Source organism: Mytilus galloprovincialis, chromosome 5 (genome assembly GCF_965363235.1).
Source record: "Mytilus galloprovincialis chromosome 5, xbMytGall1.hap1.1, whole genome shotgun sequence".
In the NCBI taxonomy this organism is placed as follows: domain Eukaryota; kingdom Metazoa; phylum Mollusca; class Bivalvia; order Mytilida; family Mytilidae; genus Mytilus; species Mytilus galloprovincialis.
Genome location: NC_134842.1, coordinates 40,535,198 through 40,607,286, shown reverse-complemented (window position 1 = coordinate 40,607,286; position 72,089 = coordinate 40,535,198). Strand labels below are relative to the sequence as shown.

Below are 72,089 nucleotides of genomic sequence, written 5' to 3'. Positions count from 1 at the left end.
GAAGCCAGTACATAGTTGGGACTTTCATTGTATTTGGCTCTGCTTGTAAAGCGGTAGCTAATAGTTTATGTTTGTTACAGATGTCGTTTTCTGAAAATGGAGTCAGTTGGAATGTTGGTGAATTGGTAATTTCTTTTTTCAGAACCTCAATGTAAAATTTACAACAAACAATAATAATATTACTAGCAGCTTTATCGGCCGGGACAAAAAAACAAATTTCTTGGCTAGTTCTTTTAGTTTATGTTTGATACGAGAAATAGGTTTTTTGTGGTTATTGTTAATAGTAAAATGTTCTTTAAAATGTTGAATACGTATATCAACTATCTTCGTTACTGAATTAAAAAAAGAGTCCAAAGATTTTTTGTCAGCTTTTTCCCGTTTTATCCATTTCATACAGTAAGTATGGAGTGAGTCGTGGATGATATTACGACACTCATTCCAATTAATAATTGACGGGGGACGATATTTAGGTCCTTTACTGAGGAATGATTTTAACTCTCGGTCTTGAACGATGTTAAGATCTCCTGTTATAACATGGGAAATGGGTCCATAAATATATTCGGAGGTACTTCTTTCAAGCCAAAGTTAATATGTTTGCTATACACACATATGATTTTATTAAACTTGGTTATCAATTGTTAATCAAAAATACAGTCCTAGATAATAAAAAATCATGAAATATTTGGTCTAGTAATAAAAAAATCACATAAAAAACAGTAGTTGTCGTTTGTTGATGTCGTTCTCGCTTCTCGTTTTTTAGCTCACCTGGCCCGAAGTGTCAAGTGAGCTTTTCTTATATCTTGGCGTCCGTCGTCCGTCGTCGTAACTTTTACAAAAATCTTCTCCTCTGAAACTACTGAGCCAAATTCAACCAAACTTAGCCATCATCATCATTGGGATATCTAGTATAACAAATGTGTCCGGTGACCTTGCCAACTAACCAAGATGGTCGCCATGGATAAAAATAGAACATAGGAGTAAAATGAAGATTTTGGCTTATATCTCAGAAATCAAACATTAAGAGCAAATCTGACATGGGTAAAATTGTTTATTAGGTCATTCATTATCTATCTGCCCTGAAATTTTCAGATGCATCAGACAACCTGTTGTTATGTTGCTGCCCCTGAATTGGTAATTTTCAGAAAATTTTGCAGCTTTTGGTTATTTTCTTGAATATTATTATAGATAGAGATAAACTGTAAACATCAATAATGTACAGCAAAGTAAGACCTACAAATAAGTCAACATGACGAAAATGGTCAATTGACCCCTTAAGGAGTAATTGCCCTTTATAGTCAATTTTTAACAATTTTCATAATTTTGTAAATTTTTACAAAATATTTTCCACTGAAACTACTAGGCTAAGTTCATTATAGATACAGATAATTGTAAGCATCAACAATGTTTTGTAAAGTAAGATCTACGAACACATCACCATCACCAAAAACACATAGACCAAGGTGAGCGACACAGGCTCTTCAGAGCCTCTAGTTATATATAGAGTTTAGACCTTTGGTTTTCCCGTTTGAATGGTTTTACACTAGTCATTTTGGAGGATCCTTATAACTTGCTTTTCGGTGTGAGCCAATGATTCGTGTTGAAGAGGGTACTTTAACCTATAATAGTTTCCTTCTACACCCTGTGACTTGGATGGAGAGTTGTCTCATTGGCACTCATACCATGCACATCTTCTTATATCTATATATTCTTTCGATATTTTTGATTGGGGTCTGGAGCTGGCATGTCAGTTACTGCTAGTAGTTCTTTGTTAATTTATGAATCATATTCGTTTTGTGTAGTTTCTTTTGTTTACTATTTTGTCATCGGACTCGGATTTCTTTTAAACTGAGTTTCTCTGTGCATATTGTTGTGTGTTTGTTTATTCTACATGAGCTAGATATAATTGTATAGCGGGAGGGTTGAGATCTAACAAAGCATGTTTAGCCCCGCCGTATTTTTGCGCCTGTCCCAAGACAGTAGACTCTGATCTTTGTTAGTTTTTTTATGTTTTTTTTTGTCTAAGTTAAGTGTGACGTCCATTTTCACATTACTAGTATATATTTTTATTTAGAGACCAGCTGAAGCCCGGATTTTCTCGTTGTGTTGAAGACTCATTGGTGGCCTTCGGCTGTGCTCTTTGGTTAGGCTGACTGTTGTTTCTTTGACACATTTTTTATTTCCATTCTCAATTTTATTGATTGATCAATTGGTTGATTGATTGATTGATTCATTGATTGATTCATTGATCATTTTACTACAAGCAAAAGTCATGATCATTTGAGAATCCTTTATTTGTATTGTAGTGTTAATTTCACCAATGAAACTCGACATTAATGTTTGTCTTAATATTAAATTTCTTTGTAAACTCTAAATTTACCGTCTGATTATAATAAGACACGCAAGAATAAAAAAAAATATTTGGCCTTCAATGTCTTAACCTTTTTTAGTGTGAGTAACTTCATTGTTCACTTAGATTTCGATTTTGATATTGTTTTTGCAAGTTTCCATAATAGATTTCCGGTAATTGTTCTGCATAAAACCCTATGGGAAAGCACATTAACTGAATTTTTCAAACGTTTATTGGAACCTAATGATTTGGTAATGTGTTGCAACCTGTAATGTAAAAAAGTTACAGCCGAATGCACTGAATGTGTAGGCAAAGGTAGCCTATCCTTGGTTAGCTTGCTTGTATTATTAGGTTAGGTAAACTACCCTCCTTTAAGAGTAGACTAGTTCGACAAATAACCAATCAATCTGTCTGTAGGACTAGGCTCCTTCTACAGGAGAGTGGTATACCTTACCTAGTTACTTCATAGTTCAGCTAACAAACAAGCGATCCAAAGATATTAACTTTGTCTACACACTCAATGTAATCGGCTGTAATGAAAATGCGGAGTTTGTGAGACCAGGCTCAAGCAACCAGTCGGTAGCAGTCAGTTTTCAAATATATAAAAACAAATATTGCATAAGACTCAAACGTACTTAAAATGTTTTTATTAATATATAACCACTATATCATCAGTTTTTAAAATATAATTAAGCAGTCAAAGACACTTTTCAATGAATTTTAAAATTTCATTTCTGGTTTATTTAAGAATTGTATGCTTTTTTTTTGTTACTTCATTGAGGTGTAAAGCGATGACCGAAATACATTTTGTATGAAAAGCGGAAGCGCTTCATTCTGAAAATGTACGCACGGTCAACGCTTTTACAACCCAATGAAGTTACAAAAAGAAGCATTCAATATTTATAATTACATGTTTTAGCTAGGATCATGAAAACACGATTTTTATCAAGTTTTTATTAAATTCACCTTTGCACTTTATTGTGGGACCTCGTGTCATCATGAATAATGATTTTCGTTGTGTAATGTAACATGAGATGTGCAGTTAGCCAATCAGAATAACGAATTATAATGAACCATACATCTTATGTTATTATTAGTTATATAAAGCCAAAATCAATCGCTTTCGATATATTACACAGCGTACTGCCCGCTTTACATTTTAAATAGTCAACCCTTGGAGTGTTTATAGATTTGTAAATAATTATGATTTTTTTTTAATGATGGCAAAATTGCACTATTGGGTGAAATAGCTTTCCTTATTATCGGCATCCTGTCACATAGTTCATGAAAAGTAATAATAATTCTGCATTAAAAGAAAAGAAAGTTGCACTCGTGCTTTAAATTTTGTTTGCCACACAAAACTGTTTTTACAAAACATTCTACCTTAGAACTAGTGGATTTCGCTTAAATATGACTGGACAAAAGGTTTATTTTTTGTATTCAAAGTATGGTGGGCAAGTAAATTATTTATTAGCTTAAAAAAGATTGATCCGTGCTATAAATTAACTTGTAATTTTGATTAAGTAGGCCCTAGATCTCTAGCTTACGTTCTCACCTAGAGCAGATAAAAGTATTGCCGCAGAATTTTTTTATTAACTGTCTGGTAAGGGTTTTTGTAGGGTATACGACCTCAACTTTAGACCTACTTTAGAAAAAAAAAAATAAGCAGAACAACACCCTGGATTTTTCTACTGTAGACCCCAGCTACTCAGCTTCCCTTTGCACCTAGTAAGGACAATTTGTATTACATTTTCGGTAAGGATGGGGTTTGGTGTTCGACCCCAACTTTGGACCTATCTTTGAAAAAAAATAAGCTAAACAGCAACCTTGATTTTTTTCTCCAGCAGACATCAGCTACCAAGCTCCCCTTTACACATTGTTCGGACAGAAGTATTTCCGTAGACATTTGTTTATTAACTTTTATGTAATGATGGAGTAGGGTGGGTAACTGCGGTCCACTTGAAAAAAATTTACAGGGACTCCAATGTGGTGTGGTCTATGCAGAACAATTACCGGAAATCTATGGTAGTTTGCAAAATAATAGTCTTTTTTTATAATGTGATATGTAAATGTTGGTAAATAATGAAAGCATGCTTCTGAATTAATAGACATAGAAATAAAGAGAAACCATATGATAACCAATAGCAATCTCCCAGAGACAAACTAACGTTCATTAAGGCAACTAGTATGATGGTCTGGATTCGGGGTTCTTAATTTCTGTATTCTGTGATATTTTATGCCATATTTCTCTATTCTTTATACTTTTTGACAATTATTCTCTTATCATTACATTTTAACACCATTATTCTAGCTATTTTATTTATTTCTTGGTCCATTGTCTCTATTATTTATATTTTTTGTCCACTATTCCAAATTCCATAATCCCCCATCAACGACCTCTAGTTAATGTCACCTTATAGTCTTCACAAATAAGCAAAATTAATACCTTATAGGCTCCTAATGACAAACCAATTTAATATCCCAGTTTGAATTGTGAAATTGCGGAAATTTTGAAAATTAAATCAAGCAAAATACATTATCGTCCTCGTAGTTCGTAAAATACTGGCAGATGGATCTTGGTCATCAATTCTAATAATCTTGGATCGACCTTTCTAAACTTAAAAGTAATAAAGTTCACGCATCCATATTGTTCCGATTGCTAAAGACTTTTGCATCCGTCGACATTATCTTCGATTAAAGTAGTATTGATCTGACAACCGCTGTGCATGTATACTTTAACGACCTTTAAATGAATGACAAATGACAACATTGTCATTTTTTGAATGACAATTAAACTGTGTTGGAAAGATAACTTTAATAAATACACTTTCGTTTTTCGTTTTTTGTTTTTGTGAAATCAAAAATGAAAAATGAAAACACTTTCATTTTTCGATTTTAGTTTTTGAGAAATCAAAATTGAAAAATGAAAATACTTTTGTTTTTCGTTTTTTGTTTGTGAAATCAAAAACGAAAAACGAAAACAATTTTGTTTTTCATTTTAATTTTTAAGAAATCAAAAACGAAAAATGAAAACACTTTCGTTTTTCGTTTTGGTTTTTAAGAAATCAAAAACAAAAAATGAAAACACTTTCGTTTTTAATTTTGGTTTTTATGAAATCAAAAACGAAAAATGAAAACACTTTCGTTTTTTTTTTTTTTTTTTGATATTTCAAAACGAAAAACGAATGGACACAGATATACACGGACCGTCATACCACTATTAAATGAATTTTAGTCTAAAAAGGTCATTTTGATCTTATCATCATCTGAACAATAAATTATTAAGTCATGTTCAAACTTTCAGTCAACTTTCAGACTGTCCACTGCGGTGAATTCAGTATTGTTTAGACAATTCCCTTGCAGTCAATTCAGTACTGTTCAGTGGATTTTAGACAATTCAGTATAATGCTGATCAATTGATGTGTACAGGTAAAAAATACTACTGAACAGTCTGAACATAGACTGAACTTGTCTTGATTGACTGTAAGCGAATATTGTTCAGTTAAAATAACCGTTTCAGATCAAAATTGGGTTTCTAGTGTACCTCGATGACAAATATATTGTTGTTCCCACAGATAAAGCCCCAAACAACATCGTTTTATTGTGTAAATCAAATTACATCAACTGCTTGATAAAGGATTAAGGTATTGGCAATTGACTTAAAAACTCAACACATACCATCACGACACTACCAAAGAGGAAATCCTGAATAATCATAGATCTGTTCTATGTTTTTTTTGGAATTTCAACCAAAGATGAAGAGATGGATCTTCCTTTACTTTATTGGATATACAAATTACATAAGTGTCCTTACAAGCAAGCTACATTGCTGGGCTTCAGAGATATTGTGAAACTACCTACTCTAGGGGCGGTGTGAATCAGATGTGGATACTTAAAAAATCATAAATCTGTTAGAGTAAATACAATCTTAGTCCCATTCCTCTTGCAATAGTATAAAAACATTTGACTTTTCTACCCTTTACAAAAGTATTCCTCATTCCAAACTTTAAGACAAATTTAAAGAATTGTCTTACTTTGTTTCATAAAAAAAAATTGACCAACGTAAATACAAATATCTTCTTTTAGATAGAGACAAATGAAACTTTGTTAAACATCACTTCGATTCCAACAAAAGTTAGTCTGAAACTGACATTATCAAGATGCTTGATTTATTAATTGACAACATATTTGTTACGTATTGGGACGTGTTTTTCAACAAACATTCATGGGAACAAACTGTGCTCCTCGTCTTGCCGACTTGTTCCATTATTTATATGAAGCAGACTTCATACAGAAGCTTCCTATGACTAATTAAAAAAACTTTCGTTATCCTTTCACTTCACGTTCCGCTATATAGTTATCAAAGGTACCAGGATTATAATTTAATACGCCAGACACGCGTTTCGTCTACATAAGACTCATCAGTGACGCTCATATTAAAACAGTTAAAAAGCAAAGCATATACAAAGTTGAAGAGCAATGTGGACCCAGAATTCCAAAAAAACGTTGTGCCAAATACGGCTAAGGTCATCTACTCCTGGGGGTAATAAAATCCTTAGTTTTTCGATAAATTAAAAGTTTTTTAGAACAGGAAATTTATAAAAATGACCATATAATTGATATTCATGTCAACACCGAAGTGCTGACTACTGGACAGGTGATACCCCCGGGGACGAAACTTCCACCAGCAGTGGCATCGACCCAGTGGTGTAAATAGTTATCAAAGGTACCAGGGTTATAATTTAATACGCCAGACGCGCGTTTCGTCTACATAAGACTCATCAGTGACGCTCATATTAAAACAGTTAAAAAGCCAAACATATACAAAGTTGAAGAGCATTGAGGACCCGAAATTCCAAAACGTTGTGCCAAATACGGCTACGGTCATCTACTCCTGGGGGTAAGAAAGTCCTTAGTTTTTCGATAGACGAGTTTTCCTCACTAAATAAAAGTTTGGTGACTATGTTGAACTCATCTATCCCATCGAACTGGAAATAAGGGATACAACAGATACAGTTAAGCCTGCCTCATACTAGAATATTGAGTAACATCTAGAAATTGACAACGAAGGTCGGTTGAGAACAAAACTTCACGACAAAAGAGATGATTTCAGCTTCCCAATTGTAAATTTTTCATTTGTTTGTAGCAACATTCCAACAACGCCTGCAAATGGAGTATATATTTCCAGTTGATTCGATATTCCAGAGCTTGCATTTCTTATCATGATTTCCTTGATAGAAGGTTGCTGCTGACAAAGAAGCTATCAAACCAAGGGTTCCAAGTGGTGAAGTTGAGGTCATCCCTTCGAAAATTTTACGGACTCCATCATGAGTTGGTTGACCGTTATGGAATATCTGTTTCACAGATGACAACGAATATGTTATAATTGTCGTTACCATAATCCCGTCCTTTTTTCCTCGAATCTTTTTGATTAGACTCATCACCAAGTTTGTACTTACATCAGCAACATGACGGGTGCCACATGTACAGCAGGGTCTGCAAACCCTTCCGGAACCCCTGAGATCACCTCCGGTTTTGGTTGGGTTCGTGTTGCTCAGTCTTTAGTATTTTATTTTTTTACTATTGTTTGCCTTTGGTCGTTTTTTGCTTTTTGTCATGGCGTTTTCAGTTGGTCATCGACCTTATGAGTTTGAATATCCCTTTGGTATCTTCCGCCTCTCTTTTGTTGATGAACTACTTAGACCACTCGGCCAAGCTGCCCCTGATATTGATCGAAAGGTATCAGACAGCATATCACATGTATCAGAACTATAGACAAAACTTTGATGTCAGAACGCTATTTCTTTTCAGTAAAACAAAATGGCGGACCACGTTTGTTTTTGTAACAAGTCTCGTGAAGTCACGCAGGACAAGATATCAGTTTGACTGGTCATTAATAAATGTTACATTTCTCTATGTAATTATAGTAGTCTCAACTTTCATCACAATAGCGTTTTAGAGACAGTAGAAACACAATGCATCGATGTTTAGAAACATGTCAAATGCAGCTATTTGTTTTTTTCACATTCCAAATCTGTAAAACCAACTTTATTATATAGATTTGTTACGTCTCAACATATGAAACTCGATATAGAATTAACTTATCCAATATAAGCAACAAAGCCGGGTGAATATCGGAGCATGGACTCTTGGCAAATGTCTACCCTAGTCAGCAGCAGTGCTTCCGGATAGTTGGTAGTTAATGAAAATTGCCAAAGGAGGCGTTATGAAATATATAGAATAATGGCATTTTTGTTTTTGATACTGACTTGATCAGCAAGAATATTAAACGAGTCTGCCAGGCGACCTGATATTCGAGCTGATGAAGTCAGTATAAATAAATGCCACTATAATTTGTATCGGCAATTTGTCTTAACAGTATTGAGAATATGAAATAAAATGAAATATTTGGTAAAACTATTGTTACGCGTATAAAATGTTGTGATAGTTGTTCGATTGTGTGAATAAAGTTTCGTGCATTATTAATCTATCAAACGATAATTTTCAGATATCAGTTTGGTATATTTTAGTTTTGTTTTATACATATTTGCTTCAGGATTTCAAAGTTCTTTTCAATGATGAAAGGCTAGTAGTATTTTTATACTTTTTAATCGTGAAATGGCAGCTTTTTTTAGAACATCCTTGCTTCGTCAAATCACAATGGTGCCTTTCTATTCTAACGTATGTTAAAGGTCCGCTTCGAAGTATAAAAATTCTGATAGGTCCTGCAAGAAATCATTTAATGAACCAATAATTAAAATTAAAAAATAATTCTTGCATGTCATGTTCTGTTCTTATTTTAACATTCTACTAGTCGGTTTTAAGATATTGACAAATATAATGGCTCCCCCATGTTAAAAAATGGCATAGACCATGAATTGCAAGCATTGTTTTTTTTTAGTTTTACTTATTTGTTCATTAAATGTTGATGAAAATTACAGAAGTTGGATTTAATTGAACCTTAGGGCAAATATTGACTCTTCGTGAATCTACTTCAAATGGACGAGAAGGCAATACCGGCATAATAAAGAGTAAATTGGACGGACTTAATCAATACATTTGCCGTTAAAAATATAGCACGAGAAAGAACAACAGATTATATATATCGTAATCACCAAAGTTCTGTCAAAAATCTTTCACGTCAGGAAGCCCAAAGTATAGATAAAGGGACTAAGAGAGAAAAATAAATAGAAGCAGTGATCACAGTAGCATCTCTTAAAATATAAACAGTAATATATTGCTATTGATAAAAAAAAAATGAACTTTTGTCACAGCGCTGAATTTGAAGACTAAATACAAATATGTCTTATGATAACACAAGAGAAGCTTTCAAGGATAAGCATGCCTCAGGTTAAAGGTTTAAATTCTAACTTTTTTCTTTTAGTTTCAAATAAAAACCAACAAAGAAAAAAATATTCTATTTAATGCAAAGTGTGAAAGAATTGTAAGAGAAAAGTCAAACAAACATGACATTAGTTTCAGATCTGAAAAATCTATTTTTAGATACATTCAAAACGGAAACTTTTCTCTTTTATTTCGCGGACATCATTTATTTCAAAAATAACAATGTTGTATTCAGCTGGAATCTAGAGGCAATACATCATTGCTTACGATGTGAATCACTATCAAAGGTACCAGGCTGATAATATGATAAAACTGAGATGTACACAGAATATACCGTTTCACTAAGCGAATTGATATGTGCTATTTCATAAAATCAATTATTGGCTAATTATTATCAATTACTTATATCAATAATGACTGTTCTTACAAATTCAAATAACGTAAACAAAGGATTTCAGATGCCTTTTTTTAATTGCCTTATAAAAAATGTTTTATAGTAATATCTGAAATCTAAATCTAATTTCAAGCATAAGGCTCAATACCTTTTTGATCGGGGAAGTGACTATTGCTTGAATAAGAACTAGATGCAATCACACGTCGTAAAAACATTGAACATGTGTTGAAAATTAAGTAGCATTACATTTGAAGAAAAAGCAATTAGAGCAAAACCAACACGTACATGGATTAGTTATTTGCCGAACACATACACATTAATAACAAAGAAACTAAATATTGTTTTGTTAGAATATCTACATATGGTGAAATTATTGTACATTGAAATTGTTAATCATATTCCACTTGCAAACAACAAAGTGAAAAGAAAGTATATAAAGAACGAGTACACTGTTCGGTTATATGTGATATATTTGAATCGCCAGCACAAAGAAGTGATGACTGGTGTTAAATGTCCTGAATTCTTTTCTTTCCCTGTAAAACACAAAACAATTAGATAGAATATCTAAGTATCATTTCAATATTCTATTTTAAGTTTTTACAAAATGTTTAAATGTAATCATATTCACTAACTAAACAATTGTTTTTCTGATTTAATCTTTAGTTAACAATATTTAGTATGCATTATGAATATGAACGATTTAGTCTGGTTTAAAGTTTGATAACATTTTCTTATATTTTTACAAAGCAATATTGTACCACATTTTGGTATCCATGATCAACTTAACATGGATAATCTATAATCTATACAGTAAGTTAATTTAACTCTTTTTGGTTTTTACATCAAACCTGAAAAGATTGAAACCTAAAGCATATAGTCTTGTTACGATTTGAAAGTATTTTGTAGATATTTTCTTGTTGACACAGTACTGTTCATGCATTTCCTAGCAGGCAATCAAGAAGTGTTCCCTATATTTTAGACCCATAAGTGTTGTGTTGTGTTTATAGGTAAAACTACTGAAATGACTGAACAAAGACTGAACAAGTCGTATGTAATCAAAACAAAAAATAGCTTCATAACTCAACAACAGAGTCAAAATATACCGACTGAAGATTCAAACTTATCAATCGACAGTAAACTGGCAACGCCATAGCAAAACAAGAAAAAAATGTAAAAAAAAAAACAACAGTACACAATATGAGACAAAGACAATGTTTGTTGTTGTCCTTCCTTGTTAAATATCTGTTTGATTTTGTTCTGATTGAGATTGTGACATGAAGTGACTGCGGTAACCTTATTTTGACAGTTTCATCTAGTGTAACTGTTTTCTTCACGCATCGTTGTCAATATAGTGGAATTCGATGAGACTGTCATACAAATGAGATGTTGTGCGCCATGAAACCAGGTTCAATCTACTATTTTCTACATACCTGAATGCCGGTACCAGGTCAGGAATATTATAGTTGTTGTCCATTCGTTTGACATGTTTAAAGTTTTTCATTTTTTGATTTTGCTATTTGGTTAGGGACTTTCCAATTTGAATTTTCCTCGGAGTTTAGAATTTTATGGATTTTATGATTTTTATACATGTTTGTCGAGAACGAACAAGTAATGTCACAGCAACAACAAAAACTAAAGACGGTTCGTTTTATGAAGTTTTTAAGTTAATTTGTATTGTATTGGAGACTATTGTTTGTCTTTCTTGACAAGTGCCTTGACGACCAATTTTTGACTGTGTTAAATATGTCTCAATCAGTCATGACATATTCCTGACTTTCTTGGTACTGTCTGAATATGACTTGACATATTCTTGACATTCTAAGTAGTGTCTGAATATGCCTTGACAGTCTTAGAGCTGTCTGAATACAAATGTATACATGTATCTTGACACATTGTTGACAGTCTTAAACATCTGTGGACACTATCTCAACAGTATAAATTGAACAAACACATTCTTCCCTGTTTATGACTTTTTATTGCTGTTACATGTACTATATGCTTATTTTTATTAATCGTTAAAACTAAACTTTGAAGAATCAAGGATTATTTTTGTATAATAAAATACCCTTTGAATACACCTAAGTGGAAATACCCGAATGACCCCCAATTTAGTTTTATTTTGATTTATTTTTGATTTAACTTTTAAGAAATTGTTTTCACCTGGAATATATGTCACAGCTACTGACAAACAGCATTTATATTTTTTGCCGTTCGAAAAACTGGCAGTCAAATTTGCTTTACTAAAATGGGTTACTTGAGGCATGTTACATTTAGAAATTGACAATGAGGGTCGGTTGATAACAAAGCTTTACGACAAAAAAAGGTGATTTCAGCTTTCCAATTGTGAACTTTCCATTTCCAAGTAGCAACATTCTAGCAGCAACTGCATAAGAGGTATATATCTCCCAATTGATACGATTTTTCCGTGCTTGTATTTCCTATGATGATTTTCTTGATAGAGGGTTGCTGCTCATAAGGATGCTATTAAACCAAGAGTTCCAAACGGTGCAGTTGAAATCATCCCTTCCTTACGGACGCCATCACGAGTTGGTAGACCGTTATGGAATAACCGTTTCACAGATTATATCGAATATGTTCATAACTACAACCCCCTTCTCTTTAATGAATGTGACCTACCGATTAAGACTATTTACTGGATCTGTTATAACATGAGCTACACGACGGGTGCTACATGTGGAGCAGAATTTGCTTACACTTCTAAACACCTGAGATCACCCCTTATTTTTGGAGGTGTTCGTGTTGCTTATTCTTTAGTTTTCTATGCTATGTCATGTGCATATTGTTTGTCTGTTATACTTTTTCATGTTTAGCCATGACGTTGTCAGTTTATTTTCGATTTATTAGTTTGAATGCCCTCTGGTATCTTTTGTTCCTCTTTTCAAAACGTGATTATCGTTTGGACCCTACAATTCATTTCGTGCATGTGTGGCTATAAAAAGGGAAAAGGAGGGGGGGAGGCGGTGGGCCTTTCGTTTGGGACAAAGAATTTGTTCCCATCTAGATTCTAAATCTTATTCATTTTTTTAGAACAACCAAAAACATGTTTTTTTTTCAAAATTGAGTGTTGAATTTCATAATATTTATTTACAACTAAATCTTTGTGATAATTCCTTCCTGATTTTTTTTCTCAAGATTTCTTGAAACAAAAAAAATGTTAAGATCTATATAATTATGCATGTCTGTTTAGGATCCATTTCATAGGACCAATGATTTCTATAGAAATCATTGATGGGACCCTTTATATATATATAGTTTTCTATTATTCCTGCAGAAGATAATAATTTGTTAATGTTTAAATATTTCACTTCATAATTTTGATGAAGAAAATTTTTTTGATTCATTATTTAAATGATGATTTTCATTTTCATCTAGGTAAACCAGTAATTTCCAATATGACAGTTGCGTGTACCACGGGGTGTGGAATACTTTACTTGTATGGGGAACATCCTTTCCACGTGTAAGACTTCATATATATTGCAAAAGATGAAATTACACAAATTTTCAATCAAGAAGAATTAGGATACAATTTTTTTTATTATAATACTTTGCTATTTATGAAAAACACATTTTGGTAAAATAATTGTTTACCTTTAACATTTAATATGATGCATGTAAAAGGAAATATGTCTACAGTGTCATTGGTTTTAATCATTTAGAAATTATTTATCAGAATCAGGAATACACATTTTCATTTATTTAAAAACCTACATTTAAATTGTTTTATATCAGCATATCCACATCTAATTAGTTAATATGTTAGATTTCATATCTATATTTGTTCGGTTGAAATTATTTATATACCAAAATTTTCAATTATTTTTTATGTCCAAGTTTTGTTTTTGTTGTAACAATTGTAACAACAGTACAGCATATAAAGAAAAATAAAGATACATTAGATGTATGTTTCATTATAATACTTTATTCTGATTGGCTAACTGCACATCACGTGTTATTCCTTCAGCAATTGCATTACTCAATAAAACTTATCAGTCATGATAACACGTGGTCCCACAATAAAGTGCACAGGTGAATTAAATAAAAAAATATAAAATTCGTGTTTCATTATCATAGCTAAACAAACGTACTTATAAGTATTGAATGCTTCTTTTTGTAACTTCATAAGGTTTTAAAAGCGTTGACCGTGCGCACATTTTTAGAATGAAGCGCTTCTGCGCTTCATACAGATGCACTTCGGTGAACGCTTTTACACCCCAATGAAGTTACAAAAAGCATTCAATTCTTAAATAAAGATACATTAAAGTTATATTATGTTTATCGGTAATGATTTGTAAAACTGAGAATTGTCAAGTAAATTTAAGACACAATTCAAAATGTTCAAAATATGTCAAGACATACTGAGAAAAAACAACAATGTCAAGAATCTCTTCACATTTTTAAAGACAGTATTCAAATGTCAAGAATTTGTCAAGACCATACTCAGAATGTCGAGAAATAGATTTCATACATATTTAATGTAAATGAGAATTGGTCAAGAAAAATCAAGACACAAGTCATACTTTTGGAGAATGCCGAGTAAGATTCGTGCAAGTTAAGACCAAAAAAATGGTCTTTTTGTTGTGTGAACTATGGATATAAGATTGATATGTTCGACCCCTCAATTGTTTTTGTTACGATATATATAGTTCATTATTTTGAAACAAATTACCTTACATATCTTTTTCGATCTATTCTCCGACCTTTTCTGTTCCTATTATATTTGTATCTTTATAATTCCCTGCAAACGAATTACCAACGTTCCTGTTGTCGATTGCCTTGTTACCATTTCCGTTGTTTCCACTTCCAAGACTCCAGCCAAGTTTCTGTCCTAGAATCCAGCCAAGTTCCCTTCCAAGAATTTTGCCAAGTTTCCTGCCAAGGCCCCTGACATTTTCTATTCCTCCTTCTTTTGTATCTTTATTATATTCTGCATATGAATTACGAACGTTGCTGTTATCGTTTGCATTCTTACCATTTCCTTTGTTTCCCCTTCCTAGTATCAAGCCAAGTTTCTTTCCAAGAATCAAGCCAAGTTTCCTTCCAAAAATCTTACCAAGTTTCCTTCCAAGGCCTACGGCATTTCCTATTCTTCCTTCTTGTGTATCTTTATTATTTTCTTCATACGAATTACCAATATCGCTAGTGTCATTTACCTTGTTACCATTTTCGTTGTCTCCATTTCCAAGAATCCAGCCAAGTTTCTTTCCAAGAATCCAGCCAAGTTGCCTTCCAAGAATCTTGCCAAGTTTCCTTCCAAAACCCTTGGCATTTCCTATTCTTTCTATTTTTGTATCTTTATTATTTTCTGCATACGAGTGACCAATGCTGCTGTTGTCGCTTGTATTATTAAAATTTCCGTTGTTTCCACTATTAAGATTCCAGTCACATTTACTTCCAAGGCCTTTGATATTTTCTATTTCGCCGACATGTGTTTCTTTGTTATTTTCTTTATTTGAATTACCAACGTTGCTGTTGCCGTTTCCATTGTTATCATTTCCGTTGTTTCCACTTCCAAGGTTCCAGTCACATTTCCTTCCAACGTCTCCGACATTTCCTATATCTCCTACTTTTGTTTTTTTATTATTTTCTGTATTCGAATTACCAACGTTGCTGTAATAGTTTGCATTGTTACCATTTCCGTTGTTCCAACTTCCAAGGTTCCAGTCACGTTTCCTTATAAAGATTAAGAATAGTAATGTTCATAGGCCGGGTATAAAAGATTCAACTAAGAATTAGTGAAAAGTATCAAATAAATTCCTTGAAAAAAGAATGGGCGAAAGATACCAGATGGACATCAATTTTATATATGTTTCTGGAAAATTTTCCTAAAATTGAATGACAAATTTTGCAGAAAGTGTCAATGCCAGGAAAATACCCTACTCGGAAGCAATGTCAGATATTTATTTTTTTAACAACGATTTATTTTCTATTTATTATTCAAAAATTAGACAGTGAGTTAAGAAACCAAAGCATTGTAAAACACTACTATCTAGACAAAATCTATCTCTTTTAGGCTTTTTGTTAAAAAAAAAACATATAACATAAAGAAGAGTTTCATAATTTCTGTTTAAAGCATCAGATTTAAAAACTTATAAAAAAATCTCAGCTATAAATTGTTCATATTACTCAATTTATTTGGGCGGAGTTTAACCGGTTCGCTTATAATAAACCAGTCCATCTATAGATAGGTGTTGTAGAATAAACTCATCAATGAAGTATCCAGTCATTCTTTTGTCAATTCCTTTGATGACACTGATAGGTGATTAGAAATCAGTTAAAATTATAACAGCAATCATCCTTATCACACACATCTTCAAATAGACTGTCCTTATGCAAATTAAAACGTAAGCTCCGCCCGATCAGTTGAAATAACATTGGTAATACATGCAGAATAAAAACTAATACAACTTTGGTATTACCTGAGATAATTCATTAGGGAATTAATGGCGACGTCATCACTGTCACCATTTATTTCTCCAAGATCTGCATTTCCGTTTCGAATACTCATTCCTTAAATTTTTACAAAAAAAATGTATTTGGTATTAGTTTTTTTGAAAAATGTAAAACAAGTTAGAAGTTCTTCAAAAATTTGTGTAATGAGGGGTTCACACATTGCCGATTATTGCTCCCGTTAGAAATCAGACAGCGATACGACACGAAAAGTGAAAAAGTCGGTTTACTATCCTCAATTATCTGGAATGTCCTATCATTGTCAGACGTCTGTCTGTCGTTTTAGTTCGTAACAGATTCCTACGGGTGGAGAAGGGTCCGAATAGTTCGGCGAAGCACCCGACAGTTAGGTGCGTCCCGTAACATTCGGAGAAACTTAACCAATTTTGTGTAGTCGTAATACAATCGCGCTTATGTCGTGACAGATTCTGCTGTATCGGATTAAAATCCTAACAATTGCTGTTTTTCTGCCGATTGAATCCAGATTGCATCCAAATCTTGTCGATTGCGAACCGTTTTTGCCCAAACCTTTCCGGAACAGTCCCGTTATTAATACGAAATTTGTCAATGATACCCACGTCAGAGTCCCGACAATTACAGAATACAATACGACTGAGACCAGACAAAGCCGTTTGCAATGCGATAGAGCAGACCGTGATAGGATTACGTTCCGACAGTACCTGATCATCCCGAGTTTACCCACAGTTTTAGAACGGATACTTTCCGTGAGCATCGGTTAACTGTCTGTTCACTGTCTGATATTTATCGGATTACATTTGGTACAATCGGGACGCAGTCGTGACAGATTCGGTCTGATTTTACCAGGCGAAATATACAAATTGGATTAGACGCGGATTGAGAACGGGATTATCGGGATAAATTTGCTTGGAAACAGTTGAATATCGACGCTTCCTGAAAAATATATGATTGTTGTCGTGATTAAATTATTGGTTTTACAAATTTTAATTAAAGTTTATGTTTCTATCACGATTCACAGGTTCTTGATCAGACTTTTGACAAACTTTAATTGGGAATGGTCATGTCCAGGACGGCAGTAAAAATCGTGAATGTGTGACCCCAGCTTAAGAGTAGTAATTTTGTTTTGTCATTAAAACACACACTAAAACTCTTCTGAAGTGTCACAGGGCTTTAGTGATTGACATTGCTCACATTAGTAAATATTTAGTAACATTTCCAAACCATATAATTCTAATGGTTATTCTGTAAAATCTTACAAAAAAAAATGAACTCAAGTCTTATCATATAACTCATACATGTGTTAATCCCTAATGCTTTTGTAAAGAATAAATAATACCTTAATATGAACACATTGTAAATTAACCGTGTAACTACTTTGTGTTATGTTTCTAAAAACTGTTTGTATTACAGTTTGGTATACGTATTAACATAATATTCTTACCACATACTGCCATGAACAGACAGCTAAATATGATTATAGCCTTCATTATTACTAGCTTTCTGAAATAGAAAAAAAGTACAATATAGTATTACATTGCCATTGAGATTGCATGTTATCTAAACACAAATGAAAAAAATGTGTAGTGCTTTTTGAGTCGTATATGTCGTGAAATTCATATGACTGTTAAAACATGTTATTTTAGAATAATTTAATTTTGGATGTAACACGTCTTCTGATTGGCTGACGTTATTTTGTTATGAGCCCATAGACATAATTTAGTCATGTGACCGTGACGTCATAAACGTTTTTTCATAGTTTTCTATGGTTTAAAATGGAAATCAGAATTAAATTATAAGAAATGACTGTAATATTTTTTCTGTCTATTCGAAATAACATAAATAATGTGGTGCACACTGTTAAATAACCCGTTACGCGCGTTAGTCAGTGTGCACCAATTTTTTTATGGTATTTCTTCATAGACAGAAAGAAATATTACAGTCATTCCTTAAATATATGTGCAAGCTCGTATACAACACTACACGAAATTCCGGTTTTGAAGAGGTATGCAAATGATTAGTAAATGTATTCAGATACCGACAGTTACATATATTTACAAACCGCTGCATTTAGTTTTTCATGTCTTTACATGTTGTAAATATCAACATTTCTTGTGATATACCCTTATAGGGGGTTATAAGAGACCGCGGTTTATAGAATAAATTAACACATAAGCAACAAACTCATCATAGATACCAGGATTAAAATCTTATATTTACGCCAGACTCGCGTTTCGTCTACAAAAGACTTATCCGTGACTTTCAATTAAAATATGTTAAACAGGCCAAATAAAGTACGAAGTTGAAGAGTATTAAGGATAAAAAAAAATCCTAAAAGTTTTGCCATACACAGCTAAGGTAATCTATTCCTGAGGTATAAAAGCCTTAGTAATTTAAAATATAAAGTTCTCTTAACAGTCAATTTATAACCAATGATAAATCACGTCAACACAAAAGTGCTGACCACTGGGCTAGTGAGACCCCCTGGGAATTAAAACTCCACCAGCAGTGGCTTCGACCAAGCGGTTGTAAATAAACTCATGATAGATTCCAGGATTGAAATTTTATATTAACTCCAGACGCGCGTTTTTTCTACAAAAGAATATTTCGTGACTCGAATAAAAAATTGTTAAAAAGGCCAAATGATTTTTAAAGTTAACAATCTGTATATATTTATAACCATCTCAAAACAATCGCAAACTTATGTATTTGTATTACTCTAAAATGGAAATCTTTGTCATGTATTTTTTAAGTCGTAAACTCATCAATTTGTTTCTAGAGTAAAATTCATCAGGTAACATTTGTTTTTGTCAAATTAATTATTTTTCTAGGACTATATTTATAATAATTTGTTAAGAAGTTATACGTACAAGAAAAATAACTTACATTTTTGTTTGAACTGACTGAGCTTCAATTTTCAAACTACATAATTATTCAGATGTTTATATTTACCATGTGGTCTGGTTATTATATACAAAATTAACCATAATAATTATAAATGAAATAATATGTAAGTACTTGCTATATATACATTCAATTAGTATGTAATACAGTATTTTTAGGACTGGCATTTTTGTTTCGTCATATAAATGACATTAATTGTTGATGTTTGTCTCCTTAAGTGTTACTTACTGAAATAAAACAATTAAGAAATTTGAAAATTATTATCTATGACAAGTTGTTGACAAATAATTATGATACTGTTTGGGTTCTGTTGATTTTTATTTGCACGATTTTGACATTTCAACATCAAATACTGTGCGTTTTTCCATTTGTTACAGATTCATAATTTAGATATTATCCCAACTATCAACACTACAGGAATACGCACAACAGTAAAAAAGATGTTCATGAAGGCCATTTTAATGAACGAAAATAAAACACTTTACTCATCAAAATATCTGAAAAACAAATTAAGGTGGTACCCAACATCTTAACCAAAATTAATTTGGCTCGTTTAATTTTCAAAAAAAATTGACAAAGTATTTACTTTGACCCTTCGACAAAACATTAAAATTTCAAAACATTTGAACCAACCAATTTATCGGAAAAATTACACTGGTTATACAGCAGTTTGGCAAACACTAATTTTGATCATTGAGATGCTTAATATTCCCTTTACAACACAACGTTATTAAAACGTTTAACTGATTTTACAGAGTTATTTCCCTGTAGTGTTAGGTACCACCTTAAGGAACTTTGCAAGGAGATTTTACTTTTTGTCATTAGAAGGTTCTGAATGATTTCTACTCCATACAAGTATAAAACAAAGTCGAACAACAGGTGTGCACAATAAATCATTACCCATTAGACTACCGAAGACTGTCTGTTGAAAAATCAAGCCTCCAAACTCAACAAATATATTGTCGATTAAAAAGTTCAGCTCTTTAATAATATCATATTCACTGTATTTTCTGATAGAATCAGTGTGGTTCTTCACAAAATAAGACTTATTATAACACATACACGAAATGTATATCTACGATTTCTGTTTTTATAGAAAAAGCTATAATGCGATGGTGAAACGGAGCTTTAAATTGAGCAAGGGGAATAGTAATATAAAGTGTAAAACAATCAAGGTTTTTCAAAAATTGCAGAGTTTGTGATCTGAGATTAAGCAGTAGATCTTTTGAATTTTTGAAAATTCACATCTGATTGGCACCACTGGATGAATGAATCTAATCACAATGTTTTGAAGGCCTTCTTTTATTGTACAAAGAATAGAAATCGACATTTAAGAAAAACAAATGTTTAGTTAGACTTCCTGATAATCCAGTTATGTATCGTTCTTTATACGAAGTTTTACAAAGTTTTGGTATCTAGTATAATATAGATATATTGTTTTCGTTTTCTTTGATATGTAAGGAGGACAGATGTTTGATTTTATAAAATTTCATCCTTTGTACATTTTTGTACAAGTTGTGCTGTTTCTTCCAATGTCTTTTGATATACATTGCAAATAATGGTTTTTACATACGAGGATAATATCATTAGAGGCTTGTTCTGCTGAAACAACGACATTTTTGCCATGCAAAAAGATTAAGCATTATTAAATAATTATACAATGTTCGATAAATCAGAATATTAAAATTTGAGTTTGCTGAGCTTGTTATTTAAATTCAGAATGGAAATAGGGAATGTGTCAAAGACACAATAACCCGACTATAGAACAGACAACAATAGACGGTCACCAACAGGTATGCAATGCAACGAGAAATTCCCGCACTCGGAGGCGTCTTTCAGTTTGCCCCTAAAAATGTATATACTAGTTCAGTGATAATGAACGCCATACTAAACTCCAAATTGTACACAAAAAACTAAATTTAAAACTAATACAAGACTAACGAAGGTCAGATGCTTCTGATTTTGGACAGGCGCAAAAATGCGGCGGGAATAAACATGTTTATGAGATCTCAACCCTTTCTCAATACATCTAGCCAGTGTAGAAAAGTAAACGCATAACAATACGCACATTAAACTTCAGTTCAGGAGAAGTCCGAGTCTTATGTCAGAAGATGTCACAAAAAAAAAAAAAAAACAACAAAAAACAAAATGACAATAATGCGTCAATAAAAACAGACTACTAACAGTTGTTTTGTTTTGTCTAGTTTGAAAAAAAAGGAAATAGGAGTATACAAATTCAATGGTCACAAACATGTTCTGAGACCACAATTGTCGTCCCTTGATTTTCGATGTTCACGAATATAGTCCCTAGGGTTGACATAGGGTTACTTGCCATTAATTTTTATGCCCCTTCCAAATTTATTTCTCCATGTTTAATGCCTCAAATTGCAAGAAGGAGGTGAAATTACACTGTAAAAAAATTGGGGTCCAGAATTTTAAAGGAAGGTAGTGATTCGATCCAGCTGAAAAAGGTTAAAAATTAGAACTTCGGAAGCTGTCAAAAGATTTCAAGACGCCCTAAACATAATATTGTTCATATTTTGAGTTAGAGCCGATGAAGTTTTCTATAATTTTTATATGATTTGTCCCAAAAGTAGTACAACACACTGTAAAAATTTCTTTGAGAAAGCGCAGGTGGGATTTTTTTATATATTCATTTATGTTCTGAAAGAAATGCACTACGAAATAATAATTGTGGTCTCGGACCAAATATACTAAGCAAATGTAAATCCGTTACAGAAACAACAGTTGAGAGAAACACATCAATTATTAGAAAAAAGCAACGGATCAACAGAAACACTGAGTTGCAACAAAAACAAACGCCAACATATATGCAACGCACCATTTGGTAAAAACTGCCATATGTCAAACTTGGTAAATGATATTTTAAGAAAAAATGGCGGATTGAACCTTGTTTTATAGCTTACATGGTTACCTATGCTTGTACACCGATGAAAAAAAGGTGAAAAATGTGATTGATGAAATTCCATTGATGTATATTGTTTTACATGCAATGAAATGTTATGTGAACTGTACTGGACAGGATAAAACTTAACTCGTGCCAATTATTTCTTTTTTTTGAAACAAAGATTAAATTGAACAAAGACTAATAGAAGGAAATCAAAGATGATATCAAAATTCATCGCTTAATAGAAACCTTTAAAGGTTTTTAGTAACTAAATAGAATCAAACAAAAGCAGGACAAATCATTGGTACTATATTTAAAGAAAATCCATTTCTTGATTTCTATCTCATTTCTTTTTCGTTTTTATGTTTAACGAGATATACTACGGTTTAAAACATGAAACGTGGGTTGTTGTATGTTACGATTACTTTCAAATCGAGAAAAAAAGGTTCTATTCATAGAAATTATAAAAAGCAAACAGTCGATATATTCTAACCCCTGTTAAACTTGAAAAAATACACATCGATAGTCTGTTGGATAGTTACCTTTGTTGATTACCTATTTTAAGTAACGTACGATCGTTCGCAAATAATAAATATTTGCCCATAAAAATACTTGCAAAATAAATTCCAAATAGGTTCATTTTCCGGGGTTTCAAACTAAAACTGAGGGAAACTCGTCAACTTTTACAGGAAAACAACGAAAAAGCAGAACACTGAAGTGCTAAAAAAACCGACAAGGCACTAAACACTTTTGTTGTACATAGAAACAAACCTCATTAATTTGATAGCAACTGCCATATTCCTGATTTGGAAGAGGACATTTATTTGATATAATGTTTTAACCTGGGTTTGAAGATAGCCCAACCTCTTGGGTTTTAACAATGAAGAGACAACACTATACGACGGGAATAACGCATGTAAAGTAAAAATAAATGCAAGAATAGCCAAAACAGAAAACAACATAGATAAACAAAATGGTACAATTCGAAATGTGACGCTTAAAACTCGTTTTGAATTTTTTTATTTTAAAACAAAATGCTCAAAATATAACAAAATTGAAATAAAATAACGCATCGTATTAACTTATTATTATCAAATGAGCTGCAAGACAACTTCTATAATATACGTTAGAATAATGATAATTCATTATAATGATTCCATGTAGCTTATGATATGTATACCCTAATGCATATCTTGATATATTGAACAAGTTCGTTTTACCAACGGTATTCTTAGGATAATATAAGTTTAGAAATGACGACACCTCTTAGCAGATACTTAAATATAAACATGTATCTGAACGGATATTCAGTAGTTGTCATTTGTTAATGTAGTTCACAAGTTTTTCTGATTTGTCGTTTTTCACATAGATTACACAATTGGTTTTCCCGTTTGAATGGTTTTAAATCAGTTATTTTGGGGACCTGTATAGATTGCTGTTCGGTGTGAGCCAAGACGTCGTGTTGGAGTCCTTGCTTTGCAGATAATAATTCACTCAATACAAATTATGACTTGGATGGAGAGTTGTGTAATTGTCACTCATACCACATCTTCTTATACTTTTGCAAATACAAGTTTACGAATAATTATCTGAATCCTGCAGAATATGTGGTTAGAAATGTGTTTTGTGGTAAATGTTTTCATAAAAGGAGATGCAAGAGAGAAAAAAAAAATATTAGCACAAACATTAACATTACTTAATACACAAATCGAGGAAGAACATTTCATAATATTTCGTGTATTTGTGTTTTTTTTTTTTTTTTTTTTTTTAAAGTTTTTAATTTACTTTTTATATCATTAAGGTATGACTGTCATATTTTTTTCTGTCTAAAAAGAAATAACATAGAAAATTTAGTGCACACTGAATAACGCGCGTAGCGTGTTATTTAACAGTGTGCACCACATTTTTTATGTTATTTCGAATAGACAGAACATAACAATACAGTCATTTCTTATTATTCAATTCTAAATTCCATTTTAAACCTTAGAAAACCATGAAAAAAACTTTCATGACGTCACAGTCACATGACTAAATCATGTCTATGGGCTAATAAAAAATAACGTCAGCAAATCAGAAGACGTTACATCCAAAATTAAATTATTTGATAATAAACTTGAAATATCAAAACAGACAACACCTGGCATACATTTTTTACATTGACTCTTGAATTATTACACGCAATTGTTTATATAGAAGCTTAATTGTACAGAGAAAATGATAAGCTTTGTCTTGTTAATCATGTACATGATATAAAAAAAATGTTAACAGTGAAGAATATAAGTGAGGGATATCAAAGTTGATGATATTACAGTGAAGGGAAAAATATTACAGTAGATGTCATCACAGTGGAGGGTTTTACAGTGAAGACCATTACATTACAGTTGAATGTATTACAGTGAAGTATATTACAGCAGATACTATTTCAGCAGATAGTATATCTTGCAGTATTAGGCCAATTAAAATTAATTGATAGATTTTCATCCCCGCCCGCCCCAATTTTAAAATTTTTTTTTTTAAATTACGATTTCCGGATTTTGTTTATTTCCGTTACCGGTAAGCGTCGATATTTTGTTTCGTGTAAAACTTCCTGTTTCAAATTTCCGTTAAAAATGCCATGCGTTCGAGGCGGTTGTGTGGATTAAGGTTCAGCAGTAACGTTCAAAACCAAGAATAAATTATGCATATAGAACATTGTTTATTCTTAATGATCTTATAAAATTCCTGTTAAACTACTGTTAAATGGTAGATAATGTTTTGTAAATGAAAAAAGTGCTTCAATAAGGACTGTGTGTCTAAATTTGAAATGTGTATAAAATGTGTTTACAAATATTGATTCATTATTCCTTGTTAACTATAATTTCTACTTAATTTCTTTCCAGGTTATCAAAATGTTTCATAGCAGAACTCTGTTTTCAATAATTGATGTCATCATTAACAGCAATATGGAAAGGATGACAGTGCTGAATGTTTCTATGAAGTATACAAATATATGTTTATACCCTAAGCGTGCTATTAATCTTAAAACAAACTTTTATCATCTAGCTAAAAAAGTATCATTTTAATATAGATAGCCTATAACCTATTAGAAGATACAATCAACAACTCATGTTACTTCATTTAATTTACTGATGATTATGTATAACATATCAAAACAATATACATACAAGTTTTTTTGTTTTTTTTATTTTGATACAATCATCAATCTTTAAGTGTAATTATTGTCAATTTTTTAATATATCTTGTGCGTAAACAACACAACCTGTTTCGCCAATTCTTTTAAAACCTTTTTTTTTCAAATTGGAAGGATAATATTAAATTGACTTCGATTGACAAATACGTACCCGAATTTGTCCATATATCTGATCAATGTACGTATCCACACGTGGGTTTATTAAGGGTATATAAGCAACTTTGCATCACATGAGACTCAAACAGCCGGAATCATGGATGCACAACTGGGGGTTTTCCTTTTCTTGCTTGTGACAGTCCTACAGACAGTAGTTGATAAGTTGAAATTTTAAAGATGTTATGTAAATATTATCTGTATGTAGATATCCGAAAGGTTTGTTAGTTTTACTAACATTTTAAAATTAAATACTTTTGAAAATTTGTTAATGGAAGAGCCTACACAAATACTGTACACTTATACACAGCGAACACAGAAATTGCCGTAAATGACCTAATCAGAATCGACATAATTGATTATCACTCTGGCAAAAATAATCACGAATATAATGCCTACCCATGTTAAAACTACAATAAAGTATAGCTGACATCAATTATTTCTTAAATACAGTACAATTCTTAAATAGGAACTGGAGTTTGAATTACGATTTTTACCCATGTCTGTGTTGTAGGGTTAAAAAGCATGATAAAAAGAGAAACTATCAACAATAACAAAAGAAAAAAAAAGGGAAACAAAATCAGCAGCAGTAAAAGATCAATCAACTAAAATTCTAGTTATGACTATATTCTAGCGTAATACATTGGAGCTTGGCTTTCTAATTTCCATAAAAACATACTGCATTCTATTTCAAAAATAAAATGCCGACTAGCGGTATTTTTTAAATACATTGTACTTATTCAAGACGAGAAAAAAAATGAATAAATAATAATACAATGTATAATAGCAGTCTTGCAACTAAGCCCGAGAAATCACATCAAAATGATGTTGGGCTTATCATCTGCACCACTTAAAAAAACACCATAATTTCAAATTAAACTGTCATTCCAACTAAAATTTGTTAGATGACAGGAAGCACATGTTATTTTATCCTGATCCACAAGTGGTAATTGTTGCATACATGGATTAATAGTAAATACACAGCGCTGCCTCCCCCTTTTTTGAGAGGTTTTATATAAAAATGATCCTCCTTTTTATAATATACTATATAAAATGCATTTACGTTTGATAACTATATATTTATTTGGGGTATGTATGATCTTCATTTCATATATGAATATGCTATTCAGAATCTTAAATTATAAATAGTTAATGTTAGTAAACTAAATTAAACTAATATATGAATTAATATGAAAGTTCACCTTCAAAATAAGTTCCAAATGCCTCCCCCCGTTTTTCATGGGAAAAATTTGGTTGATTATTTAGGGAATCACTAATGACTAGAGCGGCTCCCTATTAGATCAGTCACCCCCCCCCCCCCCCCCCTTTTACAAAAAGTTCTGGATCTGCTCCTGACTATAGGTGCTGAACGTTATGTTACATGTATATTAAAATTGGTACATTTTTTAGGCCAGAATGGCACACCCCTACCATAAAAATATTGAGGTATCATTTAGTATCAATGGGATCTATCCTATAGATGAGAAAAGACCTAATTGTTCTTCTTATATTCTTTTCTTTTTTTTTTTCTTCTTAACATCTTTTGACAATCTATCAATACATGCAATAAGAGGGTGTGGTTGAGCTCTCATAGTATTTTAGTAACAACAAATTAATGTATATGTAATGAACTTAATTAAGCTGTTGAAATTTACCGAAATTTACCATATTAAAGATTCAAAGCTTAAATATAACATATAAAACTATGAAAAATAATACATTATTCAAAACTCGTTATTCTTCTTTTTAATATCTGATGAGGTAATGTGTAGATGTAAAACTAAATCAGAATATTTACTTTTTACTTTTGTAATTTCTTAACTTGAGGGTTTATCAAAAATTTACACACTCAGTTTTTGTTTTAAACATCTGTTTTATGTAATATCATCTGTCCCCTAATCAGTAGTGGATGACATATTTATATCTCTACTTAACCATTTTATAATTGAGAGAAGATATGAAATTTTCACTCTGAAGGGCTTAGTTGGAAGACTGATAGTGCACAAATATAACATTCATTTCCTTTTCCTGTTCTGGTAATTCAAGATATATTTGGTTGAAATGCACTAGAAATTACCAATTGAGGGGAACTAACTCCGTAATTTGCTATCATTCTAACCAAAAGATATCTGGAGATTACTCGAATTACCAGACACACAGAAACCAAAGAGCTACCATTCCTACCTCAAGATGAACGTTACTTCAAATTGGATGATTAAGCTGGTTTGGTTTTTTTCGGTCAAATTTGAAATTCTTCTAAATTGCCTGACGTTTACAAAGACTTAAATATATATAACACAGTTCACACAGATTATAAAGATGAATAAAACAAATTTTCGTTTTTGGAAAACAATATTCTCAAGCTTAAACTTATTAAAAAATTTTCGTTTTGCCTTATTCTACATGTGTAACTTCCAAAAATTATTTTTCGAATAAAAAGAACAATACACTATTCAAATTCAACATGCCTCGGTGTAAGTTATCACATCGGTTAAATATAATTGTATTTGATACAATTAAAACATGTGTTACGTAGCCAAAACAAGGAGATGCAATATTCGGAAATAATGATAATTTCAGATATATGAGAAGGTATATTAGACATGTAATTACAATGTTTAAATTAATATTTACGGATGGACAATAGTATCATTTTAATATAGATAGCCTATAACCTATTAGAAGATACAATCAACAACTCATGTTACTTCATTTAATTTACTGATGATTATGTATAACATATCAAAAAAATATACATACAAGTTTTTTTTTTTTTAATTTTGATACAATCATCAATCTTTAAGTGTAATTATTGTCAATTTTTTAATATATCTTGTGCGTAAACAACACAACCTGTTTCGCCAATTCTTTTCAAACCTTTTTTTTTCAAATTGGAAGGATACTATTAAAAAACGTACCCGAATTTGTCAATATATCTGATCAATGTACGTGTCCACGCGTGGGTTTATTAAGGGTATATAAGCAACTTTGTATCACATGAGACTCAAACAGCCGGAATCATGGATGCACGACTGGGAGTTTTCCTTTTCTTGCTTGTGACAGTCCTACAGACAGTAGTTGGTAAGTTGAAATTTTAAAAATGTTATGTAGATATTATCTGTATGTAGATATCCGAAAGGTTTGTTAGTTTTACTTCCTTTTTAAAATTAAATACTTTTGAAAATGTGTGCCTTTGCACTCAATGATCATATAATTATCAAATCAGAATTATTCTTAAAATAAAGGTCAAATTAGAATAGAGGATGTATAAAATTTAAACATCGGTTATGTACTATTGCATAGATCGATATTTGCTGAGTTCTAATTATTATTTGTTTTTATTCTTTACTTTGATTGTTTTATAGTTTTATTTTTGTTGGAAAAAGGAGTGAGTGTTGGAGTCGTTGTTCCAAGTAAAAAATATTGGTTTACAGACTAGCAGAATATGTTTCATACATATCAAGTTTAAAAAAATACATAATTTACGCAGGGTTTTTAAGAGAAATATGATAAACATTAAGGTCCAGCTCTCAGCTTACAGAGGATATAATGTTATGTGCAAAACAAAGTGTATCATGTTGCTATTACAAACAAAATTCTAACTTTCTATTCATATTTTTCTTTTCCTACTGACTGTATATTTTTGTCAAAATATATTAAAATTGTTCACAATTATCATTTTATTTTCGGAAATCAATTTCGCCATTAGACATGGTGACCATTTGACATCAGATTCACGGGCCATTTGCCATTGGACATAGTGACCATTTGCCATTAGACATAGTGACCATTCGCCATTAGATCCACTGACCATTTGCCATTAGGTCCACTGACCATTTGCCACAATACTTGGTGACCAATTGCCATTAGACATAGTGACAATTTGCCATTAGATTCACTGGCAATTCGCCATTAGACATGGTGACCATTTGCCATCAGATGCACGGGTCATTTGCCATTGGACATAGTGACCATTTGCTATTAGACATAGTGACCATTTGCCATTGGACATAGTGACCATTCGCCATTAGATTCACTGACCAAAGAAGCAAAAATGTCGGACAAAAAGCAAAATAATCGGACAAAAAGCAAAACGGACAAAAAGCAAAAGTGTCGGACAAAAAGTAAATTAATCGGACAAAAAGCAAAACGGACAAAAAGCAAAAGTGTCGGACAAAAAGCAAAATTATCGGACAAAAAGTAAAAGCGGACAAAAAGCGAATTGTGGACAAAAAGCACCGTATCAACCGGTCTCTGAAATAAGCTGGCCGTATTTTGCTAAAACTGCAAACAAATGATGTATGTAAAAGCCATGATCGGTCTCTGAAATTAGCTGGCCGTATTTTGCTAAAACTGCAAACAAATGATGTATGTAAAAGCCATGATCGTCTCTAAAATTACCTGGCCATATTTTTCTAAAACTGGAAACAAATGATGTATGTTAGAGCCATGGTCAGTCTCTGAAATTAGCTGGCCGTATTTTGCTAAAACTGGAAACAAATGATGTATGTTAGAGCCCTTGTCGGTCTCTGAAATTAGCTGGCCGTATTTTGCTAAAACTGCAAACAAATGATGTATGTTAAAGCAATTATCGGTCTCTGAAATTAGCAGGCCTTAGTTTTCTTAAACTGTTAAAGAATGAGATGTCAATAGAGCAATTATTGGTTCCTAAAACTACAAAATTAGTGAACTTCTTAATCTTTTCTGTATTAAAATATCATTTACAGTTGGATAGAATGATATAGTATGGTCACTTTAATGCAGAAATGTACCCATTGCTAGAGATTTATTTCCACATATGAAAATCGGATTAAGTTTTTTAGCAGTAATTGCAATTTTAACTGCTAACACTTCAGGAGCAACCGTTCTAAGGTCGGTTTGTCGTTGGGTTCGTATTGCCTAAACTAAAATTTGCTATGGAGTTTAACCGTTAAAGTTGTTTATCTGTTCCGTTGTTTTTCTTTTCTTTTAGCCATGGTGTCTTCTATTTATCTTCGACTTTATATTGCTTACTCTGTCCCCCTTTTTAACTGAGTTTTGCCAATGAATTAAGATATATTTACATTTATCAATTTACCACTATATCGTAATAAAAGGAAATTTTGTAACCTCAACAACATTTGATATGATATGATTTTAAGTTTTTACTATCAAAGTAGATAAAAATAGATATAAATATGACACGCATAACAATTTATCATGCATATAATATGTACGTCATCATCAGGAAACAGTAGTAACCTTATATAAATTAGGAACCCAATGATAAAACATTATAGAGTGTTGTTTCAAGTGGAAGCGAGCGAAAACTATGTCCAATTTTTAATAGTATTTTGTCTTGCAGCTGTTAGAGGTAAGGCGACAGAATGTGTTCTAGATTTGCTTACGGAATTCAATAAAGTTCAAGAGAGGATGGATGCTCTTCAAAGGGAGACTGTTGTCCTTCAAAAGGAGAATAGTGTCCTTCAAAAAAAGATTGGTGGCCTGGAAAAATCACAAAATGCTACTAAAGGTGAGACATTGCAGGAACACACCATAAAATGATTGTTACTCATTTAAATATTCATCGGTCATTTTCATTACATGTATTTGCTTTATTATAACGTTGTGGTTAGCCATACACTACCGATTATTAGTATATACAATTAAACACATTGTTCATATCTTGTACATAGGATATTGCAACATTCATGTATCTAATATCAGAGATTGATTTTGCAATTTATGGTCTATTATTGCTATTGTCTTATTTTACTGATACAATCAGTAAATGTGTGAATCCGCATATTTTTAACAAGATTTTACATGCAAATCGGCATGCTGAAATAAATAATGCATGATTCTCTTTTATTTTCTGAAACCTAATTCACCGAATGTTTTTAAATTAGTCACATTTGCATAAAATGCAAGTAAACTTAATAAAAACGTTTTCTAAATTGTATTAATACTATCATTTTGCACAAGACCAAACTATAGGTTTAATGTTTGGATTTTTTACATTTTTCAATAGAGCTAAAAAGAGCAGTATGTAACATGTCACCTATAAACATGTCACATGATTCATATTTCAATAAAAAAAAATCCTTGTTTTCAATTAAATGACATTGAAGGTCAAAAGGTTAAAGGTAATTTGCCTGCCAATTGGGTACCTGGTGGCCATTTCCGTTACCGCTCCCAGTGATGCCATATTGAGGGTTAGAGGTTGATACTTACAAGAGAAGCTATCGAATCATGAGTTCTTAATCGATAAAGTTGAAGTCATCTTGTGGAAAATTTACGCACTCTTTTTGCAAGTAATCATGACTTCGTTCAATATCAATGTAACAAATAACCACGGATATGTTCCTCTTGTCCTAGCCAAAATGCCGTCCATTTTTACTCCTTTATAATATCGTCAGATGCCACTTATGATCGGATTTTCATTTGCCATCATTTGCTATGAGTAAAACAATGTGTGTCACTAATGAAGCACGAACTGCTTACTAGTCTGGTGCAATTTTTTTTTCACCCTCGGTTTTTTAGTAGGTTCAATCTTTATCCTTCTGTGTAGTTTTTTGTGGACTGTTGTTTATCTGTTCGTTCTTTTTCTTTTCGTCATGGTGATGACTGTCTTTATTTAATTGTTGGTTTTCGATTGCTCTCTTGGTGTATTTTACCCTTTTGAAACATTAATATACTTTTTTTGATAACTAGAAAGTATCCCAAGTGCAGGTATGAAGGAGGGTCTCGATGGGGATCTCCATTTCTATAATAAGCACTATCTGTCTTTTTGTCCGTCAGCCTATAAGTCAGTATTTCATCTACATTCTAATTTTTTCCAGTGTAACTAGTACCCATAAAAGGAAGATCCATTTCGATGTTAGTGAAATTTTGACAAAAATTAGGGTAAAAAACTCAGTTTTTTGTTAAAACAATCACAATTTTTTTTAAAACATCTGTTTGTGCTAGAATTTCAACAAAAAAATATATAAAAGTATAACAAGATATTCCAATATGATTGTAAGTGCCAAAAATAAATTAAAAAATGTAGTATTAACTTATTATTTGTAAAACAAAACACATATTTTTAGAAACATCTTTTTATGTTACATGTAAGGTTTCGACCAACATTGAAATATAGGTATAACATGCTATTCATATTAATTTTCGGTGTCAAATTTGGGGTAAGATTTTCTTGTTTAAAAAATGACAAATTTCTGAAAAAAAAAAAAAAAAATGTATGTGTAAGTTTTCCATCGAAAATTGATATACAGGTATAATATGCTTTCTAATTTGATTCCCTATGTCAAATTTTCGGTAAAAACTTATTTTTGTTAAAAATGACAAATTTTGAGAACATCTGAATTTGATCTGAATGAAAATATATATGTAGGTTAATTTGCTTTTCCAAATTGATTCCCTGTGTGAAAAATTACTGGTTGTCCACCATTTACGAAATGGCCGCCAAAATACATAGTGCTTGGATTCTAACAACATTTTATATTTATGGAGAACATATCGTGAATTTATTTCTTGTCTCAAAATTTAAGAAAATTATACCTCATGAACTTGAAATGCTTTGCTTGCATGAGTATTAACTATTTGTTTCTATGCCTCACACAAAATATGCAAGCGGTGCCCTTGCTGACAGGTTAGTTTTCCATTCAGGTACAGGATTGTGTAAAAGTTCGTAATGTTCGACATCTTCGCCAACCTTTACGAAATCAATTTTGTTCGCCAACTTCGCCAACATTTATGAAATCATTGCTGTTCGCCAACTTCGCCAACCTTCATGTGTTTGTTATTTTTTCTGTATTCTCAAGTTTTTCGCCAATTATTCTCTATTCCTTATATCGTAACACCTCACTGTATTCTATAAAGTTTTAGGTCATTTTTTCTATTATCTATTTTCTGTAAACCCATCCAGACCCTCATGAAGGAAATTGATGAATACAGCAGAATCAGCCTTATTTTTTCTTTATTTCAATTTAAATAAATTTACAAGCATACAAAATATTCTCCGTCGATGCCAAGGAAGACAACACTAATAATATAAGATATCGGGGAAAACTTAATTGTTAATTGTCAGTATTTATATATTCTATGGAATAAAAAAGGATCTTGATTGATGTTATTTGCAGACTAAACAACGGTAAAACACAGCTGGAGTACGTCTAAGTACCTAGTATAGATATTTTTGGATTCTCGAACATTCTATGGTTGGGCCAATTTAATTTTCAAAAGTGCATTTGAAGAGTAGAAGTGCTAATGCTAGAACAACCTGTACAGTCTTAACTTTATCTCATTTAATTTGAACCACGTGTCTTCCTGAAAATCCGGGAAATTCTTTATTTAGTAAAGATACCAAATAAGCAGATACACTCTATGCATGATGATAAATGATTATCTGAATTTTCGAAAAGTCTCTATTTCAGCCAGTTATACTTTATCATGTTTACTTAGGACAAGAAACCTAAGTACTTCAACAAACTGTAAAATATTTGTGTAAATTTTACAAGTTAAATTTGTTCATTATACTTAAAAGACAATAAAGATTTTTTGATTTACAGATGCTAGAACTTAACTCATATGATTATGGCACGACTTATGACTTACTCCTCTCTTTATACATGGGCTTATCCAGGATTTTTGAAAGGGGGCGTTATTCCCGATAATTGAGATATACTGCCGAACGGAGATAAGCGAAACAAATTTTGGACGATTTTATACTATAAATTACATATATCGTAAAAGCACACGAGATTCTAAATTGTATTTATCAAAAAAAGGGGGGGCGTATGACCTCTACGCCCCCTTGATCTGCCACTGTTATATAACATGTATAAGACACTATTGTTTTGTTTCATTTCAACGAAAATTATGCTTAACAAAATTTGCCCTGTCCTAATGTTTTTATCTTTAACAGAATTTGGAAGATTCGACCTTGCATACAAGAAGAACTGTGGACAAAGTTCTACTTATTTAGACCCATGTAACCACGCTGTTGATGGGAACCTAGTAACCTTTTCTTGCACAGGACATACCAGTTTCAGTAATGGAGTCAACTATGGAACGAGCAAACCATCTTGGTGGGTCGACTTAGGAAACACTTACAAAGTCCGCCGTGTTGACGTCTACAACAGATTGTCCTCTGGTAATATTAATTATAGAAATAAAAACGTAGATATGGACCATTTCACTTTAAAATTATAATACAACGTACTAGTTTGGTCAAAAATCTGAAATCCGGTCGATCAGGTGTCTAAAAATATCATACATATTGAAAAAGTACAATGTAATCTGTAAATACTAGATTCTGTCAAAGAGCAATATCATCTGCGGCTGACAAAGTTTTGAGAATGATTTCTCACCTGGGTGTTACATTTTGTGGTTGATGTATCTATCGCGCGATTGTTAAGGAGTTGAGGAATTCCGTTTGCATCTTGTTAGTAGTTAGCTACTATGAATCTAGTAGTTGCAGTGAACTGAGATATCACTGTCTCATCCAACCATTCTTACTGTGCGAGTCTCTCTAAAACAATTGAAAATATGAAGCAGACAAGAGTATCCAACAATGACACAACTAGGAACTGATAAATGACAAATCAAACATTTAATTATACACATAAATACGACGGTGACATATTCCCCCACCAAAAAAAATCATCCCTGAATTATCGTAGAATGTATGTCGGCAAATACCATGAATACACTATACATAATATTTATAAATTTCGCTCATTTTTATCCATCGTTGCTTCCATATGACGTGTCCATGAGGAACTCAATGCCTGAGTAGGATGTACTCCATCAACTAACATTGAATAAATGTAACGAATTTTACTTGTACACCTTTTATGAACAAAATCGTGTAAGAAAGGGGTTACAACACCATTTTCTAAGTTCTTCTGTACAATATATATATTCACTGAGTGTAAAACTATATTTAATTGTTCCTGCATTCTCTCGTAATCAGGCAGACAGTTTTACCAATGAATTTCCTGTGAGTGTTCCATTTCTGGAAACTCAATGTTGTTATAGTTGCGACAACAACTTTACATCCTATATTTTTCATACATTTTTCAATATCTGACGTTTCTTGTATAAGTGCAACATGATCCTTCTCTAAATAAAGATATGAATCTTCATATTGTTCGTTCTTGATACGCACCAAAGAACATATATCTAGAATCCCGGCAACACACTATACTATCTTAGGATGAAAGATAATATGAAGTCGCTTTTCAGTCAAACTACACAAAGTATCACCAGGAATAATGTAAACCTGCTTACAATCTACCTGACTCCTGCTACTTCCACGACTTGACGCAAAAATGTAAGAACTACTATATACATATCCGGAAAGTAAAACAATACTTATATGTACTAACACTGTAAAATATGAAACTTTACGATCGACCTCTCAATATGCTCAGGTAGCCACCGCCTCTCTGTGCATATCAAGATTATCGAGCAAAAAATTTCAAAGAAAACAGCAATATATAAGGAAATGTAAAAACAAAAATAAACAAAAATAAGTACTTTCCCTAAAAATACAAATAATCACCATAGCGATCTGGCTTCTAGACTGTCTAGATGTGAGACGTAAAATCGGTTATTGAACTGTTCCACAGGTACATGTGTATTTTCGGGAACGCTACTTACCTCGTTGGAAATATCTGAATTCGGAGCAATTAATTAGGATTGCTCATGCGTTAATCTACTACTAGTATTAAGTGTCTCATCAATATGTCCACTAGAGAGACCCGTATGTGTTCCAGATGTAGAAATTGCATTACCTGTACCATTACTCAAATTTAGAATATCTGAGTTATGAGTTTGATTCCTTTGGGGTTCCGAAGCTATTAAACTCAATGGACTAAACACTTCAGCCGAAGGATTTAGAGAACTACTTGATATGGTCATGTACCGACCTGGTTGTACAAAAGGCATTAACGCATCATCAGAATCAGAATCTGACTTATCTGAATAATCAAGAACACTAACTGTACATTCAATATCTTTTACAGATTCTACAATCTGTATCTCATCGTCGACTCTATTGGATTCACTTGTGCATTTACTGTTTCTTTCTTTCTTACTATGAGGTACCAATTCTTCGGTTGGCAAAGAATAAATGTAGTAAACAGTAGATTCCTATGCACTGTCCTAGTTTTTGACTTACGTTTACCATACTCAGGTTTTATCACATCAACGGGGATATTTGTATCAGGTTGAGATACTACAATGAAGGGCTCTCTGTTCCAACGGTTTGCCAGCTTTTGTCTACTTTTTGTATGTATGTTCGTGAGGAGAACTCTATCTCCCTTCTTCAAAACTGAATTTCTCCCCTTTAAATCGTACTTGGTTTTATGTCTCCTGCTAGCTTTCTCTGCAACTTTTGCAGCTGTCTTGTAAGCATACTGTAATCTCTTTTCTAACTGACTAGCATACGATTCGTGACTCTTACCTTGAGATACGTCTCTATCAACGCCTAGAAAAGCATCAATCAGGAGACGAGGATGCCACCCAAACATTACAAAATGAGGGCTGTATCCCGTACTCACGTGCTTTGTGGCATTATAGGCATGTACTAAAGGCGGCGCGTAACTCTTCCAATCTGACTTATGTTCGTCGTTCAAGGTTCCAAGCATGCTTAAAAGTGTGGAGTTAAACCTTTCGCACTGATCGTGTCCAATTGGGTGAACTGGAGTTGTCCTTGTTTTCTTCATACGGGCAATTTTAAATATTTCACTAATGACTCTCGATCGCTAAGTATACGTGCAGGAAAGGAATAATGCTGAATGAAGAACTCCCAAAGGTATCTAGCAGTAGTCTGGGCCGTCTGATTCCGTGTTGGAATTACCTGGGCATACCTTGTAAAATGATCAGTTATCACTAGTATATTTTCATAACCTCCCTTTAATTGTTTTAAACAGAGAAAATATATACAAATCATCTCCAATGGTTGACTTGTCTCTATACTTACTAGTTCAGCAAATCTACTACTCTTAGTTTTCATTAGTATACAATTTGGGCAAGTCGCCACCTTACCTTCTACGTCCTTATTCATATCAGGCCAATAAAATCTGGAATATACAAGAAATAGAGTACGATCTCTGCCTTGGTGACCAGCATCGTCATGTAAACCTCTCAAAGCAATATCCCTGTAAGCAGCTCGTAAAATAAGCTAATATATAGTCTCATGGTTGAGTTTACTTACCCTATAGAGGACTTCTTTCTTTATTACTAATTTATCCCAGCCGTAAAGTTACATGCGTGTACCTAAATGTTGCTTATCAATTTCTCTCTTCGTAGGTTTATATCCTGCTCTTTTTAATTCAAGTGCCCTCGCTTTATCTTGATCTTTCTTCTGTTCTACCACCCAAGAAATGTCTGAAAAGGCATCTAGGTCGGGGTCATCCTTATCGACTATACCTTCCAGAGTTTGAGACATAAAATGCTGCCAGTGGGTGGATAGCTCGACGAAACTAAAATAGCATCGCATATAGCTTTAACAGCATCGCTAAATAATTCCTGATGGTCATAACCAATCCTTGACAAACTGTCAGTGTCAACGTTCGACTTATCATTCCTATAAACCAAACTGAAATCATAATCTGCTAATTCTGCTTTCCATCTCTGTGATGTAGCGTCTAATTTGGCTTTACCCAAGACATAAATAGGCGGATTTTTATCCGTGCGGACTTCAAACTTATTTCCATAAACTTTTTAAGATAGTCTCGAAATTTATCAGTAACCGCCCATTTCAAAGTCAGAAACTCTCGTTTATGGACCGGATAAAATTTCTCCGCAGCACGTAGCGCTCTACTAGCATATGCTATCTCCCTTTCGATACCATTCTGGAGTTGATAAAGTATGGCGCCTAACCCATCACCACTGGCGTCTATATTCAAAATGAATGGTATACTATAATCGGCAAAAAGCCAGAATAGGGGGACTAGTCAATACCTCTATCAACTTTTCTTTGGCAGCTTGCTGTTCATCGCCCCATTTTCACTTCGTTGGCTTGGGTTTATTCTTCTTCTTCTTAGATTTCTATTTCTTGTTTGTTTGGTGTCCTACCAGAAGATCATTTAGTGGTCTTACTATTTTAGCATAATCTCGTACGAACTTCCTGTAATAGGATGTGAAAAATCCCTCTGACATTCTTTATTTTTGGCCAGTTTCGTACCGCTTTTACCTTTTCTTGGTCTGTTTTAATTCCCTCTTCAGAGACAATAAAGCCCAGGTATTTAATTTCTCTCCTAAAGAACTCACACTTTCTTCCTTTTAGTTTTAGGCCATGCTTCTTTAATCTACAGGAGATAGACTCTAGTCTTTTCATATGCTCTTCAGTTGTCTTAGAAAAAAATCACTATATTATCCAAATATATTAGGCATTCTCTCAGATGTATCTCACCCATGCATCTCTCCATGAGACGCTGAAATGTCGCACAAGCATTGGTTAACCAAAAAGCTAGCCTGTTACACTCATAAAAACCGAGAGTACCGAGACTTATGCAGTCTTATAACGATCAGATTCTTTAGGGTTACACTGCCAATAGGTCGACCTAAGGTCAATTTTACTAAAATACTTACTTCCGGAAGACAATCTAGTGTCTCATCTATGAAGGGAAGACTTTGGGCATCCCGAATAGTCTTCTGTTCAATTTCCTAAAATCAAGACAGAATCGAAGACTTCCGTCTGGTTTCCTCACAAGTACAACATTGGAAGAGTAGGGACTAGAAGATTCTCTTATGGCCCCTGCTTCCAACATTTCCTTCAAATGTTCGCGCACCTCCTCGTGCAATGACGGTGGTATGCGTCGATATGGTTCCTTAAAAAGGAGTGTTGTCTGTTAATTTGTTCGCATGTTGCATTAATGTAGTGAACCCTAGATCTGTTGGTCCTGTAGAAAAGATCGACTTCCACTTAGTTAAGAAACCTTTTAATTGTACCTTTGTACTGTCAAGGCCTCCTTGACGTTAATACCAAGTTCTTCAAGACTCTCCTTACCTTCATTAATTGTCTCACTATCTGACAATGTATGTTCATCAAAACCATCACGTACAACAGTAACTCTACTTAACTCACAATGGACTGTTTTATGTTTGATACAAATCCTAACTGGTACCCTCTGTTTACCGCTAACTTTGACTGATACTACTCTGGGACAGACAACTACCTGATCTGATAACTCACTCAAAATAGAGCGGTTCTCGGTTACTAAAGTCTCAGTATTTGCGTCACCTTTTAGCTTTACTATTCCCGATATGGTCATTACTGATGAAGAAAACAGTTTAAACGGGTGTCTATTGGAAGAACGCACCACTCTGGAACTGTTATCCTGTATAGACGAAAAGACAACATCCCACTGTTTTGGTATCGAAATATCATCATCAAGACAGTGTACTAACTCCATATCTAACCGTAAAATGTTTGTACCAACTATAACCGGGACTTTCTCTGTATAATCAGACATAGGTTCAACCAACATAGGAACATAGAAGGACTCGACTTGAAGAAAAGGTATCTGGACCTCGACCTCATCATAACCAATATACGGCAGTTTCGAACCACCAGCAACACTGGCTGATAACTCAAATTCATCCAAATCTTAACTACGGGGACAGGTTTCATTAACTTCAAAACATGATCAGAAACTGTTGTAATCATCGAACCACTATCAATCAAAGCTTTACACTTCATCGAATTAACCTGTATAATTGATTGATTCTCCATACTTACCATTCTATCTAACAAAGATTTAGTCTTAATTAAGTCTGATTTAAATAAAGGGCTATACTTTTATTAAATGCATCTAACTTCTGTATAAGATCACTCATATCTGATGCAGCAGTAACTGGTTGATGTGTGACAGTAGCTGTAGGCTTAGAAGCGACTGAAATCTGAAGCTCTAGTTCAATTGCTCTTACCTCTTTCCTTAATTCATCAAAGTTTTTGATAGTGTCATTTTTGTATCTGGTATCATGTTTCAATACAGAATCCCTGATACCTGACCAAAACTTTGTTCTCAAAATATCATCTCTAACTTCTGAAGTTAATTTACCTTTATCATATGCTCTCTGTAGTATACCCTCTAATTTCATACCGTAATCGGCCACTTATTGGCTCTCTTCCTGCTTCTCAGTATAAAATGACTGTAAAGGTGTCTCATTTGAATAAACATTTCCGTTAATGCCTTCTAATTTTTTCCAGAATCTTATGTGGAGTAGCACACTCAGGAAGAGTAAGCAGGGTATTGCGGGCTTGATTTTTCAAAGAATTTCTCATACACTGTACTATGATTAACTCCGGGTACAAGTTTTCTCGGAGCAAACATTAAACTTCAAATTTCCACACGTCAAATGAAGCTTCACTCTTTGCATTCCCAGAGAAAAACGGTATCCGTGGTCTTGTGTACGTTGGTGTATTACTAGAAACGTCATGAGTGTGTGATTTCCCAAATCAAAACTAACTTTTGGTTTCACCTGATCATTTAGACCTGATAGTATTTTCTAAAAGGGGGAGGGGTGGTGGTCTAGACGGAAACTTATCAGTAGGTGGCTTCGGTGTACTAGAAGTATACCCTGTCGGTATTTTCCCAAAATCCGACCCTTCTTTCTTAATCAACGGTTTACCATAAGATATTAAGTCATACTCCTTATTAGTAAGCACTTTATATTTACCATGTTTAGACAAAAATGCTATCTTTTTTTCAATATCAGTCTCTGTCATATTAGGGTCATGACCTATAATATTACCCTCAGCTTCGGTACCAGATGTGTTTCCATCAGCCATAATCAAAGCAGAATACTCAATGTATAAAACGGGACACAATACAAAACATAAAAAGACACATATGATAGACAAGACAAATAATGAAAAGGATGATGATGAAAATGTCAACTTACCGTCAAATGATCTAACGTGCATGTGAAATCTGACACTGCAAGGACCAGGTGTTCATGCAACAATGCACACAAAAATGCAAACTGAAAAATATAAGTAATAAGATAAACTATGACATCTTAAAAATAAATAAAAGTAATACTCAACAAGATAAAGAATATATAATACTTGTAATCAAATATTTCTAGCAATTAATGTTAATTATTATGATTGTTATTCTTAAATTATTTAAATATCAGTTCCAATCTAATAAAATACTGTCTGGGTTCAAAATTAATACACTATTGTTTACTTCGTTGATTTAAAAACCAGTAGAATCCAACGCGGAATGTGTAATGAAATTGACATCTGTGATGACTATAAACACACAACGAAAATATGTACTATGTAATTTTTTCAACTGGAACGCAACACAATATATATGAATGAATCTATTTTCCTTTTGTTATCGGTGTAAAATTAAACATTCACCAAATCAATACACTTCGTTGGTATGCGCAAAATATGAATATTTTCTTAACATTCATTACCAATATGCCTTTACATGTTTCCAACTCAACTCCGGCAATTGTTTACAACTTTTTCACACTATATACCTCAACAGTGCTGTATACCTTTGGATCATCGTGCCGCCGAGTAGATATCTAGATGAACTGTTATCCAAATAAATTCAAGAACGGAAAGATTCTTCAACAACTCTTATTTAAGAAAAACCGTGGCACCCAAAACTATGTCATCTCTCACTCTGAAGACTCCATTTGTCACAGTGAACTGGACATACACCAAATTATCGTTATGGCAAATATCAGACAGTGACTTTGGTACCACTTTTATTAACTGCAAATATATATGTATATCAACATATACAAATCTTTCAACAAATTCGGAAAACAATAACATTCATTCATAACCTAAATATAAAACCAAGAACTAAATAGAGACAAGAACTAACGAACTAATGAATTCGACAAAGCACTTCAAAATAACGCCGTAAACTAATACTGCAAATAAGACAATTTATAGCTGTAGTTCAGTGATTTTGAACTTTACTAGAAAACTATGTAAAAAGTACGGAAAATCCGTATTGTATCTTATTATAGATTTTTACGATAAAACTATCATAATATTTCCGTATAACTTTTAATGAATGAAATTCTATCGAGAAACTGTAAATAAAACTTTTCAAATAACAAGATTAACAAACCTGCAAATATTGTTTTAACATTTAAGCATCCACTCAAAAAGGCGTTTATTCAGTTAATGAAATACTAAATATCTATCTATATATATATATATATATATATATATATATATATATATATATATATAAGGCGTACATTTATTTTCCCGCGTGCGTGCAATCATATTTTATTCTATCTAAATTATTCAGGTGTAGGGTAGTGACGTGTATCTGAAATTGTGCAGCGACGTGTATTAGAAATGTCGTCAGTCTCAGTCAAGCGTCATAATGAGATGATGAGTATGATGAAACAGAAAATGGAATGAATGAAATAGATGAACTGATGAATGACAAATCAAACATTCAATTATAGACATAAATACGACGGTGACATATACCTAATACAGTTGACCTATTACTTATGGTGTCTGAGAAATCGACATAAGCACGAAATGTAACTGATTCATGAAATTGAGTCAAGGTTAGGCAATCATTGTCTGACAGACATGTATACCTTGCAATATATCTTTATACCAAATATAGTTGTGCTATTACTCATAATTTCTAAAAAAAAAAAAAAGAAAATTGAAAAAAAAAATGTCAGACGGAAACTTCAGAACATGAGGCATATGTAAACAAGATATGAAGCATCCAGGTCTTGTTCCTATTGAAATATGAAGCTTCGTAAAAAGAGCTAACCCATTCAACACCGCATACGCATCCCTATGTTCACATTCACTGACATTCGTTGCAGGAGAGACGAAAAGGATAACAGGAAACATTGTACAGTACATGTACAACAGTCAAAACTCTCCCGAAACTAAGACATACAAAGACAGAAAGAAACAACGAAAAATACATGGTCCATATAGCCTGATTTGGTGCAGGTAATAAATCAGATGTGATTAAACCAGTTTTACGTGCGCACAACCTCCCCATCTGCCTATCTAGATCATAAGTCATAAAGGTAAAACACACAATAAAAAAACCGACACAGTCCAACTATCAAAAGGATGACCCCTAACTTGAACAAGGAAATAAAATACGGCACAAAATTTGAAAACCAAATTGTGCTTCCTACTACAGGAAGCTAACAACAACTGTTGGTTAAGTGCTGCCGTTCAAAAAGAAAGAAAAATCAGAAACAACATATGTTTATCGATTACATATTTTAAAAATCAAAATATACATGTATCTTAAGCCATCGACAGTTGTGATATTATATGTAAATATATATTTATTTATAGGACATAGACTTTACAACTTGGATGTTACTGCTGGAAAGTCTTTGTCAGGAATGAGTTTGTGCGATCATTACAAAGGAAGGGCTACAAATGGGGAACTTGTCATTCTTGTCTGTAGGCAGCCAATTGAGGCTCGCTATGTCAAACTACAGATTATGGAGGAGAATTCTGCAGATAACTATCTGCAGTTAGCTGCGGTCGAAGTATATGAATGACTCCGTCTTTTAAAAAAGGAAATGTTATTGCAGAATACGTCATATATGTGAAGTCTGTGCCATTTAATCTCTTAAGTATTGCCAAAGTAAATGAAAATAATACTTTATAAATTTCGTGCCTCCGAAGCGCTTTTCTGGATTTACCTTCTTCGGAGACGCTTCAAACCCAAGAATTTGAAAGCTAGGGATATATAAATACAAAAAAAACGTTAGGATCTTGATGACCAAAAGGGACATAAAAAAAGCCAAATTCAGCGAAGGTCAACTTTGCCAGAGGGAGTTGGAACCTTGGTTTCTTAGAAATTTCTTAATTTAATTCAACGGGGAATTTTAGAAAAATACTTTATAATCCATGTGAGTACTGAAGTACGGACTACTGGGTTGCTTATACCATTGGGGACTAATAGTTCACCAATCAATTTACTCTGACAAGAAACTTGGTATATGTCCTTCCACTAAAACCATTGTGACGCGGCGTGAGTAAGGGCAATATTAAGTATTTTCCGTATTAAAAAAATATAAGACATCTCCGAAAGGATGACCTTGATATTGAGGTTTGACTGTATGTAAAATGTTGTTCTTTTAACATGCTTTGACCTACATAAAAATTTCATTACTGTAATGAACTGCTTTCTTTTAAGCTTACTTAATAAACTTACCTTTTTCAAACAGCTGCTTTATTTTTCTTCATCGTCTATTGTTACCTTTCCCTACAACAATGATTAAAATTGTGAAGGGAATAAACACTACCTGTGAACTTACGCAATCTTTTAGATATCTTTATCAGACGAGCTTATCTGTCTATTAAGTATTTTTTAATGAACGACTATCTTCCTGCGCTATTAAATACAGGGAGAGAAAATAGAAATTGCACTATATGAGATACATTAATTTTTGGAGAATTTCTGAAACAAAGTGTAATGCAAAAGTGTACTAGTATAAAAATTGATAACATACACTTGCCATACATTTTGGTTTTAAAGAATACGATTGATAAAAGTTTGTTTTTACATATATTTTAAAGTTGGCATGCCTTTTGATATTTTATTGTCAACGGGAGCACTCTGTTTTGATACATTTGTATTCGTAAGCTAACATTTGAACAGGGGCTAGTCACACTTAAACAGTGCCTTAGTTGGAGACGCGGTATTCCATCCAATCTTAGATGTTAACCAATTCCAAATGAGTTTAATAAAAGTTTGTTTTTACATATATTTTAAAAGTTGGCATGCCTTTTGATATTTTATTGTCAACGGAAGCACTCCGTTTGTTTTGATACATTTGTATTCGAAAGCTAAAATTTGAACAGGGGCAAGTCACACTTAAACAGTGCCTTAGTTGGAGACTCGGTACTCCATCCAATCTTAGATGTTAGCCAATACCAAATGAGTTTAATAAAATTTCATGTACATGTAGGTTCCATAAAACAGCAAGGTAAATATCATGAATTTCATATTACATATGGTAAATGGGCAGAAGGTCATCAAATTGTCAGAGAAAAAACACATTTGTACGTGTTTCCTAGCAGTTGACAGTGTCTTGTTGTGTATATATCTGCAGTGCAATTTGACAGGTAACTTTGTTCATGTTGTTTTCCAATCAACTTTTGTCTACAGTGGCCAAGCTGGGGATTTAAAAAAGTTTTCCATCTAAAGCCCCAAACCGGCCATAATATAAAAGATTAAGATATTGGCAACATGAACATTTTCGAAATAGGTTATCCAAAGGCCCGAAATATCGTGAGTCTAAATTGGAAACACAACTTCAAAACTCTGATGGATTTAGATTTAAGATTGTGCCAGGTAATGGGCTAAACGCGAAAAAAGAAGACATGAATACTCTTTCCGAATGGGTCAAGGCAGTGGGTTCGTTGATACAAATTAGAATTAAAAAACTAAATGGGTATATGAATAAACATGCTATATCGATATTGAAAGACCCAAATGTTGCTGAGCACCTGTCATACCACTATTAAATGAATTTTGGTCTAAAAAGGTCATTTTGATCTTAACATCATCCGAACAATAAATTATTAAGTCATGTTCAACCTTTCAGTCAACTTTCAGACTTATCCACTGCGGTGAATTCAGTACTGTTTAGACAATTCCCTTGCAGTCAATTCAGTACTGTTCAGTGGATTTTAGACAATTCAGTATAATGCTGATCAATTGATGTGTACAGGTAAAACAGTGTGAACATAGACTGAACTGGTCTTAATTGAATGTAAGCGAATATTGTTCAGATAAAATAACCGTTTCAGATCAAAATTGGTTTTCTAGAGTACCTCGATGACAATATATTGTTGTTCCCACAGATAAATCCCCAAACAACATCGTTTTATTGTGTAAATCAAATTACATCAACTGCTTGATAAAGGATTAAGGTATTGGCAATTGACTTAAAAACTCAACACATACCATCACGACACTACCAAAGAGGAAATCCTGAATAATCATAGGTCTGTTCTATGTTTTTTATTTGGGAATTTCAACCAAAGATGAAGAGATGGATCTTCCTTTTCTTTATTGGATATATAAATTACATAAGTGTCCTTACAGGCAAGCTACATTGCTGGGCTTCAGAGATATTGTGAAACTACCTACTCTAGGGGCGGTGTGAATCAGATGTGGATACTTAAAAAATCATAAATCTGTTAGAGTAAATACAATCTTAGTCCCATTCCTCTTGCAACAGTATAAAAACATTTGACTTTTCTACCCTTTACAAAAGTATTCCTCATTCCAAACTTTAAGACAAATTTAAAGAATTGTCTTACTTTGTTTCATAAAAAAAAATTGACCAACGTAAATACAAATATCTTGTTTTAGATAGAGACAAATAAAACTTTGTTAAAAATCACTTCGATTCCAACAAAAGTTACTCTGAAACTGACATTATCAAGATGCTTGATTTATTAATTGACAACATATTTGTTACGTTTTGGGACGTGTTTTTCAACAAACATTCATGGGAACAAACTGTGCTCCTCTTCTTGCCGACTTGTTCCATTATTTATATGAAGCAGACTTCATACAGGAGCTTCCTATGACTAATTAAAAGAAGCTTTCGTTATCCTTTCACTTCACGTTCCGCTATATAGTTATCAAAGGTACCAGGACTACCAAGTTTTTTAAAACAGGAAATTTATAAAAATGACCATATAATTGATATTCATGTCAACACCGAAGTGCTGACTACTGGACTGGTGATACCTTCGGGGACGAAACGTCCACCAGCAGTGGCATCGACCCAGTGGTGTGAATAGTTATCAAAGGTACCAGGATTATAATTTAATACGCCAGACGCGCGTTTCGTCTACATAATACTCATCAGTGACGCTCATATTAAAACAGTTAAAAAGCCAAACATATACAAAGTTGAAGAGCATTGAGGACCCAAAATTCCAAAACGTTGTGCCAAATACGGCTATGGTCATCTACTCCTGGGGTAAGAAAATCCTTAGTTTTTCGATAGATGAGTTTTTCTCACAAAATAAAAGTTTGGTGACTATGTTGAACTCACCTATCCCATCGAACTGGATATAAGGGATACAACAGATACAGTTAAGCCTGCCTCATACTAGAATATTGAGTAACATCTAGAAATTGACAACGAGGGTGGGTTGAGAACAAAACTTTACGACAAAAGAGATGATTTCAGCTTCCCAATTGTAAATTTTCTATTTGTATGTAGCAACATTCCAACAACGCCTGCAAATGGAGTATATATTTCCAGTTGATTCGATATTCCAGAGCTTGCATTTCTTATCATGATTTCCTTGATAGAAGGTTGCTGCTGACAAAGAAGCTATCAAACCAAGGGTTCCAAGTGGTGAAGTTGAGGTCATCCCTTCGAAAATTTTACGGACTCCATCATGAGTTGGTTGACCGTTATGGAATATCTGTTTCACAGATGACGACGAATATGTTATAATTGTCGTTACCATAATCCCGTCCTCTTTTCCTCGAATCTTTTTGATTAGACTCATCACCGAGTTTGTACTTACATGAGCAACATGACGGGTGCCACATGTGCAGCAGGGTCTGCTTACCCTTCCGGAACCCCTGAGATCACCTCCGGTTTTGGTTGGGTTCGTGTTGCTCAGTCTTTAGTATTTTATTTTTTTACTATTGTTTGCCTTTCGTCGTTTTTTGCTTTTATTTCATGGCGTTTTCAGTTGGTCATCGACCTTATGAGTTTGAATATCCCTTTGGTATCTTCCGCCTCTCTTTTGTTGATGAACTACTTAGACCACTCGGCCAAGCTGCCCCTGATATTGATATTGATCGAAAGGTATCAGACAGCATATCACATGTCTCAGAACTATAGACAAAACTTTGATGTCAGAACGCTATTTTTTTTCAGTAAAACAAAATAGTGGACCACGTTTGTTTTTTTCACAAGTCTCGTGAAGTCACGAGGACAAGATATCAGTTTGACTGGTCCTTAATAAAAGTTACATTTCTCTATGTAATTATAGTAGTCTCAACTTACAACCTCATCACAATAGCGTTTTAGAAACAGTAGAAACACAATGCATCGATGTTTAGAAACATGCCAAATGCAGCTATTTGTTTTTTGCACATTCCAAATCTGTAAAACCAACTTTATTCTAAAGATTTGTTACGTCTCAACACATGAAACTCGATATAGAATTAAGTTATCCAATATAAGCAACAAAGCCGGGTGAATATCGGAGCATGGACTCTTGGCAAATGTCTACCCTAGTCAGCAGCAGTGCTTCCGGATAGTTGGTAGTTAATGAAAATTGCCAAAGGAGGCGTTATGAAATATATAGAATAATGACATTTTTGTTTTTGATACTGACTTTATCAGCAAGAATATTAAACGAGTCTGCCAGGCGAGCTGATATTCGAGCTGATGAAGTCAGTATAAATAAATGCCATTATAATTTTTATCGGCAATTTGTCTTAACAATATTGAAAATATGAAATAAAATGAAATATTTGGTAAAACTATTTTTACGCGTACAAAATGTTGTGATAGTTGTTCGATTGTGTGAATAAAGTTTCGTGCATTATTAATCTATCAAATGATAATTTTCAGATATCAGTTTGGTATTTTTTAGTCTTGTTTTATACATATTTGCTTCAGGATTTCAAAGTTCTTGTCAATGATGAAAGGCTAGAAGTATTTTTATACTTTTTAATCGTGAAATGGCAGCTTTTTTTAGAACATCCTTGCTTCGTCAAATCACAATGGTGCCTTTCTATTCTAACGTATGTTAAAGGTCCGCTTCGAAGTATAAAAGTTCTGAATGGTCCTGCAAGAAATCATTTAATGGATCAATAATTAAAATTAAAAAATAATTCTTGCATGTCATGTTCTGTTCTTATTTTAACATTCCACTAGTCGGTTTTAAGATATTGACAAATATAATGGCTCCCCCATGTTAAAAAATGATATAGACCATGAATTGCAAGCATTGTTTTTTTTTTTTAATTTTACTTATTTGTTCATTAAATGTTGATGAAAATTACAGAAGTTAGATTTAATTGAACCTTAGGGCAAATATTGACTCTTTGTGAATTTATTTCAAATGGACAAGAAGGCAATACCGGCAAAATAAAGAGTAAATTGGACGGACTTAATCAATACATTTGCCATTCAAAATATACCACGAGAAAGAACAACAGATTATATATATCGTCATCACCAAAATTCTGTCAAAAATCTTTTACGTCAGGAAACCCAAAGTATAGATAAAGGGACTAAGAGAGAAAAATAAATAGAAGCAGTGATCACAGTAGCATCTCTTAAAATATAAACAGTAATATATTGCTATTGATAAAAAAAATTAACTTTTGTCACAGCGCTGAATTTGAAGACTAAATACAAATATGTCTTATGATAACACATGACAAGCTTTCAAGGATAATCATGCCTCAGGTTAAAGGTTTAAATTCTAACTTTTTTCTTTTAGTTTCAAATAAAAACCAACAAAGAAAAAAATATTCTATTTAACGCAAAGTGTGAAAGAATTGTAAGAGAAAAGTCAAACAAACATGACATTAGTTTAAGATCTGAAAAATCTATTTTTAGATACATTCAAAACGGAAACCTTTCTCTTTTATTTCGCGGACATCTTTTATTTAAAAAATAACAATGTTGTATTCAGCTGGAATCTAGAGGCAATACATCATTGCTTACGATATGAATCACTATCAAAGTTACCAGGCTGATAATATGATAAAACTGAGATTCACACAGAATATACCGTTTCACTAAGCGAATTGATATGTGCTATTTCATAAAATCAATTATTGGCTAATTATTATCAATTACTTATATCAATAATGACCGTTCTTACAAATTCAAATAACGTAAACAATGGATTTCAGATGCCTTTTTTAATTGCCTTATAAAAAATGTTTTATAGTAATATCTGAAATCTAAATCTAATTTCAAGCATCAGGCTCAATACCTTTTTGATCGGGGAAGTGACTATAGCTTGAATGAGAACAAGATGCAATCACACGTCGTAAAAACATTGAACATGTGTTGAAAATTAAGTAGCATTATATTTGAAGAAAAAGCAATTAGAGCAAAACCAACACTTACATGGATTAGTTATTTGCCGAAAACATACACATTAATAACAAAGAAACTAAATATTGTTTTGTTAGAATATCTACATATTGTGAAAATATTGTACATTGAAATTGTTAATCATATTCCACTTACAAACAACAAAGTGAAAAGAAAGTTACTATATAAAGAACGAGTACACTGTTCGGTTATATGTGATATATTTGAATCACCAGCACAAAGAAGTGATGACTGGTGTTAAATGTCCTGAATTCTTTTCTTTCCCTGTAAAACACAAAACAATTAGATAGAATATCTAAGTATCATCCAATGTTCTATTTTAAATTTTTACAAAATGTTTAAATGTAATCATATTCACTAACTAAACAATTGTTTTTCTGATTTAATCTTTAGTTAACAATATTTAGTATGCATTATGAATATGAACGATTTAGTCTGGTTTAAAGTTTGATAACATTTTCTTATATTTTTACAAAACAATATTGTACCACATTTTGGTATCCATGATCAACTTAACATGGATTATCTATAATCTATTCAGTAAATTAATTTAACTCTTTTTGGTTTTTACATCAAACCTGAAAAGACTGAAACCTAAAGCATATAGTCTTGTTACGATTTGAAAGTATTTTGTAGATATTTTCTTGTTGTTGACACAGTACTGTTCATGCATTTCCTAGCAGGCAATCAAGAAGTGTTCCCTATACTTTAGACCCATAAGTGTTGCGTTGTGTTTATAGGTAAAACTACTGAAATGACTGAACAAAGACTGAACAAGTCGTATGTAATCAAAACAAAAAATAGCTTGATAACTCAACAATAGAGTCAAAATATACCGACTGAAGATTATCAATCGACAGTAAACTGGCAACGCCATAGCAAAACAAGAAAAAAATGTAAAAAAAAAACAACAGTACACAATATGAGACAAATACAATGTTTGTTGTCGTCGTTCCTTGTTAAATATCTGTTTGATTTTGTTCTGATTGAGATCGTGACATGAAGTGACTGCGGTACCCTTATTTTGACAGTTTCATCTAGTGTAACTGTTTTCTTCACGCATCGTTGTCAATATAGTGGAATTCGATGAGACTGTCATACAAATGAGATGTTGAGCGCCATGGAACCAGGTTCAATCTACTAGTTTCTACATACCTGAATGCCGGTACCAGGTCAGGAATATTGTAGTTGTTGTCCATTCGTTTGACGTGATTAAAGTTTTTCATTTTTTGATTTTGCTATTTGGTTAGGGACTTTCCAATTTGAATTTTCCTCGGAGTTTAGAATTTTATGGATTTTATTTTTTTTATACATGTTTGTCGAAAACGAACAAGTAATGTCACAGCAACAACAAAAACTAAAGACGGTTCGTTTTATGAAGTTTTTAAGTTAATTTGTATTGTATTGGAGACTATTGTTTGTCTTTCTTGACAAGTGCCTTGACGACCAATTCTTGACTGTGTTAAATGTGTCTCAATCAGTCATGACATATTCTTGACTTTCTTGGTACTGTCTGAATATGACTTGACATATTCTTGACATTCTAAGTAGTGTCTGAATATGCCTTGACAGTCATAGAGCTGTCTGAATACAAATGTATACAAGTGTCTTGACACATATTTGACATTCTTAAACATCTGTGGACACTATCTCAACAGTATAAATTGAACAAACACATTCTTCCCTGTTTATGATTTTCTATTGCTGTTACTATATGCTTATTTTTATTAATCGTTAAAACTAAACTTTGAACAATCAAGGATTATTTTTGTATAATAAAATACCCTTTGGGTACACCTAAGTAGAAATACCCGAATTACCCCCAATTTAGTTGTATTTTGATTTATTTTTTATTTAACTTTTAATAAATTGTTTTCACCTGGAATATATGTCACAGCTACTGACAAACAGCATTTATATTTTTTGCCGTTCGAAAAACTGGCAGTCAAATTTGCTTTACTAAAATGGGTTACTTGAGGCATGTTACATTTAGAAATTGACAATGAGGGTCGGTTGATAACAAAACTTTACGACAAAAGAGGTGATTTCAGCTTTCCAATTGTGAACTTTCCATTTCCAAGTAGCAACATTCCAGCAGCAACTGCATACGAGGTATATATCTCCCAATTGATACAATTTTTCCGTGCTTGTATTTCCTATGATGATTTTCGTGATAGAGGGTTGCTGCTCATAAGGACGCTATTAAACCAAGAGTTCCAAACGGTGGAGTTGAAATCATCCCTTCGTAAATTTTACGGACGCCATCACGAGTTAGTAGACCGTTATGGAATAAGCGTTTCACTACAACCCCTTCTCTGTAATGAATGTGACCTACCGATTAAGACTATTTACTGGATATGTTATAACATGAGCTACACGACGGGTGCTACATGTGGAGCAGAATTTGCTTACCCTTCTAAACACCTGAGATCACCCCTGATTTTTAGAGGGGTTGGTGTTGCTTATTCTTTAGTTTTCGATGCTGTGTCATGTGCATATTGTTTGTCTGTTATACTTTTTCATGTTTAGCCAGACGTTGTCAGTTTATTTTCGATTTATGAGTTTGAATGTCCCTCTGGTGTATTTTGTTACTCTTTTCAAAATGTGATTATCGTTTGGACCCTACAATTCATTTTGGGCATGTGTGGCTAAAAAAAGGAAAAGGGGGGGGGGGGGGGGCTTTCGTTTGGGACAAAGAATTTGTTCCCATCTAGATTCTAAATCTTATTAATTTTTTTAGAACAACCAAAAACATGTTTTTTTTTCAAAATTGAGTGTTGAATTTCATAATATTTATTCACAACTAAATCTTTGTATAATTCCTTCCTGATTTTATTTCTCAAGATTTCTTCAAACAAAATAAATGTTAAGATCTATATTATGCATGTCTGTTTAAGATCCATTTCATAGGACCAAATCATTGATGGAATCCTTTATATATATACAGTTTTCTATTATTCCTGCAGAAGATAATAATTTGTTAATGTTTAAATATTTCACTTCATAATTTTGATGAAGAAAATCGTTTTTAATTCATTATTTAAATGATAATTTTCATTTTCATCTATCAACAAATTTTTCATATTGCAGTGATTCGGTCAGTCAATTGAATTTGGTCAGTTGCATGGCTGATTACAGGTAAACCAGTAATTTCCAATATGACAGTTGCGTGTACCATGGGGTGTGGAATACTTTACTTTTATGGGGAACATCCTTTCCACGTGTAAGACTTCATATATATTGCAAAAGATGAAATTACACAAATTGTCAATCAAGAAGAATTAGGATACAATTTTTTTTATTAGAATACTTTGCTATTTATGAAAAACACATTTTGGTAAAATAATTGTTTACCTTTAACATTTAATATGATGCATGTAAAAGGAAATATGTCTACAGTGTCATTGGTTTTAATCATTTAGAAATTATTTATCAGAATCAGGAATGCACATTTTCATTTATTTAAAAACCTACATTTAAATTGTTTTATATCAGCATATCCACATTTAAATTGTTTTATATCAGCATATCCACATCTAAATAGTTAATATGTTAGATTTCATATCTATATTTGTTCGGTTATAATTATTTATATACAAAAAAAATTCAATTATTTTTTATGTCCAAGTTTTGTTTTTGTTGTAACAATTGTAACAACAGTACAGCATATAAAGAAAAATAAAGATACATTAGATGTATGTTTCATTGTAATACTTTATTCTGATTGGCTAACTGCACATCACGTGTTATTCCTTCAGCAATTGCATTACTCAATAAAACTTATTATTCATGATAACACGCGGTCCCACAATAAAGTGCACAGGTGAATTAAATAAAAAAATATAAAATTCGTGTTTCATTATCATAGCTAAACAAATGTACTTATAAGTATTGAATGCTTCTTTTTGTAACTTCATAAGGTTGTAAAAGCGTTGACCGTGAGCACATTTTTAGAATGAAGCGCTTCTGAGCTTCATACAGATGCACTTCGGTGAACGCTTTTACACCCCAATGAAGTTACAAAAATCATTCAATTTTTAAATAAAGATACATTAAAGTTATATTATGTTTTTCGGTAATGATTTGTAAAACTGAGAATTGTCAAGTAAATTTAAGACACAATTCAAAATGTTCAGAATATGTCAAGCCATACTGAGAAAAAACAACAATGTCAAGAATCTCTTCACATATTTAAAGACAGTATTCAAATGTCAAGAATTTGTCAAGACCATACTCAGAATGTCGAGAAATAAATTTCATACATATTTAATGTAAATGAGAATTGGTCAAGAAAAATCAAGACACAAGTCATACTTTTGGAGAATATCGAGTAAGATTCATGCAAATTAAGACAAAAAAGGGTCTTTTTGTTGTGTGAACTATGTATATCAGATTGATTTAGTCGACCCCTCAATTGTTTTTGTTACGAAATATAGTTTATTATTTTGAAACAAATATCCTTATATATCTTTTTCGATCTATTCTCCGACCTTTCCTGTTCCTATTATATTTGTATCTTTATAATTCCCTGCAAACGAATTACCAACGTTCCTGTTGTCGTTTGCCTTGTTACCATTTCCGTTGTTTCCACTTCCAAGAATCCAGCCAAGTTCCCTTCCAAGAATTTTGCCAAGTTTCCTGCCAAGCCCTCTGACATTTTCTATTCCTCCTACTTTTGTATCTTTATTATTTTCTGCATATGAATTACGAACGTTGCTGTTATCGTTTGCATTTTTACCATTTCCTTTGTTTCCACTTCCTAGTATCAAGCCAAGTTTCTTTCCAAGAATCAAGCCAAGTTTCCTTCCAAAAATCTGGCCAAGTTTCCTTCCAAGACCTATGGCATTTCCTATTCTTCCTTCTTGTGTATCTTTATTTTTTTCTTCATACGAATTACCAATATCGCTAGTGTCATTTGCCTTGTTACCATTTTCGTTGTTTCCATTTCCAAGAATCCAGCCAAGTTGCCTTCCTAGAATCTTGCCAAGTTTCCTTCCAAAGCCCCTGGCATTTCCTATTCTTTCTATTTTTGTATCTTTATTATTTTTTGCATACGAGTGACCAATGCTGCTGTTGTCGCATGTATTATTAAAATTTCCGTTGTTTCCACTATTAAGATTCCAGTCACATTTACTTCCAAGGCCTTTGATATTTTCTATTTCGCCGACATGTGTTTCTTTGTTATTTTCTTTATTTGAATTACCAACGTTGCTGTTGTCGTTTCCATTGTTATCATTTCCGTTGTTTCCACTTCCAAGGTTCCAGTCACATTTCCTTCCAACGTCTCCGACATTTCCTATATCTCCTACTTTTGTTTTTTTATTATTTTCTGTATTCGAATTACCAACGTTGCTGTTGCCGTTTCCATTGTTATCATTTCTGTTGTTTCCACTTCCAAGGTTCCAGTCACATTTCCTTCCAACGTCTCCGACATTTCCTATATCTCCTACTTTTGTTTTTTTATTATTTTCTACATACGAATTACCAACGTTGCTGTTGTAGTTTCCATTGTTACCATTTCCGTTGTTCCCACTTCCAAGGTTCCAGTCACGTTTCCTTATAAAGATTAAGAATAGTAATGTTCATAGGCCGGGTATAAAAGAGTCAACTAAGAATTAGTGAAAAGTATCAAATAAATTTCCTTGAAAAAAGAATGGGCGAAAGATACCAGATGGACATCAATTTTATATATGTTTCTGGAAAATTTTCCTAAAATTGAATGACAAGTTTTGTAGAAAGTGTCAATGCGAGGAAAATATCCTACTCGGAAGCAATGTCAGATATTCTTTTTTTTTTAACAACGATTTATTTTCTATTTATTGAGTTGAGAAACCAAAGCATTGTAAAACACTACCATCTAGACAAAATCTATCTCTTTTAGGCTTTTAATGTAAAAAAAAAAAATACATATAACATAAAGAAGAGTTTCATAATTTTTGTTTAAAGCATCAGATTTAAAAAACTTATAAAAAAAGTCTCAGCTATGAATTCTTCATATTACTCAATTTATTTGGGCGGAGTTTAACCGGTTCGCTTATAATAAACCAGTCCATCTATAGATAGGTGTTGTAGAATAAACTCATCAATGAAGTATCCAGTCATTCTTTTGTCAATTCCTTTGATGACACTGATAGGTGATTAGAAATCAGTTAAAATTATAACAGCAATCATCCTTATCAAACACATCTTCAAATAGACTGTAATTATGCAAATTAAAACATAACCTCCGCCCGATCAGTTGAAATAACATTGGTAATACATGCAGAATAAAAAACTAATACAACTTTGGTATTACCTGAGATAATTCATTAGGGAATTAATGGCGAAGTCATCACTGTCACCATTTATTTCTCCAAGATCTGCATTTCCGTTTCGAATACTCATTCCTTAAATTTTTACAAAAAAAATGTATTTGGTATTAGTTTTTTGGAAAAATGTAAAACAAGTTAGAAGTTCTGCAAAAATTTGTGTAATGAGGGGTTCACACATTGCCGATTATTGCTCCCGTTAGAGATCAGACAGCGATACGACACGAAAAGTGAAAAAGTCGGTTTACTATCCTCAATTATCTGGAATGTCCTATCATTGTCATACGTCTGTCTGTCGTTTTAGTTCGTAACAGATTCCTACGGGTGGAGAAGGGTCCGAATAGTTCGGCGAAGCACCCGACAGTTAGGTGCGTCCCGTAACATTCGGGGAAACTTAGCCAATTTTGTGTAGTCGTAATACAATCGTGCTTATGTCGTGACAGATTCTGCTGTATCGGATTAAAATCCTAACAATTGCTGTTTTTCTGCCGATTGAATCCAGATTGCATCCAAATCTTGTCGATTGCGAACCGTTTTTGCCCAAACCTTTCCGGAACAGTCCCGTTATTAATACGAAATTTGTCAATGATACCCACGTCAGAGTCCCGACAATTAGAGAATACAATACGACTGAGACCAGACAAAGCCGTTTGCAATGCGATAGAGCGGACCGTGATAGGATTACGTTCCGACAGTACCTGATCATCCCGAGTTTACCCACAGTTTTAGAACGGATACTTTCCGTGAGCATCGGTTAACTGTCTGTTCACTGTCTGATATTTATCGGATTACATTCGGTACAATCGGGACGCAGTCGTGACAGATTCGGTCTGATTTTACCAGGCGAAATATACAAATTGGATTAGACGCGGATTGAGAACGGGATTATCGGGATAAATTTGCTTGGAAACGGTTGAATATCGACGCTTCCTGAAAAATATATGATTGTTGTCGTGATTAAATTATTGGTTTTACAAATTTTAATTAAAGTTTATGTTTCTATCACGATTCACAGGTTCTTGATCAGACTTTTGACAAACTTTAATTGGGAATGTGTGACCCCAGCTTAAGAGTAGTAATTTTGTTTTGTCATTAAAACACACACTAAAACTCTTCTGAAGTGTCACAGGGCTTTAGTGATTGACATTGCTCACATTAGTAAATATTTAGCAACATTTCCAAACCATATAATTCTAATTGATATTCTGTAAAATCTTACAAAAAAAAAAAATGAACTCAAGTCTTATCATATAACTCATACATGTGTTAATCCCTAATGCTTTTGTAAAGAATAAATAATACCTTAATATGATTACATTGTAAATTAACCGTGTAACTACTTTGTGTTATGTTTCTAAAAACTGTTTGTATTACAGTTTGGTATACGTATTAACATAATATTCTTACCACATACTGCCATGAACAGACAGCTAAATATGATTATAGCCTTCATTATTACTAGCTTTCTGAAATAGAAAAAAAGTACAATATAGTATTACATTGCCATTGAGATTGCATGTTATCTAAACACAAATGAAAAAAATGTGTAGTGCTTTTTGATTCGTATATGTCGTGAAATTCATATGACTGTTAAAACATGTTATTTTAGAATAATTTAATTTTGGATGTAACACGTCTTCTGATTGGCTGACGTTATTTTGTTATGAGCCCATAGACATAATTTAGTCATGTGACCGTGACGTCATAAACGTTTTTTCATAGTTTTCTATGGTTTAAAATGGAAATCAGAATTAAATTATAAGAAATGACTGTAATATTGTTTCGGTCTATTCGAAATAACGTAAATAATGTGGTGCACACTGTTAAATAACCCGTTACACGCTTTAGTCAGTGTGCACCAATTTTTTTATGGTATTTCTTCATAGACAGAAAGAAATATTACAGTCATTCCTTAAATATATGTGCAAGTTCGTATACAACACTACACGAAATTCCGGTTTTGAAGAGGTATGCAAATGATTAGTAAATGTATTCAGATACCGACAGTTACATATATTTACAAACCGCTGCATTTAGTTTTTCATGTCTTTACATGTTGTAAATATCAACATTTCTTGTGATATACCCTTATAGGGGGTTATAAGAGACCGCGGTTTATAGAATAAATTAACACATAAGCAACAAACTCATCATAGATACCAGGATTAAAATCTTATATTTACGCCAGATTCGCGTTTCGTCTACAAAAGACTTATCCGTGACTCTCAATTAAAATATGTTAAACAGGCCAAATAAAGTACGAAGTTGAAGAGTATTAAAGATAAAAAAAAATCTTAAAAGTTTTGCCATACACAGCTAAGGTAATCTATTCCTGAGGTATAAAAGCCTTAGTAATTTAAAATATAAAGTTCTCTTAACAGTCAATTTATAACCAATGATAAATCACGTCAACACAAAAGTGCTGACCACTGGGCTAGTGAGACCCCCGGGGAATTAAAACTCCACCAGTAGTGGCTTCGACCAAGCGCTTGTAAATAAACTCATGATAGATTCCAGGATTGAAATTTTATATTAACTCCAGACGCGCGTTTTTTCTACAAAAGAATATTTCGTGACTCGAATAAAAAATTGTTAAAAAGGCCAAATCATTTTTAAAGTTAACAATCTGTATATATTTATAACCATCTGAAAACAATCGCAAACTTATGTATTTGTATTACTCTAAAATGGAAATCTTTGTCATGTATTTTTCTAAGTCGTAAACTCATCAATTTGTTTCTAGAATAAAATTCATCAGGTAACATTTGTTTTTGTCAAATTAATTATTTGTCTAGGACTATATTTATAATAATTTCTTAAAAAGTTATACGTACAAGAAAATTAACTTACATTTTTGTTTGGACTAAAAAAAGGTTAAAAATTAGCACTTCGGAAGCTGTCAGAAGATTTCAAGACGCCCTAAACATAAAATTGTTCATATTTTGAGTTAGAGCCGATGAATTTTCTATAATTCTGATATAATTTGTCCCAAAAATAGTACAACACACTGTAAAAGTTTCTTTGAGAAAGCGCAGGTGGGATTTTTTTTTTATTTTCATTTATGTTCTGAAAGAAATGCACTACGAAATAATTGTGGTCTCGGACCAAATATACTAAGCAAAAATAAATCCGTTACACAACCAACAGTTGAGAGAAACACATCAATTATTAGAAAAAAGCAACTGATCAACAGAAACACTGAGTTGGAACAAAAACAAACGCCAATATATATGCAATGCACTATTTGGTAACAGATGCAATTTGCCAAACTTGGTAAATGATGTTTTAAGAAAAAATGGCGGATTGAATCTTGTTTTATAGCTTACATGGTTACCTATGCTTGCACACCGATGAAAAAAGTGAAAAATGTGATTGGTGAAATTCCATTGATGTGTATTGTCTTGCATGCAATGAAATGTTATGTGAAATGTACTCAACAGGATAAAACTTAGCTCGTGCCAATTATTTCTTTTTTTGAAACAAAGATTAAATTGGACAAAGACTAACAGAAGGAAATCAAAGATTATATAAAAATTCATCGCTTAATAGAAACCTTTAAAGGTTTTTAGTAACTAAATAGAATCAAACGAAAGTAGGACAAATCATTGGTGCTATGTTTAAAGAAAATCTATCCCATTACTTTTTCGTTTTTATGTTTAACGAGATATATTACGGTTTAAAACATGAAACGTGGGTTGTTGTATGTTACGATTACTTTCAAATCGAGAAAACAAAGTTCTATTCATAGAAATTATAAAAAAACAACCGTCGATTTATTCTTACCCCTGTTAAACTTGAAAAAATACACATCGCTAGTCTGTTGGATAGTTACCTTTGTTGATTGACTATTTTAAGTAATGTACGATCGTTCGCAAATAATACATATTTGCCCCTAAAGTTACAGAAAATGATAAGCTTCGTCTTGTTAATCATGTACATGATACAAAAAGTTAACACATTAAAAAAGCCATGCGTTCAAGGCGGTTGTGTGGATTAAGGTTCAGCAGTAACGTTCAAAATCAAGAATAAATTATGCATATAGAACATTGTGCATTCTTGATGCTATTATAAAATTCCTGTTAAACTACTGTTAAATGTTAGATAATGTTTTGTAAATGAAACAAGTGCTTCAATAAGGACTGTGTGTCTAAATTTGAAATGTGGCTAAAATGTATTTACAAATATTGATTCATTATTCCTTGTTAACTATAATTTCTACTTAATTTCTTTCCAGGTTATCAAAATGGTTCATAGCAGAACTCTGTTTTCAATAAAAAAAAAACACAATATAGGACAGTATTTTGGCCTCGAAGCATTCTAACGAAGGGAGTGTTAAACAGCCTTTTGTAGTATTCTTGAAATTAGTTGAAGCAAAACATATAAACATTTAAAAATAACAAATACCAACTTCCAAGAAAAAATCAAAGAGATAAAAACTTTATCAAACTGCAAAACTTTAAACAGAAGCACATCATTCGAAAGGAAAACATGTAATATTCCTTACCTGTTAAACGCTTCTCCTAATGTAAAAACTTGTCAATAGTTTCACGTAATTTGATGTCATCATTAACATCAATATGGAAAGGATGACAGTGCTGAATGTTTCTATGAAGTATACAAATAGATATTTATACCCCAAGCGTGTTATTAATCTTAAAACAAAATTGATCATCTAGCTAAAACTGGAATTGAAAAAGATTTAAAAGTATTTAAAAAATGTCTTTCTAAATTATATGCTGTTAACAATTTACAACTAGTAAACAACTTATATATATATATATTTATATGTATTTACATTTATTAAAATAATTTCTAAAAACATAAAGTAAATGGAATAAATGAAAGATATTCAGTGAAATTTGAAACAAAATATAAGTAACGCAATTATGTTTACAGAGAGATGATATCATCAGAGCATTAAGTAAAAATACAAAAATACTGTGCGCCAAGAAAAATTCAAAACGGAAAGTCCCTGGCAAAAAAAAAACCCAACTCAAACACATCAAACGAACGAATAATACTTGGCGTATTCCTGACTTGTACAGGTATTTCCCTGCGTAGGCAAAATGGTGGATTAAACCTGGTTTTATAGCTAGCATAACCACTCAATTGTATGACATTTGCATATTTACTTCTCTATTCAACATCTGTTAACATGTAGATTACTTTGTATAGCCATTTTATGTCGATGGGAGTAACAATAACTCGAGATCATACCAGAACCAAAACAAACGATCACACAAACAGGTGAAGGAGAATACAAATTAAAAAAGTAAACCTTATCGTAGCAGAAAGTCAACGCTATGTAAAAGATTCTTCAAAACGTATGTTTGTGATATACATATGCCTTAACAAACAGTAATCTATTCATAGTATGCTATATTTTTTCTACACATTAGGAATTGTACTAGAATATCAATTGATAGAAATCAGTACATGTTAAATAGTCAGTGTTAAAGTTTTGTATCTCCTTGACCGGTTACTTTGGGATAGTTTTTATAACACTACATACTTATAAATAAGGTGGGTTATCACGTACCAAGCACACGTTCGTTTTTAGATACGAACGTATACACCATATTATACAAGTGGTCGATTTAAATGTCATTTCTATTTCTAAATGATAATAATCTGCTTAAAGAAAACCAAGGACAGGCTAATAATCTAAATTATCTTAAATGCATATATTGAAATAACAAAAGTAATAATTGAACAACGTTAGATATTGCCTTTGCAGGAATTATTAGACAAAACACATTCTCTATTGTTCGTGTTTTTTTCATATTTTGTGAGCAGTGTGAAAAAAAAATATTTCGCATCACTCTTGATCACTCTGTTTTCAGCAAATGTTTGGTTGAAATTAAATTATGACATTGCATTTTCTTGATTTCGTTCAAATTTCCTTTATGTCGTCCTGTTAAAAGGCGACTGTGTCTGATTTTTTATATCTTATTAAAGAACACAACTTTCTGATTTTTTTTTAAAAGGAAGGACACAAATTTTTGTTTTACGATAGTACCCACTCTAAACATTAATTTTTTTTTTAAAACTGCTCATGAAATCTTGCTCTTTAAATATTAACGGTATCGAATGAAGAAATATTGTAACACACGTGATGTTGTTAAGGAATCTGCATTTACTTATATAAACATGTTTAGATTATGATCTAAAGGTAGGGCTAGGTGGCAAAGGTGTTCTTGATAATTGTGAAATTAAAAAAAAAACTGAAGTAATTTACGGCATCATTGTTTGAGAACAATATCATTAGGAAAATAACATATCTCAAATTTAAACAGAAAGTGTTACTTTATGAGACATAAATCAAACACTAATGACATGACCGCGCAAAACTAAGCACAAAACTACGACATGCATATAATCATTAACAAAATGAAGCAACACGAATAATATAGCATGAAGACAAATCTTTATCGATCACAATAACAGAGTTCCAAAATCAAACTGTGTTTTTATCTTTAAAATGTGATGTTTTTCTTTAAAACAATCAGAAATTGGAAAGCGCTACGTTTAATTTGTTTTAAAATATAATATTATAAAATTTGCATTAGATAAAAACAGATATTTTACATATCATCAAACGTTTCGATACTGATCGTCCCTATTTGTTAATGAATCATAGACTCTATTTCAAATATAATTAAAAGAATAGCTGTAACAGGGAAAAACATAATATGCAACCATTGATACATGTCAATTAAGAACCCGTTGTTGTGTTTTCTCATTTCCTATTATATTCGTATTATAAGATCACGATCAAAAGTATTGCACGCAAATTATATGTAGGTTAGTTTTGAGTATGAATTAAATACAAAACTTAAACTGATCATGACACATCCAGACTTGATAAACTTCATTGTTTTGTTTAGTTTTGTTCATTTGGTTTTATTTAACAATAGCAAGATATATATTTGTGTGTTTCAATGGAAAGTTAGACCATGATCATTCAAAATATGTTATTGGTTTGATCAAAAACATAACAGAATATTATATTGATATCGATATATCTATATTTATTTGTTATCTCAAAACAGTCAAGTCAAGCTTCATATAATATAGTTTTTGTTTTACAAAATGTTGTCCATTAATTTGTATTCTTTTCTAATTTTGATTTCCATTTGTTTCTTATCAAAAGGATTGGCAGATGATTATAAGTATTGATAGATCGTAATAAGTGGATAAGTCTACAAAGTGACTGAAAGACAGAAACTGACTTATACATCAATAGTTTCTGGGTATTCTGAAATGACAATTTCAGATCATAATTGGTATACTGGATAACCTTCTACCAAACACAACATCCAAACCTTACTGAAAAAAATATAATCTATAATCTATATATAATCTCTATCTGAATTTTACAATTACACAGCATACATTCATTTGTAGTGAGTATATATATCTCATTTTGCATTTTGTTACTTTCAAATAGATATGGTACAATGAATTTGATAGTCATGTGTCAATTATATATATTTGTTACATTGATATTCGTGGCATTTTTCCAGATAGATGATTCCAGTTTTCTTAATGAACAGCTGTTCATGATGAAGTAGTAGCATACCATCTGTCCAATAAACTCATCATAGATACCAGGACTAAATTTTGTATATACGTCAGACGCGCGTTTCGTTTACAAAAGACTCATCAGTGACGCTCGAATCCAAAAAGGTTAAAAAGGCCAAATAAAGTACGAAGTTGAAGAGCATTGAGGACCAACATTCCTAAAAGTTTTGCCAAGTACAGCTAAGGTAATATATGCCTGAGGTAGAAAAGCCTAAGTATTTCAAAAATTCTAAATTTTGTAAACAAGTATTTTATAAATATTACCATATCAATGATGATTCATGTCAGCACCAAAAATTGCTGACTACTGGGCTGGCGATACCCTCGGGGAAATAAATCTCCACCAGCAGTGGCATCGACCCAGTGGTTGTAAACAAACTCATAATAGATACCAGGAATAAATTTTGTATATACGCCAGACGCGCGATTCGTCTACAAAAGACTCATCCGTGGCGCTCGAATCCAAAAACGTTTTAAAGTCTTTGTTGTTTCAATAATATTTCAATATTAGTGAAAATTATTATTGGTTTGAAGGTTTATCGGTTACCATCATGAGTTGGTAGATCATAAAAGGGGTTCAGTTTCTAAGCTCACTAGAGACATGTTTCATAACAGATCGAACTGATCGATCTTAAAAATATACGAAATGAAAGTGAGGGGGGAGGGTGTCCACAATGTAGCAATTGCAGATTTTTCTATGTGTGGCATATTCCTGGTTTTGACACTTTCTCCAGGGCTTGACTTTGAAACCCATTTTGAAAGATTATTCAAGAAATTTGAAGCATGGAAGAGGAATTATTATCCTTATATTTTTCATAGTTTTGTGAACATCACGAATTGGTTGACCAATATGATATGCAAGTGTCTCAACACTTTAATGATGTGATTTAATTGTCTCAGATCTTTAGATAAATAAAAAGTCGTGTTATCTGCAGTTTTAACGATTGTGTCTTATTCTTAATTTTCATATTTTGACTGAGTTAAATTCGCATCATTGGTAAAGATCGCATAGGAGACATTATACCCACCGACAAAACATTGGCAATACAAATACAAAAAAGAGCAAGCACACAACTGTGATAGGTGCTCGAAATGAAAGAAATTTTTGAAGGAAAAGAATTCTGAAAATCTGAAAAAAATTGAGCATAGGAAGTAACTATACAGGCGATAGAAATACAGCAGATAACAATACTAATATTGACAACAAGAATAAAATTGTAAATGAAATTGGGGTAGGAAATTTTGAACATCCTGAAAGGAAAAGTGACTAGAGTATCGGCAGTAACGACGAAGGAAATGAAAATTCCGTAAATGGCAACACAAATATTGGCAATAACCAGAAACATAATCACAACAATACAAATGTATTTAAAGCAGGAAATGTCGGAAACAATGGAAAGAAAAGGGGCTGGTCATTTCGAGAAAAAGAGGACGTTAAGGTTATAACCGAGGATAGTTTTGACAAGAACGCAAATGTATTTGGGGTTGTTGTTGTAGAAAATCCTGTACATTGCAATTGTCTTCTGTTTGTCAAATAAAATAAAGAATCTTAAATAAAGACGTGCAACATCAAGTTTTATTTTCTTTGAAATGGCATATAAATATTATGATATGTTAACATGATTAATGAGTCTTGTATTTGATTAACTGTTTTGTATTTTTTGCACCTTTTTATGTATGTGGTTTATATGTCAAAATTGCTGATTTCTTGCTTTATTGTAATACATTTGATTTTGTAAATAGTTCATTTAGAGAATTTCACAAATAAATGGTCCTAATTTGTTTTATAAGTTGTGTTTTCTTGTCTCCTTGCGTTAGCAGCAATATATAAAGAGAATAATACACAGTGAAAACCGTAACACATTCTGTATTACCCCGAGTAACCAATACCAGCAGAGGGCCGAAGTCCTGAAAGGTAATATTGGTCGAGGGTGATACATCATGTGATACGGATTTTATCATTATTAAAATGGAGGTATTTAGATTGTCCAAATTGAAGTCTTCTTACGAAAAATATATAGGTTAAGGATTGATATACTATCCAATATAGATTTGATATCACACAGTAGGCAGACCTAGGGCCGACTTTTCATGCTACACTCTTGGACTCTTTACCTTTCATGTGTGCTTCTTCTAAGCAATTACGGTTCATCTAGTCATGTCGATGTCTCTTTACTGTTTTTTTTTATTGTTAAATAAATTCATAGTTGAAATGAGTTGTTTGAAATGTGTTACATGTGTTTTTTATTCAACTTAAGATCCATGCATATAACCGTCGATACAATTTACCAGTATACATTAACATACACATTGTTTCATGCATGGTGAAACATATCTGCTATATCTGCTAAAGGATGTCTTATCAACACCTACTGTTCCAAATGACTATTTAAAAACACAGATGACGAATTTATAATGTACCCTATAACTGATTTCATATCACAAAATATTTGTCTTGAGTGCCGAACTGTCTTCACGAATGGCAAATTGACCTCGCGCCGATTTTTTTTGGTGCCAAAGTGTCCGAGTAAATGACAGAGGAAAACTGTGAGATGATCATTTTGTTATCTTTGTTTTAAATCATGCAAATACAATCAGAATAACCAATTCCGATATGAAACAATTTCAAATATGGTTGAAGAAATTTCTATTTTTCTCCCTTTTACACTTCGGCTTAAACCTCTTGTCGTCGATAATTAAATGTGGTTACATTACGTATCATGCCAGGAAATACAGCAATTGGATGTCATATGTCCAACTTTGACGTCATTCGATATATCACGTCATGCACGTTACATTGGAGATATTAGAGGGAAAAGATAATCAAGGATCGTAGGTGTTTTATTTGAAAGAGATGCGGTTATGAACAAGTGCTTGCATCAATTAAATATATGGATACATGCGTCCCTCTAGCAGCAAGAGAGTTGACATGTCCGACATTGGCGTCTGCTAACATTTCAACGGATAACAACTCCAGAGTTCCAAAAACAGTCTAAAAAATTGAAAAACAGCACGTTTAATAATTTCAATGCGTCCGATGCGGTTTTCTTGATTTACCTCCATAGGACCGCTCAAAGACAAACATTACGACAAAAATACATAAAATTGATAGCCAAATTCATCTAAAATCAACTTTGTCAAAAGTGGTGCGATACGGGGTATGCGATACGGGTTTAGCTATGCGATACAGGGTGGTAGATACAGACATGAGAAAAAAACCTTTATTAAATAAACATAATTTCTGTATCTAGTTAAACTTGTTAAAAGTCAGTTATATTACCTGGATTTCAAATGAATATTCCGGCTGTATCGATATTATGACAAACGAATTTATATATTCTTAACATGAGACACAAGACATCAATGTTTTGTTCAAAGGGGCTAATCACATGGCCAAATCAAATAAACAAAACACATCAAAAACGAATGGACAAGAACTGTCATATTCTTGACTTGGTGCAGGCATTGTACTAATGTAGTAATGGTGGTTTAAACCTGGTTTTATAGCGCTAACCCTCTCACTTTGATGACAGTCTCATCAAATTTCGTTATATTTACAATGATGCGTTAACTAAACAGACACAATAAATAAAATAGTCAAAATATGGGTATATTATCATCTAAAAAAAATGCCATATCGCTGTTTTTTTTTCCTGCTTGAGTAATAGTCACATTGTATGAAGGTTAAAATCATAACTTTCTTTTAGAGTGAATATTTATTCCAAATTGAAAACAACCCTGTGTCTATCATGAATACATTTACGGTCAACTCGACTTTAAGAAAAATCGATGAGCCATGTCGTCTAACTTCTTGTTTATTTCATGTCTCCATATTAATATTGTTTATGATGTTATCATTAAATATTTTATTTTGCTCGGTTATTTATTAGTTGTATGTAATAGAGAAGACGTTTTACTTGTTGTCAAAGGTACCAGGATTATAATTGTGTACGCCAGACGCGCGTTTCGACTCATCAGTGACGCTCATATAAAAAAATTAGCAAAACTTGTGTCTTATCCTATTTTCAAAGTTTTTTGGACAATGAAATATGTTTAAACAATACAAATTGATATCGCAAACAGCCTTCATCGATTGTCATATGAAGACGATGATTTCATATCAATGAGAATGAAAAGAAAAAGAAAGTATATAACACGCAATCAGAAAATAAAACAAGGACCTAGGGAACGAAATAAGGACATCGAAAGAGATTCGTATGGACTAAATTGTACTATGTTTAACTCTGAAGATAAACTGTATGGTGACTCTGTTTGAGTTTACTATTGTATCTCCTGCTAATTCTTTTTAAAGACGAATAAGATAGAAAAATCGATTATATTTAAAGGTTTCAGTATGACGTAATTTGGGTATAGGTGCTATGATGTAGGTATAACTGATTTTCGTTATCCATTTCACAGAAGATGTCGGATATGTCCTAATGTCTTTTAAAAATCCAGTTCCCTTAACCAGAATGTGACCTACTTTTTTTTAAGCCATGACATTGTCAGTTTATTTTTTATTGATGAGTTTGAATGTCGCTCTGGAATATTTTGCTTATTTTCTTAACTAAATTTAATGACATAGAAAATAGTCCAAAGAGATCAAAATTATTTTATAGTGTTGATTAACGAAATGTAAAATGTTTAAATTGTAAAAAACAAATAACCTTTAATGAAACAAAACGGTCAGAATGACCAATGATTTTGGTTGATTGAGTGTGTACACCATACGATTAATGAGAAATAACTCTTGTTCAAAGTTTATCTATTTAATACAAACAGAGCTGTTTCGTGATTATCATCGTTACCATAAGCGGAAATATATATCTTACGTGGATATAGATTTTGATCTAGGTGCCCTTGGTGATTTTTCTTTTTAATGTTAATTTGAAAAAAAAACATTGTTGTGATTTTTTGCTTGATGTATTTTAACTGATTAACTTTTTACAATTTTGAGTTCATTTAAAATTTAGATTTACACCTTTAAATGACGTAAACTCTCGTTAATGACTCATTAAACCTGGATTTGATTTTTTTCATATATTTAACACCTGGCATATGCAGTTTTCTACACAAGACATGCATTTTGTCTAAGCACAACTCATCAGTGAAGCTTGAATCAAAATAATAGCAAGGCCAAATAAATCAATAGCAAGTCAAAGAGCATATATTTACGCTCAATTCGATTTGTTTTGCATTGTCATTTTAGGCCCTTTAATAGCTAACTATGAGGTATGGAATTTACACATTGTTGAAAACCGTATGGTGACAGTATGTAGTTGTTAATTTCTGTGACATCTGGTATCTTGTGGAAAGTTGTCTCCTTGGCAATCATATCACATCTTTTTTTAATACTTGAAGATGTACAAAATGTATGTACTGAATAATCGTCAAATCAGTGTCAGATTTTAATAAAGCTAAAATTCATGACTTTGTATATTCATTTTGTAGACGTTTATGTTGAAGTTGAACCGAAAGTGAAGTACTGGTCGATAAACAATCTACTGATGATGTCAATTATCATATAGTGTAAACAGATGCAACAGTGGAACTCCAAGAAAACTTTCAAAATTACATGAATACATTCCCACTTTAATGAAGCTACGTCTTGCTATTTAATCATTTGTTTTGTGTGACTTATTTAGTGTATCGGAATCACGAGTATCTCAGATATTTACCACATGGATAAATCTTATGCATATGGTGTTACACCTTGCATTAAGTGGCCATCAAGACGTAACATAAGGAAGTATATGATTGTCTAGATCAATTCAGACCAGCTTTCCTAAAACTACTGGAAGAATTGACTGCACAGAAATGTAATTCAAAAGACAAAATCACCTACAAACAAAACTCTACAGTTCGTTTAAATCACAATACAGTTTCAAATGTCTAGTTTGTATAACTCCATCAGGAACATTTTCATTTATTTATGATTTGTGTGCTGGTAACATTTCAGACAGATGCATCACAGAACACAGTGGCTTTCTTGACTCCATTACACCTGGTGACGAAATAATGGCTCACAGAAAATTCACTATTCGTAATATAATCTATTGACTGATCGAAAGGCAATATTATCCCCATGGGCACTAGTTGTACCCTTTTAATTGCAGACTTGTTTTTGTACTGTTACGAATCACAGTTCATGACTAAACCCAGTAAAGACCCGTCGAAATTGCATTTAATTGATAAATTCAACAACACTTACCGTTATCTTGATGATATTTTTTCGTTAAACAATCAAGGATTTTCTCAATATACTGCGGAAATTTACCCCAAGGAACTTACTTTAAATAAATCAAATTTATTCGGTAATAACTGTCCTTTCCTGGATTTAGATATTTTGGTTTTAAACGGGAAACTCCACACTAAAATTTACGACAAAAGAGACGATTTTTCGTTTCCTATTGTTTATTTTCCATTTTTTAGATGGTGATGTTCCTTTGGCACCATCTTACGGTGTTTATATTTCACAACTTGTTCGTTATGTCCGTGTCTGTTGTGACGTTTTTGATTTTAACGAACGAATTTACTGGTAAATTATTAAACCAGGGATATCGTTACCATAAATTACTTAAAACCTTTAATAAATTTTTCTATAGATATAAAGATTTGGTTTTGAAGTTTGGTTGTACCTGTAGAAAACTTATTTCAAACTGGATAGCACATCCTCATTTTTACGGACATGTTGTTAACCGTGCCCGGAAATTTAGAAATGATCCATGTAAACTTGTCGCTCCTTTAAATAAACTTGTTCTGAAAGGTTACCTATTCAACACTGTAATAAGATCATTGACTATTGTTTTTATTGGTATAAATATTGATTTTGTTATCAGTAAATTAAAAGCTAACGAAATATTCCTAGTATGTTATATGTATATACATATTTATGGATCTACAATCTGTTGATACCTGTAACTTAGCATTGCACAAGGTCATTTTTTTCTGGCTGTTGTATGACGTCTTTATACTAAACCCATTGGATGTTGGATGTGTACGGATTGATAGTTTAGTCTTAGTTGCATGATTTTTTTATTAGTTGTTAGTGGCTTTGAACTAGCTGTCAGATAACTGCGAGTACTCTCAGATCTGTTCATTGTGTCTTTTTTTGTCGGGATGTAAAAGTACCGGGCCACGTCCACTTGTATTTTTGTCAATCTGATGAGTTAAGCCTTTTTCAACTGATTTTTATAGTTCATTCTTATGTTGTACTGTTATACCACTGTCCCAGGTTAGGAGGAGGGTTGGGATCCCGCTAACATGTTTAACCCCGCCACATTATTTATGTATGTGCCTGTCCCAAGTCAGGAGCCTGTAATTCAGTGGTTGTCGTTTGTTTATGTGTTACATATTTGTTTTTCGTTCATTTTTTTTACATAAATAAGGCCGTTAGTTTTCTCGTTTGA

At 32.5% G+C, this 72,089-nt stretch overlaps 3 protein-coding genes across 4 annotated transcripts; 1 reads left to right on the top strand and 2 right to left on the bottom strand.

The window, feature by feature from the left end:
• Positions 1 to 10,249: 10,249 nt before the first annotated feature.
• LOC143074033 (uncharacterized) lies at positions 10,250 to 16,611 on the bottom strand. The gene is made up of 3 exons (XM_076249586.1): positions 16,523 to 16,611; positions 14,773 to 15,776; positions 10,250 to 10,618 (listed from the first exon to the last, which is right to left on the bottom strand). The coding sequence occupies exons 1-2, from the start codon at positions 16,609 to 16,611 to the stop codon at positions 14,792 to 14,794; spliced, it is 1,074 nt and encodes a 357-aa protein (XP_076105701.1). The 3' UTR covers positions 10,250 to 10,618; positions 14,773 to 14,791.
• Positions 16,612 to 28,610: 11,999 nt separating this feature from the next.
• On the top strand, positions 28,611 to 44,887 carry LOC143075815 (uncharacterized). Of its 2 annotated transcripts, XM_076251372.1 has the most exons (4): positions 28,611 to 28,765; positions 31,029 to 31,196; positions 34,590 to 34,817; positions 44,007 to 44,887. In XM_076251372.1, exons 1-4 carry the CDS (start codon positions 28,705 to 28,707, stop codon positions 44,216 to 44,218), a joined length of 669 nt encoding a protein of 222 aa, XP_076107487.1. In that variant the 5' UTR covers positions 28,611 to 28,704; the 3' UTR covers positions 44,219 to 44,887. The 2 variants fall into 2 exon arrangements, with proteins under 2 accessions (XP_076107487.1, XP_076107488.1); XM_076251373.1 differs by lacking the exon at positions 31,029 to 31,196 and having other exon boundaries at positions 28,682 to 28,765.
• A 10,365-nt stretch (positions 44,888 to 55,252) lies between these two features.
• Positions 55,253 to 58,559, bottom strand: LOC143074511 (uncharacterized). Its single transcript, XM_076249935.1, has 3 exons — positions 58,504 to 58,559; positions 57,084 to 57,174; positions 55,253 to 56,344 (listed from the first exon to the last, which is right to left on the bottom strand). The coding sequence occupies exons 1-3, from the start codon at positions 58,547 to 58,549 to the stop codon at positions 55,267 to 55,269; spliced, it is 1,215 nt and encodes a 404-aa protein (XP_076106050.1). The 5' UTR covers positions 58,550 to 58,559; the 3' UTR covers positions 55,253 to 55,266.
• Positions 58,560 to 72,089: the final 13,530 nt, after the last annotated feature.

Excerpts from the sequence above, each read along its gene's own strand:
- LOC143074033 (XM_076249586.1), bottom strand. The coding sequence starts at position 16,611 with ATGAGTATTCGAAACGGAAATGCAGATCTTGGAGAAATAAATGGTGAC. Across the intron at positions 15,777-16,522 it reads TCCCTAATGAATTATCTCAG|GAAACGTGACTGGAACCTTG; the intron begins GTAATACCAAAG and ends AATCTTTATAAG.
- LOC143075815 (XM_076251372.1), top strand. The coding sequence starts at position 28,705 with ATGGATGCACGACTGGGAGTTTTCCTTTTCTTGCTTGTGACAGTCCTA. Across the intron at positions 31,197-34,589 it reads ATCACAAAATGCTACTAAAG|AATTTGGAAGATTCGACCTT; the intron begins GTGAGACATTGC and ends TATCTTTAACAG. Across the intron at positions 34,818-44,006 it reads CTACAACAGATTGTCCTCTG|GACATAGACTTTACAACTTG; the intron begins GTAATATTAATT and ends ATTTATTTATAG.
- LOC143074511 (XM_076249935.1), bottom strand. The coding sequence starts at position 58,549 with ATGAAGGCTATAATCATATTTAGCTGTCTGTTCATGGCAGTATGTG. Across the intron at positions 57,175-58,503 it reads TCTGTTCATGGCAGTATGTG|GAATGAGTATTCGAAACGGA; the intron begins GTAAGAATATTA and ends TAAAAATTTAAG. Across the intron at positions 56,345-57,083 it reads TCCCTAATGAATTATCTCAG|GAAACGTGACTGGAACCTTG; the intron begins GTAATACCAAAG and ends AATCTTTATAAG.